Source organism: Poromitra crassiceps (assembly GCF_964638095.1).
Source record: "Poromitra crassiceps genome assembly, chromosome: 3".
Lineage (NCBI taxonomy): Eukaryota > Metazoa > Chordata > Actinopteri > Beryciformes > Melamphaidae > Poromitra > Poromitra crassiceps.
In genome coordinates, this window is record NC_139625.1 from 5,739,101 (window position 1) to 5,796,474 (window position 57,374).

General features: G+C 42.8%; 3 protein-coding genes across 3 annotated transcripts in view; 1 reads left to right on the forward strand and 2 right to left on the reverse strand.

Moving 5' to 3' along the window:
* The window catches only part of ankrd66 (ankyrin repeat domain 66), a gene marked incomplete at both ends in the record, with an annotated part of 4,153 nt that extends 2,687 nt beyond the window's left edge, over positions 1-1,466 (forward strand). The window contains 2 exons of the mRNA XM_083634311.1: positions 77-305; positions 1,319-1,466. Coding sequence (XP_083490437.1) covers positions 77-305; positions 1,319-1,466 — 377 coding nt within the window. The remainder of the gene's footprint in view (positions 1-76; positions 306-1,318) is intronic.
* Positions 1,467-6,641: 5,175 nt separating this feature from the next.
* On the reverse strand, positions 6,642-34,543 carry adgrf3a (adhesion G protein-coupled receptor F3a). Its single transcript, XM_083634312.1, has 12 exons — positions 34,444-34,543; positions 31,358-31,416; positions 30,801-30,925; positions 28,355-28,570; positions 26,026-26,271; positions 25,212-25,364; positions 24,343-24,527; positions 17,893-18,072; positions 16,117-17,448; positions 14,584-14,625; positions 11,271-11,312; positions 6,642-11,166 (listed from the first exon to the last, which is right to left on the reverse strand). The coding sequence occupies exons 2-12, from the start codon at positions 31,414-31,416 to the stop codon at positions 11,107-11,109; spliced, it is 2,640 nt and encodes an 879-aa protein (XP_083490438.1). The 5' UTR covers positions 34,444-34,543; the 3' UTR covers positions 6,642-11,106.
* A 10,080-nt stretch (positions 34,544-44,623) lies between these two features.
* LOC310773510 (sodium-dependent multivitamin transporter-like) overlaps positions 44,624-57,374 on the reverse strand; it is a 24,353-nt gene continuing 11,602 nt past the window's right edge. Inside the window, exons 8-16 of the mRNA XM_083633404.1 lie at positions 56,235-56,364; positions 52,876-52,964; positions 51,730-51,842; positions 51,557-51,627; positions 50,880-50,966; positions 50,603-50,787; positions 49,550-49,656; positions 49,337-49,458; positions 44,624-44,849 (exon numbers count right to left, since the gene is read on the reverse strand). Of these exons, the coding sequence (XP_083489530.1) occupies positions 44,700-44,849; positions 49,337-49,458; positions 49,550-49,656; positions 50,603-50,787; positions 50,880-50,966; positions 51,557-51,627; positions 51,730-51,842; positions 52,876-52,964; positions 56,235-56,364 (1,054 nt within the window). The 3' untranslated portion in view covers positions 44,624-44,699. The remainder of the gene's footprint in view (positions 44,850-49,336; positions 49,459-49,549; positions 49,657-50,602; positions 50,788-50,879; positions 50,967-51,556; positions 51,628-51,729; positions 51,843-52,875; positions 52,965-56,234; positions 56,365-57,374) is intronic.

Sequence of the window (57,374 nt, forward strand, 5' to 3'; positions counted from 1 at the left end):
CAAATAAAAGTAAGAACATTGGGTTTTCAAATTATGTGTCACTTGACTGTAGGCTCCATGATGCATTTTTGCGCAGGACACACGGAGACGGTGAGGCTGCTCGTGGAGAGCGGGGCCCGGGCGTGTCTGAGGACGGATCATGGGTGGACTCCGGCCCACTTTGCGGCGGAGTCCGGCCGGCTGGCTGTGCTGCGGCTCCTGCACTCCCTCCACGCCCCCATAGACAAGGAGGACAGCTCCGGAGACAGACCCGTACGGATAGCCCAGATATACGGACACGAAGACTGTGTGCGTTTCCTTAAGAAGTATGAAACACCTATGGAATCCCTATACTTTCTTTGGAAGGACAGCAAAACGTTAAAATAACGGAAATAGCCGAGCCTACATAGCAGATTAAAGTAGCCTGTGATAAAGTTACATTCAGCTCACAGACAGCGGTCAATATAGGCACCACTGACACACTACAAAACTCATTCTCTCATTTAAAAATATAGCCTACTACAGTATTATACTCTCTCATTTCTCTCTGATTCTGAAAAATAGTGCTCGTCATGCCATTCTACTATTGCACAGTAGGCCTATTATTGCTTCGAAATATTTTGATAACCTTATACATTTACGTTTTCTATCAAATATCAATAACTTATGACTCTAAAGCAGGGGTGGCCAAACTTTTTTGGTTGTGGGCCGCATACAGAAAAATATAAGGAGTCGCGGGCCAAACAATATTAAGCGCTGCAGTTTTCGCTGCAAAAAAATTGGACCAGAAAACCCTTGTGCCATCAAAAATTTAATTTCTACCTAAATAAATATATGACACATAGTTTATTGATGCGCTCACCTATTACAATGGGTATTTCTGTCAAATTTTATTTTCCTGTGCCAACAGGTTAAGACAGAGATAATTTAACATAACATTAGTATTAAACATTAATTCAGTATATATATTTTTTTTAATAAATAGACCAGGTCAGGGTGCCCAAGTATAACCCATTTTCAATGGTTTTAAATTGAAAAAACGAAATGGGGGGAATCCGTTTTTTTGTTTTTGTTTTTCAGTTTATTTTTCTTAATGTTTTTGTTTTTCCGTTTTTTCCCCCGTTTTCGTTTTCGTTTTCCGTTTTAAACTTTGAAACAGAAAAACGGAAAAACGTTTTTAGCAATTTTTTTTTTTTTTTTTTTTTTTTTTCTAAATTCATGGCGGGCCACTTAAAAACGGGCAGCGGGCCGTAGTTTGGCCACCCCTGCTCTAAAGTATCATTGTTTTTCATTCTTTCTTTCTTTCTTTCTTTTTCTTTTTTTCTTTTGCATGTTGCAGTGCAGAGATGGAGTCCAAGGCCTACCACAAGATGGCAGCCCATAAAGGCATTTCCGTGGATGACACAGATGAGGAGTGGGCCGAACAGGGCAAGGAAAATGCAGAGAACAGGATCTCAAAAAGAAACACTGAGAAGCATCATCTCTAGTATAATAATAATAACATTATTGATCATAATAATAGTCATAGTAATAATACTAATACTAATGATAATACACAATGAAATGTCATCAACAGCCAGGACACAGATAGACAACATATTGTTATTTGTATCTGTTGCTTGTTGCTCCTTTTTATTTTGTTTTCTGTGGACGCTTATCGTCAGCGTCTTTGGGTCATTGAAAAGCGGCAGAGGGGCAGAGGCAGTGTCTGATATTGTGGAGATGGAAGTATGAGGTCTTCAAATAAATGAATTATTATGATTATTATTATTATTAGACTAGAGGATGCTTGGTGAAATGTTCCTTTAATTTTAAGTCATTAACTCGCACTATCAAGTTTTACAGTGTACATCTAATCAGGGATACATGGAAAACAGAGGGGAGGGAGGGAGCGTGTGGGAGGGATAGGGGCCAGACAGAAGAGAGAGAAGGGGGGGGGGTAATGAGGGTGGAGAACAGGTAGGTTTTCAGTTGGGATTTGAAAGTGGAGAGTGAGTGAGTGACAGGCTGGGGGGGGGGGAGGGAGTTCCAAAGTCGGAGTGCTCCTCTTGTTATAAGAGAATTCCGTTTTTTTACACCCTGGACCTTATTTCCAGTGGGAGTAGAGTCCTGGAACTGGCCAAAACGGGCCAAAACCTGTAAACTGTAAATAACGTATTTTCTGCAACACAGCGGATCATATCCTCATAATATCTCGTCCATAAATGAACGTAAATCCGTCAATTCTCCTTCGGGCAGCCTCGGTTTCCTCCTCCGGGGTCGGTGAATCCAACTCTCGCCCCAAGTCCCACTGAAGTCTCGCGAGTTTCCTGCTGACTCCTTTGTCTACCTTAACCTGGCTATTGTCTACCAGGAATCACCGCGCACCGGGGCCATTTTCCCGCGACTATCGACTTGTTTACAACAACTACTGAGTATCTAATAGGTGCCTGGGAGATTTTGTGAAAAATGGCAGAATATTTGTCTGATTTCGAGGATATGGATGATGACTTTGAATACGATGGCCGCCCTTATCGATTTGAGCCAGAGTATACGGATGAAGAGCTCATCAAAATTGAAGAGCGGACGAGGAGAGAACATGAAGAGGAGAGGAACAACAGGCCAGGGACAAACAAGCGCTGCACGGCCGAGAACAGAGGAGGATTCAGCCTCTGTTGGATTCACAGACCCCTGATGAGGAAACCGAGGCAGCCCCGGAGGAGACTAGACGCATTCACATTCATTTATGGACGAGATATTATGAGGATATGAACCGATGTGTTGCAGAAAATACGTTATTTACAGTGTGTACTGCGTATGCCCCGTTTTGGCCAGTTCCTGGACTCTACTCAGACCTGAATATCTTCTATGGCGATCAGAATGATCCCAAAGTTCTCTGGTTGAGTAAAACATCATATTTTAAGCTGGAAATAAGGTCGGGGGTGTAAAAAAATGGAATCCTCCTTTAATGCTCGATCTTCAAAGCTGCAGAGTTTGGATGGTGGAACAATGAGGAAAACAGTGGATGAGGATGGGAGGGTTCGGGCGGGGCGATGGGGGAGGAGGAGGTCAGTCAGATAAGGGGGGAGGGGGCTATGGAGGGCTTTGAAGGTGAGGAGGAGGAGTTTGAAGTTGAGGCGTTCTTTGACGGGGAGCCAGTTGAGAGAATGGAGGACAGGAGTGATGTGATCCCGGGACCGGGTGTTTGTGAGCAGGCGGGCGGCTGAACCATCTGGAGTCTATGGAGGGAGCGGGAGGTGATGCCAGTGAGGAGGGAGTTGCAGTAGTCAAGGCAGGAGGAGATGAAGGCGTGGATGAGAGATTCAGCAGCAGGAGCAGGGGGGGGGGGGGGGGGGGGAGGGGCAGTGTCTGATTGGAATTAAGGTTAAGGTTAAGGTTTATTTCATGTGGACATCACAGAGCATTGGAGATGTAACATACATGTATGCACAACAACCAGTGTTAAGTGTTTATAGCGGAACGCTCATTTTCAACACCTGTCCACAGGCGACTTTTACATTAAAATACACCCCAAAGGACATACCCAAAAAGACACATAATCAAATATAAAACCACAAGAGTAAAGCCACACATACAAATGTATTGACGAGGAAGTCACTAGATGCTGGAGACTTTTTAAGGGCAAAGTCACGACTTTTCATGAATTGCCAGATATCTTGACCAAACCATGGAAGAGAGCTTCCTTTAGGGCTGCTCCTCCATGTTTTAGTGTAGCTGTCAATTAATGCATTAATAGTTGTCACAAAAGTTTCACAGCAGGTATTCAAGGATGTACACACAAAACAGACATAATACATAGACGACACAACCATCACCCCCTATATATTGCGGGGATGGAAGTATGAGGTCTACTGCAGCTTTAAGAACTGGCCTAAAGTCCTACTGCAGCTTTAAGGATGGAGCTGACATGAAATGGTGGTGAATGAAAGGGTCCAGGATGAAACCAAGGTTGCAAGCCAGGGGGGGTGTGATGGTTGTGTCGTCGTGATGGGTGTGATGGGTCCAGTTTTGCCGAGTGTGGATTTGGTGCCGATGAGAATAAGTTCCGTCTTGTCACTGTTGAGTTTGAGGAAGTTGTGGGTCAGCCAGGTTTTTATTGCGGATAATGCAGGTGTCGATGTGGGCTATTTTTTTCTGATTTTCTCCCCATTTTCTCCCCAGTTGTACTTGGCCAATTTCTCCCTGCTGCCCCGGTCGCTGCTCCACCCTCTGCCGATCTGGGGAGATCCGTAGACTAGCACTATGCTTCCTCCGACACATGCGCAGCCAGCCGCTTCTTTTCACCTGACAGTGGGGCGCTTCACCGGCAGGACGTAGCACGTGGGACGATCACGCTATCCCCACCAGTTCCCTTCCGCCCCGAACAGGCGCCCCGACCGATCAGGGGAGGCGCTATAGTGCAGCGACCATCACATACCCTTAATCTGGATTCCCACCCACGGACACAGCCAATCGTGCCTTTATGGACGCCCGACCAAGCCGGAGATAACACAGGGGCGCGAACCTGCGACCCTCGCGTTGGTAGGCAGGGAATCTACCGCTACACTACCCGGACGCCCCAGGGGTAGGTTCTGAATGGATGTTGTTCTGATGTAGATCTGGGTATCGTCGGCGTAGCAATGGAAGATCATGATCTGTTGCTAAAAAAGGAGAGAGGCCTTACTACTTACTACATTACACTCTAGTTGGAGAATGGGGCTATACTTCTGATTACAACATTAATTAGCCTATTATGTTTACTTATTGTTGAGATTGTCTATTTATATTAGCCAATTTATGGTACCTCTTGTTTTTAATGATGGTGTCATACATCACCCCTCTATGTATGCTTTGTGTTATGATGTGAGCATCAATGTCCGCACATGGTCTACTTGACCAAAGATTAGCCTAGCCTACAGGCTTGGATCTGCTACTCTTATGTAGCTACACATGATCTTTAGGTATGAATTGTGATCCTTTTTGTGTAAACCCACATTTCTGTGGTCTTTACTCCTTTTTGGATTATGTCGTGATATTGGATGCTACTGTATTTATGGATGTTACAATAAACTTTTCTCATTGTACATTTCTGATTGCCATACCTTGCCACCTGGATGGATCCTTGCCAAATCACCGATTTGTACCATGAGGTTGATTACTGTAGATCTTACTTTCCTTCCCCAATCAAAATATATAATATATATTGATTGATTGAAATATATAATATATAAGGTATTATTTACTTAGATAGCTGGCGAAGGTTGCTTAACCGAAACGTTGTGTCATTGATTAAATGACTGTTAAGTGTGCTCCCGTTAGACATGACACATCTTATCTGTCTCTATTGTATGATGTTATGTAGGGGAGAGTGGGGTGAGTTGTGCCACTTTTTACTTGAGGTGTCTTTAAAGTGAGGGCATGACAGTAATGCCTCCAACTACAATATTTAAATATATTTCAGGATGTTGTGCACCACTGGGAACACTCCCTTTGGATCTTAAATAAACTGTTAAAAAAATATGGCTATTCTTAAAAAAGTGGTCTCTTGGCACAACTTGCCCCCGGTGCGGGGTGAGTTGTGCCTTTGGAGAGAATACGTTGGGGTAAATTGTGCCATTGATTACTGAAGTAAAACAGAACATTTTCATCTCATATACTGTAATGCTATATCAAAGCAAGACAAAATAAAGATAACACTAAAGTCCAGTGTACTATAACAGGGTTAAACAAGGCTAAACGGTAGCAGCAGTTGACCTACATATTTAACATTTTCAGAAATAAAAATTATGTTCAAAATGAACAAAATCAACTATCACAGAGCCAGGCTACACTTGCCAATACTGCAATATTCTTCAACAAGGTCTATTTAAACATTTAAGAACAAAATGAAATAAAATTTCACTAAATCAACTGCAACTGCACTGGCACAACTTAACCCAGGCCTTTTGGCACAAATCACCCCATCCCCACCATTTTAACAAACTTGTATCATATAGCTGGTTTGGAGCTAACATCATGCTAACAGTATAGCCTCATATTGTAGCTTACTAAAACACTAACACATGTGTGAAATGTTTTCAAGCTTGTCTATAATTGTTCAGACACAACAATCAATAAACCTTGATCATAAAAAATGTACTTTGAGAGGCAAAAAACAGTTTTTTGAACTTAAATGTGCTTAGCTCTTGTGCCATCTGCCTCCCTTCTTTGCAGAGTGAGTAAAATGGATGCCTCTTCAAAAATGTGTGGTCAGATGACAAATTTCTTCTATGGTTTTCTAGATACAAGGGGTGGCACAACTTCCCCACTGGCACAACTCACCCCACTCTCCCCTACTGCTTGCTTCTTGACAAACAGCATAACCTTGATTTTACACGTGTAAACTGACACTAATATTGGCCTTGTTCCATCACTTAGTGGATTCAGCTACTAAACATCTGTCAATACGACTTGTATTTTGCAGTTGATGATTGAACTTATTGACGTTATTGTTTCACAAATGAGCTTTGCCCCAACTATCCAGTACTATTTAAGTCAATTAAAAAGTCACCTTATTTTCCCATTATGCTTTTGTTTAAGTGCCTTATGACAAAATGGTAAACATGCATATTGTTCACACTAATCTGGAGTTTATTACACAATTTGATATTGTGACAATATCAAAGAATACAGGTTTGCCAGCTGCGTCCTGTAGATCATTTCTCAGATAAAAAAAAACTTGTATACAATATACAACATGTACGATGAGCTTTCACCTCCACCACAGACAGAATACATTGCATATTGGTGTATTTGTGTAATAATCTTACTACTACATTTGGAGAGCTGTCTCTCCGGAGTTTCGAGGCGCACACTGTTACTCCGATCGCCTCTCAAATTGACCTAGTGACATCATCACTAATGACATCTTCACTGATGACATCACAATTTGAATTTTGGTATAGCTTTCTTGTGTACAGCACCCGGGGACCATCTTCAAACGTTGTCGTCACGGGTCAGATGATGATCTTTTGCAGGTTTTTAGAAGGGGTCCATACAGATGTATGTATGGAGAACCCCAGGGGAGCACAGGGAGAACATGCAAACTCCACATAAAAATGCCCTTTTGATGAGATAGCCAACCTGGGCAGTTGTGGGCACCGAGGACATGGAGGGTAGGGGCACTCCGAGCTGCAGGCGGGAATCAAACCCAGGACCCAGTGCCCTGAGCTGCTTAGGGACCTCTACGAGCAGGTCCTGACCGTACTCTCAAGAATGGCACTCGGATGGTGGACATGGTGGTTGACCAGTGGCGTGGGGGGCGAGATGCTCAAGTGAAAAAAGGGCACCCCTCTCATAATTATTTATACAAAAAATAAAGTGACATAGTCAGGCCCGGATTAATACAATGTGGTGCCCCTGGGAGACCACACGTGAAGTGCCCGCCTCCTTTCAATTTACATGTAAAAAAGAAAATACTATGTCAATAAAGATCACAGATAGACCACTTATTGCTAAAGTACAGGCTCAATACACATACAACAGAAACATGTAAGACACAATGTACTAACTAAAAAATGTAATTTTATACAGTGAGGTCAAGTTTCGAAAAATTGCCTCACTTCAATGAAATGGCTACTATGGGGACTAACCTCATCACACACGAAGACAATTGGGCTCATTGATTCCACATATTCTCATATTTCCAGTCATACCCAAATCATGTAATTCCAAGACTTTTTATGGACCCCAGGCAGTATGCAGAACTATTCAAATAGAAGATGAAAATAACACATACAGTATAGGCTAATGCATGCAACAACAAAAGAAAGCATGTTTGCCAAAAACTTCATGGGATTAGCATAAAGTGGGCATGTCTGTAAAGGGGAGACTCATGGGCACCCATAGAACCAATTCTCATTCAGATATCTTGAGGTAAGAGATCAAGGGGCCCCTTTGAAAATGACCATGCCAGTTCTTCCCTCGCCCAAATTTGGAGCGTTATTTATGCATTGGGGGTTCTAGTTTCTGAGGATATCACTATCTTCACTCTAGCTTTAGAAATGGCTCCGCTACTGTAACAGCCTCTGAAACACAGTCATGTTGGCCACGGACGTGTCTTGCAATTAGGGCACTTATCATTCAAAGGGCAAAATGGCAGGTGCTTAATGGGCACCACCTGGGGTCTAGCTGTGCCCGTCCCCGAATGTGAGATTTCTGTAGGGGCAAACAAGGTGAAAGGATCTTCCTGCCAAGAACTCCTCACCATGACAGAAACGATGAGCTTTCCCTTCACCTTTGTCAGTCGGCAGTTCCCAATTAGATCGGCTTTCTCAATTATCCTAAGGTCACGGGCAAGAGGACGACCCAGTTGGCATCTGCCTACCTCAGCCAGTGTTTGCTCCATGGCCAGCTCTACACAGCCTTCTCCATCAGGGGAAAGCAAGCCAGCAGCATGAAGGTGATGAGGAGGGAATAACAGACAACATAGTCTATATAAGTTGCTGCTTGTAATCCTGTACTCATACAAACATTTCCATAACTGCGCCCGTGGCGCATCATCTCCAGAGTCTCCACCCTAGTAGTCTCCTTTATTTGTGTAAAAAAAAAATGCTTTACAAAACATACAACATACAGGTTTGTCAAAAATAAGATACAAATGAATCAAACATGAAGCACAGTACACCCTTTGTCACAAGGCGGGCTTTTGGAACATTCAGAAGGGTCAAACCGGAGCAACAATCAGCTGCTAGGCTCATATGGAGCTAATAGTAACACTTTACAATAAGGGTACATTAATTAAGGGTTAAGTAATACTTAGTTAAAGCTTAGTAAGCATTAATTAGCCCTTAATTAACGTCAACAATGAATGTGTAACACTTTTCAATAAGGGTACATTAATTAAGGGTTGGCTAATGCTTAATAAGCATTAACCCCTTCATGAACAAGGGTAGTAGCTTAATAAGCATTCATCAACCCTTAATTAATCTTAACTAATGTGTCTAGTAATCATTTACTGATGGTGTTCATGTTAACTAGGGTATTAATTTATACATTATTTCATAGTTTCTAAAGTTGCTATTAACATTACCCGTAGTATACATTAATAAGCATCAAGTAACTCATACAACAATACAAATAAATAACTGTTAACAAATGTCTCTTGTTAACATTTATTAAGGATTTACATGTTAATTAAGGTACTAACTAACTAATATTAATAAATGGTTGATGATGTTAATTAACATGCACGCCATGAAGTTGAGGTTTGCTCGTTCCTATATCTTCATGTGGCCCTAACCTATAAATTATTGCTCATGTTCTATAAACATTACTTATCCGTAATTAATTAACCATTCATTAATGTTCTTTGTGACCCTTATTGTAAAGTTGAAAAAATATACCGGTGGTATCCTTTAAGTAACACTTCATAAAAGCATAAGAGTGCTGAATAAGCATTACTTAACTGTAATTAACCATTTACTAATGCTATTTGTTAAGTTAAGTTATCCTTTATTTATCCCCATGGGGAAATTCATCCTCTGCATTTGACTCTACAAGGAGCAGTGGGCAGCCGCAGCGCAGCGCCCGGGGACCAACTCCGGTTCTTTCGCCATTGCCTTGGTCAGGGGCACTGACAGAGTATTAATCCTAACATACATGTCTTTGCTGGTGGGAGGAAACCGGAGCACCCGGAGAAAACCCACACAAACACGGGGAGAACATGCAAACTCCACACAGAAAGGACCTGGGACGGACCGGGGTTCGAACCCGGGACCTTTTTGCTGTGAGGCATAGTTTGTGACCCTTATTGTAAAGTTTAAAACATATATTCCTTAAAGCAGCTACGAGCAAGATTTTCGATTGTTATTAAACAGTCTAAATGTAATATTGATGCAGCACATCTTACCTATAATAGTAGCTGAGACCAAAGCCGTGTGAATCGGAGATTGCTCTCTTGATGATTATAGAGTCTGTGTCTGTCTTCCAGCGGGCTGGATAGACCAGGAAGTGAAACGAAACGGTTTACGGCAACTGCCTGCCTTCAACCATTTCGCTCTGCCTAGCAACCATTCTAACAGTTTGTTTGGAAGTTATTTTGTTATTTTGTGGTTATGGCCGAAGTGGCTGCCCCCATTTCACTTCCTGATCTGCCCCGGCCGCAGACAGACTAATCATCAAGACAACACTGGCCGATTCACTCTGCGTTCAAGCGAGACTACTCGGCGTTGGTCTCGTCTACTATTAGAGGTAAGATGTGAGGCATTGATATTAAATTTAGACTGTTTAATAACAATCGAAAATCTTGCTCGTAGCTGCTTTAAGTAACACTTTATAAAAGAATAAGAGTGCTGAATAAGCATTACTTAACTGTAATTAACCATTTATTAATGATATTTGTGACCCTTATTGTAAAGTTGAAAACATATCCCTTAAGTAACACTTGAAGAGTGCTCAATGGGGCCTTATTGTAAAGTTGAAAAGTAGCCCTGTTAATTAAGGGGTTAATTAATGCTCACTAAGCTTTACTAACCCTGTTAATTAATATACCCTTATTGTATAAGTGTTAACAAGCTTGTAAATCTAAAATGTAAGTAGGAGCAAGGCCATGTAGGGCTTTAAACGTAATCAGTAAAATCTTAACATCACCCGGGACAAGGAGATCTTCAAAACCTCTAGTGTGGCAGACAGACTATTGCAAGTTTAAAACTGGAGGGGAATGAGCCAGTAGACAATGAGCAGTTAGTAATTGAAAGAATACTGAGGCAATTGTCTGAAACACCTCCCTGAGAAACCTAGTGCAGATTATAACTAATTGACGGGTAATTACTTTAATTGAGAGATTATCTCCTCTAAATCCGTCATAGAAATTAGTTTAAAGTGAGTCATAATGGCAGAAGGTTCGGGACAAAGACAGATTTTCCTGGATTCCGGAGCAATCTGGAGCCTTATGTCATCCATTTTTACTACTGTTGGAGAAACTGCTCACATTTCTCAGTAGATGCTTCTATATACACTTACTAGGAGGAGGACTAGGAGGAGGACTAACTGATTGTTTGGAATAAGGCCTGTTGTTGTGGCAGCTGTTAATCAAATTTGAATGTAGCTAATATGTCACTTGTACTGACATAGTAGCAGTAGTGGTGGTGCACAGATTTGAAACAATTTTCACTTCGTCTTCATTGTTGTTGTGGAGGTCTGGCTGTCTGATGTGGTTGATGTTGGACCCTGCGGAGGAGAGGAGCGGGATGTGTAAGATCAAGTCAGCTAACACTGTAGTTGTCTACATATAGCCTAATAAAAACACTGCCACGCCGCACTGAGACACTTACTTTTTTGGTGATATGCATCTTCTTCAGACATGCATCACGAACCTGTGAAAATTTGAATGGTTATACTGATTCTGTAGTACTGTGCTCCAAGCAGTTTCAGGGGAGGCTCAGTGAAAGGAAGTGAAAATGACTTATTAAAAGGAGATCATAGAATAGCCTAAATGTGTGTGATTTGATTAGAGATAGTTCAGAGATACAGTGTAGTTTTGGGGAATTTGACAGTTTTTACCACTTTTCCAGAGTCAGAAACAAATAAATGCCTTAAGACAGACCTTTTTATGTATGCAACAGCAATGTCAGGCTACCTGGGCTCAATTGTTGAGTGTGTATATGGGATCAAATAACATAATCATGGTACTCTAATGGCTCATTTATACTCCATTTTCATACGTAAATAGATGCGTCCGTTTCAAACGTTATTATCGTCACTGCCCACATACTTCCATGCGTCTTTCACGTTGGCATCGTGTTAAGGAATACATCCACCAGTGGGCAGTAGAGAGTCAAATGTATGAGTGTGTATGTGGTTTTGCTCCGTTTCATGCGTATCTGTAAGCTTTCAGATGAACGCAGAGTACGGACAGAAGGCTCTGTCCATCTCCATCTTTAACATAAGTGGCTTTTAAACATGAAGTCTGGATCATCTCTGGCTAGCCAGAGCAGGATATTTTCCGGTTTTACCTTTTTAAACATGAGGGGTCTTTGTTTAGAAACAGCTGGAAATGGTCAGTATTCTCTCTGCCAGTGGGCGGGGGGAGGGGGTGCGGGAGCATGCACTTTATTCCCTACAAGGCAAATAGTTGTCGTGTCGTGTGAGCCTAACCAAACTCCATTCAAAAACATGCCGTTTTAACGGAGTCCATTCCGACCACGACGGGTGGCAATGTGCCAAAATTGAGCGCTTCCGCCTTTGTTAGGCTACATAAAGCCGCCCAGTCAAAATAGTGGTCGGACCGTCGTCAATCACTGTGGGTGATTTATTTTACAAGTGGCATTCCAAGTCATATCTGACTAGTTTTCAATGTATTTCTCCCCACAAAAGTTAGGCTTTTTCTGACATGGGAGCAAGCAAGCAGCGCAGCAGTAAGCATCCCTCCTGATGCACCGGACCTGCCTGCCTGCATAGCTGAAGCGCGTTGGGATCCCTCTACCAAACAATTCAAGCCGTTTTTGCAGCACTTGAGGAAACGTTTAATTCGTTGATATAAGCGATTGCCCGAATGATTAATTAATTAATAAACTACGTGAACGTGAAGTGCCACCACCCGCCCACATAACAGCTAGCCTACATGATCAGGATCATGAGCTGCCAGAGTTAAACAGCAGCTGCTTTTGCGCTAATCCGGATCCTACACCGGCCACCGAGATGAATATGATACGGACTCGGGACACGGGAGTGCGCGTAGGCCGGCTAATTGTTGTTTAACATGCAGGCCAACCGGCTAGGAGCGGGATATAATACGGATTCCACTGCATGTTAAGAAGTGGCTATAGAGTAGGCTATAATTGGGCCTTAAGGCCTACAGAATAACCCTTCAACCGGAGGCGGAACTCGCCATCTTCGGCTGCTCGGAGTCCTCTTTGCTCCTCCCAACGGCCGTGCAGCAATCTCTGACACAGGGGATGACTGTTGCCAAGAAATTAATTCTGAAGGAATGAAAGTCCTCCTCTCCACCTTCTTTTCAGCTGTGGCTGACCGACATGGTCTCAATTATACGTATGGAGAGACTCAGGTTCCAGAAGACCAATTAATCTTTAGTTATCTGGGAGCCGTTCCTGACCTAATTTGACGAGGTTAAAAACAACAATTGACTCACCCCGCCCATTTCTTATGGACCACTTACTGTATAGTGGATCAGTGCACAGTATATATATATTGTTTTGTAAGCGCATACACATTTTACATGACTGGTAGCACCACTTTGTAACACTGTAATGTTGAAAATGTATGTACAGTATATATATATTTTTTCTTTTTTTTCTTTTTCTTTTTCCCTGTTTGCTTGTTTGCTTGTTTTGTTTGCAAGTTCGGAAAAACCACAAAATAAAATATTGAAAATAAAAACAAAAACAAAATCATGATCCCATAGGAATCCAGGATTTTGAGTGGGGGGGGGGGGGGGGGGGTTTCTTCAAAGCTTTGTCTTTGGGTAGGCCCACAGTCTCAGACTTTGAAAACCCCTCATCTAATATACATTACTCTACCAAGTTATCAAAGGAAAACGCCACTCTTAGATTATCTTGTATTCCAGGAACAATTTTGTGAAAATGTGTTGTAATTGACTTTTTTGGCTAACATTGCATTCTGGTCTATTGAGGCTACTGGAGAAATGTGTACCTTCTGTTCTTCTACCATGGATTTCTTCCTGTGTGATGAATATCAGCTATTACACAATACCTATTGTATAATAGCTATTACAATACCTCAATGTCATGTCACATTGTCTATGTTTTCCCGTTAATAAGAAAAATACACCACCAGGGCACAAAAATGCAAAGTACATCACAAATAGCTGGTTCTGCCCTTTACTGATGGGATTCTGGGCCAAAATATTTGACTGGTACTCTACTGGCCTACAAAATAACCCTTCAGCCGGAGGCGGAACTCGCCATCTTCGGGTGCTCGGAAACCTCTCTGGACCTCCCTACAGCTGTGCAACAGTCTCTGACACTGGGGACAACTGTTGCTTTGAAGGAATGGAAGTCTCCCTCTTCCCCTTCTTTTCAATTGTGGTTGACGGACATGATCTCTGTTCTACGGATGGAGAGACTCAGATCCCTGAGGACCAGCTCACTTAAAAGGTTTCTAACTACAGCATTTGGGACCTGTTTCTAGCCGACCTCGATGAGGTCAGGGGCAGCGGGTGACTTGCCCGGCTGGTTCCTCACGGGCCCCTTGCGTGGGACCCCACGCATGACATCTTTTATAAGCACATAAGCACCCTATGTGACTGGTAACACCACATTGTAATATTGAGTGTTGATATTATATGTATGCTTTTCTTTCTTTTACTTTCCTGTCTGACCCTGTTCGATTGTTTTGTTTGTGTATTGTTCCAAGTACAATTCTAATATATATATATATATATATATATATATACGGTATATACACACACACACACACACACACACACACACACACACACACACACACACACACACACACACACACACATATATATATATATATATATATATATATATATATATATATATATATATATATATATATATATATATATATATATATATACAGTATATAATTAGGGGTTTTCTAAGAGCTTTCTCCTTTAAAGAAGTAAAGGGGCCTTACCGTTTTTTCACCCAAGCATGTGGTCAACAAAATGAAGAAGCCCTGAGAAAGTCACATAACACAGGTTACTGACCAAGTACTGCTTGCATGTCTAGGTGTTTTCGTGTCTAGGTGTTTGCATGTCTCGGTGTCTAGGTGTTTGCATGTCTAGGTGTCTAGGTGTTTGCATGTCTAGGTGTCTAGGTGTTTGCATGTTTAGGTGTTTGCATGTCTAGGTGTCTAGGTGTTTGCATGTCTAGGTGTCTAGGTGTTTGCATGTCTATGTGTTTGCATGTCTAGGTGTCTAAGTGTTTGCATGTCTAGGTGTCTAGGTGTTTGCATGTTTAGGTGTTTGCATGTCTAGGTGTCTAGGTGTTTGCATGTCTAGGTGTCTAGGTGTTTGCATGTCTAGGTGTCTAGGTGTTTGCATGTTTAGGTGTTTGCATGTCTAGGTGTCTAGGTGTTTGCATGTCTAGGTGTCTAGGTGTTTGCATGTCTATGTGTTTGCATGTCTAGGTGTCTAGGTGTTTGCATGTCTAGGTGTCTAGGTGTTTGCATGTTTAGGTGTTTGCATGTCTAGGTGTCTAGGTGTGTTCATGTCTAGGTGTTTGCATGTCTAGGTGTTTGCATGTCTAGGTGTCTAGGTGTTTGCATGTCTAGGTGTTTGCATGTCTAGGTGTCTAGGTGTTTTCATGTCTAGGTGTTTGCATGTCTAGGTGTCTAGGTATTTACATGTCTAGGTGTTTGCATGTCTAGGTGTCTAGGTGTTTTCATGTCTAGGTGTTTGCATGTCTAGGTGTCTAGGTGTTTACATGTCTAGGTGTTTGCACGTCTAGATGTCTAGGTGTTTACATGTCTAGGTGTTTGCATGTCTATGTGTCTAGGTATTTACATGTCTAGGTGTTTGCATGTCTAGGTGTCTAGGTATTTACATGTCTAGGTGTTTGCATGTCTAGGTGTCTAGGTGTTTGCATGTCTAGGTGTCTAGGTGTTTTCATGTCTAGGTGTTTGCATGTCTAGTTGTCTAGGTGTTTACATGTCTAGGTGTTTGCATGTCTAGGTGTCTAGGTGTTTGCATGTCTAGGTGTCTAGGTGTTTGCATGTCTAGGTGTTTGCATGTCTAGGTGTCTAGGTGTTTGCATGTCTAGGTGTCTAGGTGTTTGCATGTCTAGGTGTCTAGGTGTGTTCATGTCTAGGTGTTTGCATGTCTAGGTGTCTAGGTGTTTGCATGTCTAGGTGTTTGCATGTCTAGGCATGTTCATGTCTAGGTGTTTGCATGTCTAGGTGTCTAGGTGTTTTCATGTCTAGGTGTTTGCATGTCTAGGTGTTTGCATGTCTAGGTGTTTGCATGTCTAGGTGTTTGCATATAGGTGTTTGGCTGAAGATGATATTCATTACATTACATTACGTCATTTGGCAGACGCTTTTATCCAAAGCGACTTACAATAACACATTTTTGTCAGCAATAGAGCAATCAACTATGGAGCACAGTCTATGACAACTACAACTTCTGAAGGAACAACTACAACTTCTGAAGGAGTGCAAGAGCCTTACCTGGAATGCATTCAGTATGGTAAAGGCATAATTGACCACATAGGCTATGTCTCCATATGTGAGGTCAAAGGAAAGTACAGCAAATCCAAAAATCCAGGTCACCCCGAAGATTGGAGTCAGGACAACCACTGACCTCAGGATATTCTTGGAAGCGTTGTGTTCCTTTTGAGAGCTGTTGGCTGTGGTCTTAGCACTTCCCAAAAGCGCCATGATTATCACCAGCATGCTGAACAAATTGACTAAAACAATGATACCAAGTGGTATGAGAAATGTGAAGATGGAGCCTTTTAGGGAACCAGCATAAATCAGCCAACAGCTCTCGCGGGAGTAGTAGGCGTCTTTGGCACCGACTCCGTTGGTAATGAAGGTGATAAACACAATCAGAAAGGGACACAGGTAGCCCAGCAGAACTGACAGTACCAGGTGGGTCTTCTTGCTCAGGTGCTGGAACTGGAAAACCGTTCGATGAAGAAGCGTCATGCTCAGGCACAGCGTCCAAAAGAACATGGACAGATAGCAGAAGTGCTTCAACACCGCGAAAATCTGACACCAACTTTCTGTAATCTTCTCGGGAAAAGCAGATGCTAAAAAAGATATATCGGCAATCAGCAAACAGATTGCAATATTTATGTGGGCAGCATGGCGCAAATGTAAAGCATTGGACTTGACTACAGAACTCCAGACCATGAGTTCTATCCCCAGACACATAATGAGTGAGAGGATGGACACAGCCAGTCCGGCGTAGGTGATCTCGTCCAAAAATTTCACTTCCAGCGGTTCCTTTGACATGAGAATGGAGAAGGAGGACAGATGCACACAGTAACAGTGTTGTTCATTGGAGGGCTTCCACTCGCAGCCCTCTTTGGACCATTCTCTTCTGGTTTCATCCCACGAGACGCACTCCATCTCGTGGTTACGAGGTCTCACCTTGAGCAACGGGAAGTCGATTTTAACGACGGGACTCGAGCGATTCTTCTTCTCCGTGGTTATTGACACGACAATGCTGTTGGGCACATACGCTTCCCTCTGGGGAAAGTAGCCCTCCAGATGTTTGAACGCCGTCGTCTTCACGTCGCCAGAGTCGGTGATGTCCACGGAGACGTTGACGTTGAACACGGAATTTGAGCAAGTCCGCGTGCCGTTAGGCCTGCATGTTCCTACTTCGATATTTGACGTATGTTTCGCGGCGCTCGGGACGTCTGTTCGCTCAATCAGCTCCTCGAGTGAAATCAAATATCTTTCAGCCAGTGACGTGAAGTTGCTACCTTTTTCGTACGTCCACGAGTTTTCAAGAGATTTATCCAGGATATTGCTGGATGACAGCAGCAGGTTCTGAAAAGAGAGGAGGGCGATAAGAACGTGTGTGCTTAAAGTTAGGCAAAAACCTTCCTCGTAGTTGTGGCAGTAAATATGAATAAGCAAAAAAATAACTAGGTGGGATACACTTATATTGGCCTTTTAAATCCATATCAGTCGAACCCTAGTAAAAAACGGAATAAAGCTTATCTTCACACTACAGGCAAATCCGATTTGCTGCTAAAGTCATGAATCATCATATATCCGCACTGCCACAAATCTGATTTGGGCAAGTGTTCAAGTCAGATCTGTGTGTCCAGACCTCCATATGTGGTTTGGGACAAGTGACAACAAATCAGACTTGGAGCGTCCAGACTCATAAAACCAATCTGGATAGAATCATGAATGGGTCATTAAAGTTCACAAATCAGATTTGGCCTCCTATAGTCTGAACATGGCCAAAGATTCTCCAATACTTACGTCGAGCGTTGATTCATTCGCTATTTTCTGTAGTTTTCCTTTCATACCGAAGAGTACGAAAATGGATGCATTCACGTTGGAAAAAGTGTTGATACTCGCTGTGTTGTTGGTGGCAGTCTTCAGGCGAGAGAATACGGCGGCAGCGTTGTTATCTACTGTTCCAAGTCCGATGTCAACAATCTGCAACGACAGAGAGGATTATTAGGGGGATGTGTGGGTGGTGGGAGGAGGCGTGGTGAGGGAAGGGGGGTGGGGCTAGGGATAGGAAGGTCGTAGAGAGAGTCGGGTTTCGAGGGGGAGTGGCTAGGGGGATCGTGCCCTCACAGAAAAAACACATGAACTTCACACGTGCAAAATCACATGTGATCACATGTGATTTTGCACATGTGCAAACATGTTAAATTTCACATGTGAAAACATGTGGAACACAACACATGTGGAACATGTGCTTTGCCCGTGTGGTTTTGGAACGTCTGAAATGTGTGAAACCCATGTAAATTCCCATGTGATTACATGTGAAACCTATGTGATTACATGTGAAACCCATGTAAATGTTATGTGGAAAACATGTTGCTATACAACATGTGGCAAAACATGTTATCGCATGTTATATAACATGTTTTCCACATGTGAAAATGTTCCAAAACCACAGGCTTCCCATGGGTTTCACATGTGTTTCACACGTTTTCACATGTGACATTTAACATGTGTCCACATGTTCACCATATGTGGACACATGTGTTTAAACATGTGGACACATGTGAACCTCATGTGTTTTTTTCTGTAAGGGTGGTGGTGGGAGGAGGCGTGGTGAGGGAAGGGGGTGGGGCTAAGGATAGGAAGGTCATAGTAGAGAGCCGGGGTTTGAGGGGTGGGTACAGTATAGGGGGAGTGGCTCAGGGTTAGGTGTGTAAGGGGCGGGGTTAGGGGTATGGGATAGGACCGTTTTCCAAGATTCAAGATTCAAGATTCAAGATTCAAGATTCAAGATTTTTATTGTCACTCCATGGTACAAGTATCACGTGTGAAATTCTTGTGCTGTGGACTCCGTTTACGACATAGTACAAATACGCAACAAGCAATGAGCAATAGGCAATAAGAAATAGGCATCAATAAGCAATACTAAGCAGCAATAGGCAATGAGGCAGAATAGCGATAAGACAAGTCAGTGGCATATTCATTGCACATAGGTGCACATGTCATGTGCATACGTTAGACGTGTTCGGACATTTTAATTCGACGTATTTGACATACAGTGCAAATAGCATGTACCTTATTAAACATACAATTAAACATTAGGCATTGTGCATACGTTAGACGTGTTCAGACATTTTAAATTTGACGTAATTGACATACAGGTGCAAATAGCATGTACCTTGTTAGACATACAATTAAACATTAGGCATACATAATGGTAGCAGCTGCAGTACGGTACGGTACGACTACTACACTATTTGTGTATGTTAAGGAGTCTCATGGCTTGCGGGAAGAAAGTGTTCCTCAAGCGATTTGTGCGTGCTTTTGGAACCCTGTATCTCCTCCCTGAGGGTAGCAGGGAGAACAGGCTGTTGTGGGGATGGTTTGTGTCTTTGATGATCTTCAGGGACCTCCTGAGGCACCGCTGGTTATACAGTTCATGCAGTTCTGGCAACTCGTCTCCTGTTACGTGCTGGGCCGCGCGCCTCGCCCTCCGTAGCGCCCTGCGGTCCATGGTGGTACAGTTCCCGTACCAGGCGGTGAAGCCGCCTGTCAGCAGGCTTTCAATGGTGCCTCTGTAGAAGTCCCTGAGGATTTCTTTCCTTAGCCCATTTCATCCATGTTGAAAGTGATGAGCCGTGTTGTCGAGGTACCCCAAAAACACTGCCTAAAGTGCTATAAGGCTGAATGGCCACACCACTGCGCTGTAGCCTTCAAGGTATTTGCGCTTGTTAACAGTAGGAGTCTATTAATCAAATGATGGATATGTAATTCCATCATGGACCACATCTCCCACCCACTCCATGACGTGCTGGTCGAACACAGGAGCACGTTCAGTGCACACACACTGATCCCACCCAGATGCACCACAGAGCACCACCGGAAGTCATTCCTGCCTCAGAGCACTTCACTCCATCCGTCCACAAAGCAAAACCGCCTTGATAATGTATACCTGATTGTGCAATAACACATAATGTGCAATAACTATTAAATACCGCGATTTGTGCAATAATCATAATCCACTGTTACTGTTCACTTTTCATTACATTACATTACATTACGTCATTTGGCAGACGCTTTTATCCAAAGCGACTTACAATAACACATTTTTTGTCAGCAATAGAACAATCAACTATGGAGCACAGTCTGTGACAACTACAACTTCTGAAGGAACAGTGGTACAAGTTTAGGTTAGTGGTACAAGGTTGGTTAGGTTTTTTTTTTTTTTTTTTTTTTTTTATATAAGGAAAGAGAGAGACGAAGTTAGATCAAGGAGGGCCCAGATGGAGCCTGAAAAGGTGTGTCTTTAGTCTTTTCCGAAAGATCGGCAGTGATTCAGCAGTCCTGACCGAAGGTGGAAGCTCGTTCCACCATTGAAGTGCCAGGGACGAGAAGAGTCGAGATCGGGATGAGCGACTTTTGAGCCCCCGTAGCGAAGGAGGGGCGAGGCGACCTGCACTGGTGGAGGAGCGAAGGGAGCGGTGAGAGGTTTGGAACCTGACCATGGATTGCAGGTACCGGGGAGCTGACTGGTGTACTGCCCTGTAGGCCAGTACCAGTGTCTTGAATTTGATGCGGGCCAAGATGGGAAGCCAGTGGAGGTCCTGGAAGAGGGGAGTGACGTGAGAGAATTTGGGTTGGTTGAATATCAGACGGGCTGCAGCGTTCTGAATGAGCTGAAGCGGTCGGATGTCGGTGGCAGGTAAGCCGGCCAGAAGCACGTTGCAGTAGTCCAGGCGGGAGGAGACAAGAGACTGGACCAGGAGTTGAGTCGCTTCTCTTGTGAGAAAGGGACGGATTTTGCGGATGTTGTAGAGAGAGAACCTACAGGAGCGCGCTGTAGCAGCTATGTTGGCAGAGCAAGACAGCTGGTTGTCAAGGATCACCCCAAGGTTCTTGGCTGTTTGGGAGGGAAGTACAGTGGTGTTGTCAATGGAGATGGAGAGATCTGTAAGAGGGCAGTCTTTTCCTGGGAGGAAGAGTAGCTCGGTCTTACCAAGGTTGAGCCTGAGGTGGTGGGCAGACATCCAGTCGCCAATGTCTTTGAGGCATGCAGAGATGCGAGCCTCGATTTGCGTGTCAGAGGGGGGGAAGGAAAGGAAAAGCTGGGTGTCATCAGCATAGCAGTGATAAGAAAAGCCATGAGAAGAGATCACATAGGCAAGAGATCTGATATAGAGAAGGAAAAGTAAGGGGCCCAGGACTGAGCCCTGGGGGACACCGGTGGTAAGAGGACAGGATCTGGAGAGGGACCCTCTCCATGAGACCTGGTATGAGCGATTCGAGAGGTAGGAAGCAAACCAGGAGAGTGCAGAGCCTGAAATGCCGAGGTCAGACAGAGTGGAAAGAAGGATTTGGTGGTTGACTGTATCGAAGGCAGCAGACAGGTCAAGGAGGACAAGAACAGAAGAGAGGGATGAGGCCTTAGCAGTGTGAAGGGCCTCTGTGACAGCAAGAAGAGCTGTCTCAGTGGAGTGAGAGGCCTTGAAACCGGACTGCAGAGGGTCCAGGAGGTCATTTTGGGAGAGATAGAGAGAAAGTTGTTCGGACGCTGCTCGTTCGAGGGTTTTGGAAAGGAATGAGAGAAGAGAGACAGGTCTGTAGTTGCGAATAGCAGTAGGGTCGAGGGAGGGTTTCTTAAGCAGAGGCTTGACTCTTGCAGTCTTTAGAGCAGGCGGGACAAGACCAGAGGACAGAGAGGAGTTAATGAAGGTAGTGAGGAAGGGAGATATGTTAGGTGAGATGGTTTGGAGGAGAGAGGAAGGGATAGGATCGAGGGGGCAGTAAGTGGCTCGGTTTGAGCTGATGAGTTTAAGCACTTCATCAGGAGAGAGAGGAGAGAAGGAAGGAAATCCAGGGACAGGGGGCCGAGAAGCAGGATTGGAGTCGGGAGTGTTAGTGAGGGTGGCTGGAGGATGGAAGGAGGAGCTGATGTCATCCACCTTTTTAGTAAAGAAGGTTACAAAGTCATCAGCAGAGAGGGAGGAGGGAGGGGGAGGGGAGGGAGGGTTGAGGAGCGTGGAGAAGGTGGCGAACAGTTTACTGGGATTGGATGCAGAGGACTGGATTTCAGAGATGAAGAAGGAGGTTTTTGCTTTAGAGACAGCATCAGTGAAGTTTGAGTGGATAAGGTGGTAGGAAGAGAGATCTTCAGGGAGATGTGATTTTCTCCATTTTCTCTCAGCTGCCCGAAGCTCAGTTCGATAAGTTTGCAGAGATTCAGTCAGCCAAGGAGAAGGGGGAGAAGATCGGGCAGGCTTAGTGGTGAGTGGGCAAAGAGAATCAAGAGCGGAGGAGAGAGAGGAGAGAAGAGTAGTGGAAGCCTCGTCGGTGGACAGCAGAGCAAATTGCTCGGCAGGGGGAAGTAGGGAGAGGACGGTAGAAGAGAGGGAGTCGGGAGAGAGAGTTTTTAGGTTGCGTCGGGTGGTGGTAGAGTGAGGGGGAGATGGGTGGGAGGGGGGGAGGGGGATGGGAAGGGAGAAGGTGATAAAGTGGTGGTCGGAGACAGGAAGAGGAGTCACAGTGAGATTAGAGGTGGAGCAGGATCTGGTGAAGACCAGGTCCAGCACATTCCCTGCTTTGTGAGTAGGAGGAGATTGAGAGAGGTAAAGGTCAAAGGATGAGAAGAAGTTAAGGAAAGACAGAGATTGTAAGGTTACTGGCTGGATGTTGAAGTCTCCCAGAAGGATGAGTGTCATGGAAAATTATTGATCAAATGTCTATTGATTGATTAATTATTAGCTATGGCAATTCTATGATGTATTTTGTGAACTGTGTTTTTCACCACATTGTAGAAGATTGCTGTACAGAGTTTTCCTGTGAGAACCTGTGTCTTGTTGTGACTCTAGACTGGATTTGTTATGTATTCTAGTGAACATCAGATTAGCTACATGGCTGAATGGAAACTTACTAGGCTGAATGGAACTTTTAGACAGTAGTGGAAAATCACTGCCCTCCACGCTGGGGGGCGGGCAACATTGGTTTTAGTATATGAACTGTTGTAAACAATGATGCGGGGCTCTTGTATTGTCAAATGTAGATGAGAGGAGACCTCCGTGCACGGAGAGATGATTGTGGAAATAAAAAACCTCCTATGAACATTTAAGACAGATATCTAATTATTGATGAATCGGCAGAGCATTGCAGTGGATTTTTCCTCCACATACCATCCTCAGGAAAGACGGAGAGGAGGGTGTCCAGCTCGTCCAGAAAGTGACCAAGCGGACCAGGCGGGCGGTAGATTACCACAATGTTGAGCTTTTTCACTGACTGGATGCACCGTACTCATTATTATTATTATTATTATTATTATTATTATCATCATCATTACTGCTATTATTATTATTATTACTATACTCTCTCTGCGGTATATAAGGAAATAGTGTGTACATGTACCTCAGATATTTCATTTCACTCTACTAAATTATACTTGAGAATGTCTGTTGGAGAAGGCACATATTGTGTGACATGTTACTGTACAGGCTACGTATAGGCTACGTACATTTTATTGTATTTGATTGTTTATGGTACTTTCCTATGCCTCTTATCACATTTGATGTTTACATTTTTCCATGCCTGAGTGAGAGCAACTGTAGCATGATGACTCAATTTCCCGTCAATAAAGTTATTCTGATTCTTCTAATTTTTTTTTTTTTTTTTTTTTTTTTTTTTTATCTTTTTATCTCGTTTTTATCCCCCATTGCTAATTTTTTATTTATTTATCCTGTTGCTGCTCCACCCTCTGCTGATCTGGGGAGAGCCGAAACTGGCTCCATGCTTCCTCCGAGACATGGGCAGTTGCCAGCCACTTCTTTTCACTTGACAGGGGAAGCTTCACCGGCAGGACATAGCACGTGGGAGGATCACGCTATTCCGAGTTCCCCTCCCTCCGAACAGGCGCCCCTAACGACCAGAGAGGAGGCACCACTTCAGCGACCAGGATATTGCATGTTTTGTTGTGGGGTTCCTATATGAAGGAAACCTCCAGGGGGCACGGGGAGAACATGCAAACTCCACACAGAAAGGCCCTTTTGACGACCCCACCCGGGCGGCGGGCACTCGAGGACATGCGGACGGGCACGCACTCCTTCAGCGGTCACAGCGTCCCAGGTGGGAATCGAACCCAGGGCCTTCTAGCTGTGAGGCGACAGTGCTTACCACTGCGCCACCGTGCCCCCTTATGATTCTTCTGATTTTGATTGTAGTTTTAGATCAAAATCCGTTATGAATGATTGATGATGACGTTTGGCTTACCCGTGTTTCTTCAAGTATACTGTCCAGGTCCCGGTTCACACAGAATGATTCCTCAGCTTCCCATGTCCCCTCTATTGAGCATTTCCTTCGTCTGTTCCCAGACTTGTCCTGGCATTTCAACACTGCAGTATAGCCAGCTTTAGTGTCTGCCCACCCAACGTCAGCTTCACAAAATTTATCATTTCCTGTGTGGAAAAGGAAAGGCTCGACATGATCGACTTCAAGTTACAAATTCATCCATGCAGATGGTTTTTCAAAGTCTGAGACTGTGGGCCTCCCCCTGAAGACAAAGTTTGGAAAAGGGCGCCCCCCCCCCCCCCCCTCGCTCATTTCCTGGATGCCTATGGGATCATGATTATGTTATTTGATCCAATATAGAGACTCATCAATTGAGGCAAGATAGCCTGATGTTGCTGTTTGACACACCTCAGTTCAGACTACACCAAATACATAAAAACGGTCTGTCTGAAGTAATTTATTTGTTTCTGACTCTGGGAAAGTGGGATAAAACAGTCAAATTTCACAAAACTACTGTATCTCTTTAACCAAATCACACACATTTAGTGTATTCTATGTGATCTGCTTTTGATAACCAATGTAATAATGTCATATATTTTCACTTCCATTCACTGAGCCTCCCCTGAAACTGCTTGGAGCCCCCCCTGGGGAGGCCCGCCTCCCACTTTGAAAACCCCTGCATTAATGCATTGATTTTGTGTTGATTACAAAATCAGAAAACATCTGAGTTCATGTGAAATTTTGGCACGTGGCAAATCATTGAGGCATAACATATCTTAAAATCACACATTGTTGTCTGCGGTGATCAAGACTACGTACATTCGAACATTGATTGAAATAATAAAACCTACCAGATATGATGTTGATTTCAATTGTAGCATTTTGGGTTTGCTGGAGTCTGTTTGTAAACGTGCATTGTATCACTGGTTTTCCTGTCTTACAGGTAATGATTGTCTTCGCTGAATACTCAATCACACTACTCAGCTGTTTGGGGCCATCGCTATCTGCAAGAATTGAGATGATACTAGAGTTACTAGAGTTAATAACAGTGTCTATAGGCAGGAAGTTAAATTCAATCGTTTTTAAGACCTTTTTTTTAAGACACTTTTAATATATTTTAAGTCACATCAGCGATAGGTGTAAATCACAAAGTTTCATCACGGTACAATATTATATTGATTATTTTGACAATGATACGATATTTGCTGATATCACAAAGTCTGCCATGATACGATTCAGGGGTCTGCGATCGATATGAGACAACATTATGCTCAATTAACACAATCAGCACAATATTGCTACAAAAGTTAATACCTCTCAAATAGCAATTAAGACTTTTTAATACTTTGTAAGGGCCTTAATTTCCCCTAATTTGATTCGTCAACTTTTAATACTTTTCAAGACCCCGCGGATACCCTGGTTAAACAAAACTGCACAACTCTTTGTTTTCCTTTCCTGTGTCTGAGCTTTTCTGTTTGTTTTGTTTTGTTTGTACATTGTTAAAATTGGAAAAATAAATACAAAATAAATAAATATATATATGTGTGTGTGTGTGTATACAGTATATATATATATATATATACCGGTATATATATATATATATATATATATATAAACTACTGCACAAACTATAAACTTACTGCACAATGGTAAGCAGAAACATACCGGGTATTATGTCCGATGTGTGGTCGCGAACAGCACTCCATGTCACCTGGTAAGTGTCATTGTCATCATCCTTAATCTCACATATGACTTTCAGGTTCACTAAGGCGTCAGAGTCTTTGCAGAGTGGAAACTGTGGTTCATTGCTAATCTGAATATCTGGCAGGTTTGCTACATCCAGTGTTGCACTGGCTTTGTGAACTATGCTCCCAAACTCAGGCTTTTGAGTGTAGGCGCATGTATACAGTCCTAAAATGAAACAGGGAGGAAGAATCACAAAACATACAGTGATTAAGACAGGGATGGGCAACTTTGATGATAGAGAGGGCCACAAAAAAATGCCCTTGCTACCAAAGGGCCAGATTGTGACCGTGCACTTCCACCAGTAGCCTACTGTAACACCATCACTCCCAATTATAGCTACTAATTGGATGAAAAGGAGTAAGGACTGGTAATCAAAGTTGATTATACCTAAATTTATATTTTTCACATTCAATTCTTCCATTCAGATGACACCAGAAACTTTGCTCTATCTTTAAAACAGCCTGCTACAGCATCAGTAATGTTGCATGTGCAATGTGCATCCTGTATATAGTTTGTTACAATAGCGTTAGCTCAAAAGCTAACATTAAACAGTATGTGGATGGACAATGCTAATGCCATTAGTGCCATGTTCTGGGATGTACAGTAAAATAAAAACACAGATTTGGGTGTCTAACCTAACCAAAAACATCCACCTTGTCAAAAAAAAAAAAAAAGGGGGTGGGGGGGGGGTGGGGGGGGGGGGGCAGGGGGAGATATCTATTGTCAAACAATTTGATTATTGTAAATGGTTTGCAAAAAATGGCATACTTAAGTTAAGTTAGTTATTAAAGCAGGACTAAACCCCAAAACACTTTTTTCAGCTTTTATATGGCTTTTGGGGTGGTGTGTGAATAATTCTGGTCAAAATTGCAACATTTGAGACAAAATGTATAATATAAGAACACGGGGAGAACATGCAAACACCACACAGACAAAATGTATAATATAAGAACACAGGGAGAACATGCAAACACCACACAGAAAGGACCCGGGACCTTCTTGCTGTGAGGCAACATAAGTACTGAGCCACTGTGGCGTCCTAGTTTAGCGCCCGACAGGCGCTATCTCCTATTAGCGCTTGCGCACCTGTTTGCGCGTGCCTTAAGGCAGGGAAGATAGCAGTCCGCCTTGCGCCAGTGTCCAGGTGTTATGGCGAGTTTTGCATCCCAGCGCCGGCAGCATCCCCACCTCACGGGAGCATATTGTAATGATTTATACATAAATGTAACTGTTTAAAAGTGATATAATTGTCTGGTAGACAACACGTTGGGGATGCAATTCTCAGCGGGCATGAGGAAACATTCACGGCACGTGTCGCAGACGCAAATTAGAGCCGTGCCAAAATCATCTGCACCCCCAAATGCCTGTGCAAACGGGATTTGGGCGGTCTTAACTACCAGAATTATTCACGGGTGTTGCCAGGCAATCCTGGGCATTACGTCAATCAAAACCAATCAGATTCCCGTCTCGCAATGGCTGTTTGCGCGAGGCATGCAATATGCTGTAATTCTCTCCATGCGTAATAGAGTGTACTCACTTGTGCGAGGACAGAGAGAGCTTATTGACAGATCAGATGACAGTCTGTGGTGCCAACGACCCTCCGGGTTATGAAGGTAAATAGCCTATGTCCATTGTCCAACAAGTTTTCTCAATTCATTTCCCTCTTTGCGATGTGATAAAAGTTTCTCAGTGAGTTATAGTTGATTGCCTCACTGAATTATCTGCTAATACCCAATTTTAGCAGCATAATTTGATGTATTGGCGTGGCAAGGCTGTGCGTAATGACATATCCAAAAGTTTGCACTGCACGGAGATTACGGTGCACTCCCGGCGCAGCGAGGTATTTAGCGCGTAAGAGGTCCTTTTCAAAGCCCTTAGCGCAAAGTAATTGCGCGCTGCCGACGATAGCATAATGCCATCCATTCCCACATTTTAGCGCTGAAACGCCTGCTTTGGCATGTGGCAGCCTATGCCCAGTACAATTATCACAGGCAATTAACCACATTTTTTTTTACTTGCTGCATGTTTTCAGGAAGAAGCAGTTGCGGCGACCAATCAAATGAGTTCATGGGCGTGGTCATTCCCGCCCATACTAGGAAAAAAGTGATGGCCGCGGGACGATATCAACACGGCGATATCAGGACGTCCTATCACACTTGTGGCTTGGATCAAATACCTCATTAGAATAAAATAAATGGAAATATCGAATCATCAATTTTCAAATGTAAATAACGTAGCTGAAGCGTACCTGCCCAGATTAATGAGGTTCTTTTCAGTGTGAGTTTGGCCTCCGTGCCTATTATCTCCAAGTCAGACTCGGTGCCGTCAGTTATATCAAATACCTGACCTTCTTTTGTCAGCTGCCACACTGGATCTTCCTTCAAGTCTTCTTGTCGCTTGCATGTTATAACTTGACGACTGTTAAAAAGCACAGGGCCAGGTGGAACAGTTATATGGACAAGACCTGTGGGGGGGGGGAAATGAGAGCGCATCATTGTAACCATTACCAAGTCAACTTTACTTCTGTCTCAAGTTAGTCTCAAGTCTTGAGGCACATGTTTGTTTTTGTTTTTTTTGCCTTGAGGCACAAATCTCAAGTCAAGCCCCAAGTCTAATGTAACAGCAAGTATGTCCATGTCATTAATATCAAGTCTCGAGTCTAAATGTAGAACAGCAAGTCAAGTCTGAACAAATCTTGAAGAGTATATAAGACTAAATACTGTATCTAGGACATTTCAATGCAATATGGTTCTGAATAGGATAAAAACTTCTAAGAGCATCACGAGTTTGATTTCTATAAATCGATTTCAACTTAAATAAATTCAACCATTCCATACAAATTCAAAAAAGAGAATTTAAATGCAGCCGTCTGCTGGAACAAATCTAATCACTTTTCAACCAAGATCTTTTGTCAAGACTTTCATGCATCAAGTCAAGTCTCAAGTCTTCTCTTCATGCATCAAGTCATGTCTGAAGTCTTCTCTTTGTGCATCAAGTCACGTCTCATGTCTTCTCTTCACACATCAAGTCATGTCTCAAGTCTTCTCTTCGTGTATCAAGTCAAGTCTCAAGTCTTCTCTTCATGTATCAAGTCAAGTCTCAAGTCTTCTCTTCATGCATCAAGTCAAGTCTCAAGTCTTCTCTTCATGCATCAAGTCAAGTCTCAAGTCTTCTCTTCATGCATCAAGTCATGTCTCAATTCTTCTCTTCATGCATCAAGTCACATCTCAAGTCTTCTCTTCATGCATCAAGTCATGTCTCAAGTCTTCTCTTCATGCATCAAGTCATGTCTCAAGTCTTCTCTTCATGTATCAAGTCAAGTCTCAAGTCTTCTCTTCATGCATCAAGTCAAGTCTCAAGTCTTCTCTTCATGCATCAAGTCAAGTCTCAAGCAATTAAAACTGACTCGAGGCCAAGGCATGTGACTCGAGTCCCCGCCACTATTGAGTAGGCTCCATCCCTAAGATGTAGACTCGCTTTAGACTTTAGAAGCCTATAACATAATTATGGTACAATAAGTGATACACTGTCTTCTCTGCCTGACATTTCCCACATCATCTTGCACTTGTGAGAGTGATAAAGACATGACGGTTCAAGGTTGAGAGATGCCAGCTAGGTTACGCTAGGGCCTAGCGTAACTAGGTCTAGGTCTAGCGGCTAGGCCTAGACCTAGACCTAGTTAGATTAGCTGCTAGAAGATTCTTTGATTGCTAGGTAGTTCAGGTCAAGGTTAGAGTGGTGTCTATGTATAGAGCTCAACAGTCACGTGACATTTTTTGCCCCGGAAGTGAGCTTCCCATTCATTTTCTCCATAGACATTTCGAAAAATCCTTACATAACGGGTTTTACGGCTGGAACCAAGCCAACCCGTAACCTACTGAATCGTGACTGACCATAAAACATTTCACTTTGAGAGGAAAAATAAAAATAAATAAAGACTAGTAAATTAGTACCCCCCCCCCCAATGATTTTTTCGAAATGTCTATGGAGAAAATGAATGGGAAACTCACTTCCGGGGCAATAGATGTCACGTGACTGTTCAGCTTTATTCTTGTTCTGTTCTCTCTCCTTTCTCTTTCTCCTCTCTTTTCTCCCTCCCTCTGCTCTCTCTCTCTCCCCACTCTTCTCTTCTATGCTTGTTTTTTTTTACATGCTTTATAACTATAAGTCATTGAATTCTATAAAGTCCTCTGAGACATGCTTGTGAATTAGGGTTATATACAAATCAACTTGGCCAAGTGAACGTCACTTCCTGCTTCAGCACACAAGATATTTTCTTCCGCAATGTATTTTCCCATAGACATTTCGTAAAATGCTTATAAAAATAGTTTTATTTGGTCAAACCAAACGGTTCAGCTATATTTAGAATCGGGGAGAGACCATAGAACATTTCACTCGGACCAAAACTTTAAAAAACAACATCTAAAAAATATTTTCTTTAAACCCGCTTTTTTTTTTTAAACGTTTTGGTCTGAGTGAAATGTTATGCGGTCTCTCCTGTTTCTAAATATATCTGAACCATTTGGTTTGAACAAGTAAAACAATTTTTACAAGCATTTTACGAAATGTCTATGGGAAAATAAATGGCGGATGAAAATCTCTGGTACAGTGCTGAAGCAGCAAGTGACGTGCACTTTAGCTCTCTATGTCTAAGATTGTTGAGCGATCAGTCTTAGCTCATCTAACAGATTTACCTGCAGTCTCCAGTTCATGTGTGGAGTTCAGTTTTTCACTCAAGGTTAGTGTTCTGTTAGTCAGATCATCCGCTGAGACTGTATGGTCAATAGTCATTTTAAAATCTGCGATGATGCTTCCAGTCCTTCAGAGAAATAAGAATCAAGACTTCGGTCACATATCCAAAACGTGCAAAAGATCTCAGTAAAACTATGATTTGTGTATAGAGCTGAACAGTCACGTGACGTCTCTTGCCCCGGAAGAGAGTTCCCCATTCATTTTCTCATAGACATTTAGAAAAAATGTAGTTTTAAGGCTGGAACCAAGCCAACCAGCGACCTACTGAATTGTGACTGGCCATAAAATATTTCACTTGAAGCAAAAACAAAAAATAAAGATGAAGGAAAAAAAAGTGAAAATTCGATTCAGTAGGTCACGGGCTGGCTTGGTTCCAGCCTTAAAACTCGTTATAGAAGGATTTTTCGAAATGTCTATGGAGAAAATTAATGGGGAACTCTCTTCCGGGGCAAGAAACGTCACGTGACTGTTCAGCTCTATTTGGGAAACAAAGAAATACCTGAACTTCGTAATTGTGAAACTGACAAATCCGGTCAAAGTGCTGTACACGGTTTTCATCTGAAAGGAAACATCGCAGTAATGTTAAAGGCTGGCTCTCTCTCTCTCTCACTCACACACACACACACACACACACACACACACACACACACGAGACAATATTAATATCTATCTACATTATCCCAATGATAATGAATTGTAAGTTCTTATAGTTGCAGATAGGAGCCAAATAGCCTATTTCAGTTCCAACCCATTTTGTGTCTAAAAGGCAGGAAGTAACACGGGCGCAAGCAAGACATTAATTAGGGCCCTGGCACTGGAACACCTATATCGTCTTTCTTATTATAATTTGAGAAGTGTCTGTGTGCGTGAGTGAGTGAGTGAGTGAGTGAGTGAGTGAGTGAGTGAGTGAGTGAGTGCGTGAGTGAGTGAGTGAGTGAGTGAGCAGAGTTTTGTCCAGCCGCGGCTGTGCCGTTTTACGTGTGATCGGGCTGTCAGGGAGTGTAAAGAGCACCCGTGCGGGTGACCTGACGGAGCTGGATTTTTTAATTAGGTGATTGCCCTAATTACCTAATGATGTGATTTCATCAGTGATGTCAGTGATGATGTCATCAGTGATGTCATCCTTCCTGGCTGAGGCTAATAAGTTCAGTGATGATGTCATCAGTGAGGATGTCATCAGTGATGATGTCATGAACTTTCAGGGAGTGTAAAGAGCACCCGTGCGGGTGACCTGACGGAGCCGGATTTTTTTAATTAGGTGATTCTAATGATGTGATGTCATCAGTGATGTCATCCTTCCTGGCTGCGGCTAATAATTTCAGTGATGATGTCATCAGTGATGATGTCATGTTCCAGACCAGAGGCCTGTACTACAAAGCAAGATTTAGGTTGATCCTGATAAGTTTGGGTTTAAACCTGGTTTAGCCATACTACAAAGCAGGTTAACTTCTTACCGACATATATTTCCATAGCAACTTATGCTTCACACTTAACCTGGTCCGCAGCAGGTTAAGTTGCAAGGATAAGATTAGACCTTAAATACACCGCCCACGAACCAATCGAATCAGCAGTTTGGAAAAATGGCCAACCCCTTTCTGGACGAGTTTCCCATCAGCACGAATTGTAATGTTGAATTAATCAAGGACTAAAGCCTTGCACTTGTTGGCTATTTTAATTAAGCCCTACTTACCACTTTGGAATATGTTTTTATATATTCATTTTTGTGCTCTCAGCCTAGATATATTGTTTGACCCCGCTGATCGATTGCAGCTGAATAGTGAGTGGAGAAATATCACTAAACCGGCATAAAAAGGTTACATAAACGTCTCCAAAGCGCACGTGCCGTGTGCGCAACGGAGCTGAGACTGACGTTGGGTTGGAATTGAAATGGTCATAGCCTACATGCTGGAATAGCCTACTACATCTAAGCAATTTAATATGGGATCACCTGCACACAGGCGATCCCATATTAAGATGATTCATATCTAGGCTACTTCTGCATTTTGCAGCTGCAACTGTGTTGCTTTTGGCCTGTATGATGTGATTGAACTTCATATTTCCAGCATCATTATATGAAATATGGAGATATGCGACTCATGCTGACAATATATGTGACCACAAAATAGGCTATTTTTTATAAATGAAATCTATGCCCGCATGTACCGTGTCGATTCAGTTCAGAAGCATTTTTTTATTTTATTATCATTCTTTTTCTTATTGATTAGCCTATAGGAATTATTCAATCAGTGCGACTAAACACATCATGAGATCATTATTATTCATTGAGCCTAAATGGTCTATACATACGGATTTTGGACTCAGATAGATTACACATTGCTTCTACAAAAGACTGTAGATAGAGAGCTGTAAGATAGCCTACGAAACCGCTCTTCAAAGAAATTACTGGTGTGGATAAAAGTGGTCACTTTAGACAGTAATTCGGGAACAGTAATAATATCCAACGCAGATTTGTATTTGCGGTTTCATTCAATGAGGAAATAGGCGTGTCTGGCGCTGTAGGAGTTTTGGAGCGGTCCATATTGCACTGTGATTGGCAGTTGTTAAAAACCACGCCTCTTTTGCGGGCACGAGCTCCAGTGCATGGGCATTTTCATGTGCACGAGCTGAGAGCTTGATTAAAAAAACCTGGTTCGAGTTAACGAGTGGCAATCGACGTTCGTAGTACAAGTTAACTACAATCGAGCTGATCTGGTTTAGACAAACCAGATCAGATCAGATCAGTTTAGACAAACCAGATCAAGGGACAGATCCTGGATCTTCTTATAGAACATTCGTAGTACAGGCCCCAGGAGGGGCCTAACTCACAGGGGGGTCCCCACGGGTCTGCTATTGGAAGTTGGAAACCCTCATTAGTGTTCTGCTTGCACCTGTGTTACTTCCTGCCTTTTAGACACAAAATGGGTGAATTGGGTGGGAACATGGATGTATTAAAAGAACTGGATAGGGGACGAGCCACGCCCACCCATGCATTCGGACGGAGGCTGCTCACTGGCGCATGAAGCCATCATGGGGGGTTTTTCTTCCTGGTTTTACTTCCTGACCATGCGGCCCAAGGCGAAGTGCGCATGTGTGCCATGACGTATTCCATGACGTCTCCCACCCCTCCCACCCATGGATGTAGATGTAGATGAAGAAAATACACCCGTATACGCCTCTTAGTGGCTTCTTAAGAAAAAGTGCCCCATAAACAATTATTTGATCATTAAAAGAGTCGTTTTATACTTTGAGTGACACCTGGAAAAAATTCCCCTGGGTTTAACAGCTGCCGGGGTTCCCATGCAAGTGGATGGGAATTTTCCTTTCTGGGCTGCATGGTGTCACGTGACTTGCAATACAGAGCTTCGCCACCATGTTCAAATGGCTTCACAGCCCAGCGCTATTCCTGGGGGCTTGGGTGGGAAGTGAAATAAGTGGGTATCTTGTTTGAAGGAAATGTGTCTTGCTGTAGCCATCGTTTTATGACAAATAGGCAGACAGAAATAGAAAATACATAATTCACATTATTGTTGTTATTGCTGTTCACTCCTAATTGTTTTGCATTTGTTTCCTCATACACACACATACCTCTTTTAACAATCCGTCATGACACCCTTTGTAAATCGCAGATGTATCTTTGGCCAGACAGCCAGTATACTGTGTAGACAGAACAACTGATCCAACGATCGTAACTGCAAAGAGAAAGGATATTAGGGTACTTTTATTTTTTATTTAGCCTACTGTAGGCTAAATATTATGAACGAATGCACGCATGCACACACGCATGGACGCACACACACACACACACACACACACACCCCCACACACACACACACACACACACACACACACACACACACACACACACACACACACACACACACACACACACACACACACACACACACACACACACAAGATATCCCAGTACCTCTAGTATCTGGATGACATGTTTCAGTTGGTTTTTGTGAGAAACGACACTCCTCGTTGTCACAACATTTCACGTCAGACTCACAAAGCTGTTCACTCCAGATGTGATTTGGCAAGCAGGAACACTTAGTTTGAGTTTGATCGTCCAGAATCTCACATTCTCATTATAAAAAAAATCAAAAGAAAAGAAAATGTGTATTTTATTAATTCGTTTTTTATTCAAAATGAATCCGGCAGAATTTGCAATATTAGATAAATGCTTACTTGTGGTAATTGTGAGGTCCTTAAGTTGCACGGTTGCAGTCTTACTCACAAAATCCTCAAAATCCTTCAGTCGTTCAGTTATGTTGTCGATGGCACCTTTCTCTATTTCCAGATCGCGATAGAGGATTTGTGTTGAAGGCTCTGAAACTTGCAAACCAAACAAGCAAACATCACATTCGATCAAATGCATTTCAAGAGGTCAACTACTGTATGCATAACAGATTGTATCAAATACCAGGCATCTCGCGCGCTAGTCGCGCTCGATTCCTAGGCTCGCCCGCTGCACGGCCTCGCCTGTCGTGCAGCTCGCCGAGCTGGCCCTGCAGCTTGCATGCGCAGCTCGGCCGCTGCGCGGCCTTGCCCGCAGCTTGGCTACTGTGTGGCCTTGCCTGCCCTATTGGCGCATGCACAATGTCTCCCTCTCTCTCTCCCTCAGTCTCTCTCCCTCTCCCACAGACGTGTGTGTGTGTGTGTGAGTGAATTTATGACATCACTGATGATGTCATCAGTGGGATTTATGACATCACTGATGATGTCATCACTGGATTTATGACATCACTGATACATCATCAGTGACATCAATGAACTATAACCTTGTGTGTGTGAGTAATTCACTGATGATGTGACATCACTGATGAGTGGACAGACAGAGCCCCAGCTCCCATTTATATACTGATGATGATGATGATATCTACAAACAATTTTAAGTGCAATATCAATACATAGAGAAAAAATCAGAACATTTCAAAGATGAATAAAAAAATCAATTTACCTTTTCCAGACACCTGAAAAAGTCAAGAGTAGATTCACAATATAACAGCTACATACAGTATAGCGATTTTGAATTTCAATAACCAATGTGTATAATGCTACATTATGTTACTGACGAACCTGACAGGTGTTTAGTCCCAGGATAGACAGAAATATGATAAAGGTCCACATTCTGCTCCTGCAGGTAAAGACAGACAGTATCTATAACATTTAAATATACAATTCACCCCCCCCCCCCATATATTTTTTTTAATTATTATTATTATTATTACCCCCCCCCCCTTTTTTCTTTTTCTCCTTTCTCCATCGATGTCACCTTTTCCAGGAATGTGACTATTCTTGACATATCGATATTTGACATGTATCTTACCTAATATTTATTTTATGGACCTGAAATTTACTATGCAAAACTAATAAAAAAGAATTATAAAAACATATATATATAGGCTACACAATTCATCACTCAGTATTTCCAAAAATATCCTGTATATAAAAGGTTTAGCATGTTGTTAGCGAAGGACTTACTTAGCCACTATAATTTGAAAAGTGCAAAGATTTGTTTTCATGGTAAAATAAATGGTAAATGGACTGCATTTATACAGCGCTTTTATCCAAAGCGCTTTACAATGTGCCTACATTCACCCATTCACACACCGAAGGCGGCAAGCTGCCACGCAGGGTGCTGGCACAGCCATCGGGAGCAATTTTGGGTTCAGTGTCTTGCCCAAGGACACTTCGACATGCGGACTGGAGGAGCCGGGGATCGAACCACCGACCTTCTGGTTGGTGGACGAGGCGCTCTACCTCCTGAGCCACAGCCGCCCCAGGATTTTGCAAAAATCTGCTAGTCCAAAAATCAATCATTTTGTAAGAGTAGAGGTGTCACCCCTTCCAAATGATGGATATCTCGTTTTGGAATGGAGCGGTTGGACTCCAGTATTATGTTTAATATGTGTATTATGTTTAATATGTGTCTGGTAGGAAATATGAGTTTATTAAAATAGGCAATATAGAGAAATCCACTAACCTGCCTTCCTGGTTCGTATCAACAAACGACGACCTCTGGTGATCCTAGAGAGACTTGTCCTTCTCTGCACCGATGAGTCCTACTGACAACTGGAGCTGATGCTGGGGCTGAAATGGAAATGAGAGAGAGAGAGAGAGAAAAAAGGTTTCAAGAGAACCATCATTGAAAGTAGCGAGCTCATCCAAAAGTCTGCAGCAGACTAGTGTCAGCAGAAAATATTTTATTTGCATTATTGGCATGACGGTCCGGATTAGAATTGCCGCACATGCAAAGTAATATGGGCATTGCCTTGCTCTCATTTGACTTTCAAAAATGGAGGCTATGAAGACTGCGAGGCTTTTTGCCATCAACATGATACTGTAAAAGCAGTAGACGAATTGAGGGGGGACGCGAGGAGGGGATGCTATCCGCCTTGAAAAAAAAAAAAAAGGTCAAGTGTCAGGCAACGAAATAAATGGGAAGTCAAGATGAACCTATAGTTTGAATTGTGTTGTTGAAGTGGCAGCAGGGAATAACCGTCACAGAGAGGAAGTTGTGTGTGGTTCTCACGGAAGCCCGAATCGAAATTTGACTAAGGACTTTGAGCACAAAGGCGTTTACTATGTGCCGAATTTGGTGCAACAGGTGGCTCATGATTTACTGCTGTCGCCGGCGGTAATCTATGGTGGTCAAGCAAATATAACTGCTATTGGCTCTCCAACTTAAAACTGTAAAACCTGATAAACACATTACATTACATATATATGCATATATACATATTACATTACATTACATATATATATACATATATATATTACATTACATTACATATATATACATATTACATTACATTAAATGTACTTCCTGGCAACATTCAAAAAATGTTCCTCGACAGAGAGGGGGAGTATAATTTAAGGTGGAAACTTAATCTGAAGCAACGCTATGTTCGCACCAGTATTAAATGTGCATCTCAATTTGTGGGGTGACTTTGTGGAACAGTCTGGATGAAGAGATTAAAATGAGTAGAAATATTGCACAGTTTAAAAATAGCTACAGAAACTGCATTTTGGGGAAATACAGAAATGAGGAAGGGGAGTGCAGTGCACAATCCTCTTAATAGTGTCGGCTTTTCTATAAAAACATTTTTTTTCTTACATTCATGAATGAATACGTTTGTTGACTTGAGTAACTGTGTTATAATGTTGATAATTATCTATGTAAATTTAGTTTAGTTATGATGAACTCTGGAACAGAGTATATTAGAGAATAGGGGTAGGACTAGACAAGCATACTACTCCTTTTTGGACATGACCATTTTATTAGTTATATATATATTTTTTGGTCTTTTTATTTCTTATTTTATTTTATTACATGTATATATATGTACATGTATATTTCCTTTTTTTAATGTTCGAAATGCATTTTCATTCATTCATTAAATCATTACATAACATCTATATACACATACATATTACATTACATGACATATACACAGGACCTGACAAAACTACCCCCATGTGTCACAGTATGTGGAAACCTTGCTTGGATGGATGGATGGGTGTGTAAGAGCAAGAATGACATAGGGCAGAAGTTTTCAAAGTGGGAGGCGGGCCTCCCCAGTGGGGCAGTTTCAGGGGAGGCTCAGTGAAGGCAAGTGACAAAATATTACATTATTTATCAAAAGGAGATCACATAGAATAGCCTAAACGTGTGTGATTTGGTTCAAGAGATAGTTCAGAGATACAGTCGTTTGGGGGAAATTTGAACGTTTTCCCCCACTTTCCCAGAGTCAGAAACTAATAAATGCTTAGTTCAGACAGACCTTTCTATGTATTTGCTGTAGTCTGAAGTACGTCAAACAGCAACATCAGGCTATCTTGCCTCAATTGCTGAGTGTCTATGGGGTCAAATAACACAATCATGATCCCATAGACATCCAGGAATTGAGCAAGGGTGCCGTCTGTCTATTTGGGGGGAGGCCCACAGTCTCAGAATTTTGAAAACCCCTGACATAGGGTCATACAGTCGTATTAACGTCTAAGGCACTCGGTCTCATTGCTCATACAAATGCCTGTATTTCACATGGTAAGAATATTTAAAAAAATAATACTACACCAAAGCCCATTCTGTTTTCTGTCCATTCTACAGTACAAAGTGTCAGCAGTCTATGTGTATCTATAATAGCCAATAAGTCATTACTTAGATACTATAATGAAGAGAATGTCTTTTGTTTGTTTATTATTATTGTTACTACTATACTCTCTCTGCGGTATATAAGGATATAGTAGGTACCTCAGATATTTCACTTACTAAATGGTACTTGAGAATGATTGTTGGAGAAGACACGTATCCTTGTGACACCTTACTGTAGCCTACAGAGGCTAAGTAACTTCTACTTTATTGTTTATGGTACATTCTTATGCCTCTTACAATGTGTGATGTTTATATTTTTCATGCCCGAGTGTGAGCAACTGTAGCACGAGTCAATCTCCCTTCAGGGATCAATAAAGTTATTCTGAGTCTGATCATCTGTTACTATAGAATATGGGTATAACTGTTTGGTGCTGTCTGGGTACAGTATGTGTGGAGCACTGTCCTCTTGGTTGAGTAGGACCCCTACTAAATCACAGTAATTAATTAAGGTATGTGTAAGACAGTTTTGTTACCGTAATCCTTATAGCAGAGGCGCAAAGGAGCCTGTGAAAGATGAGTCCATTTGGATATCTACAGATAAACACACATTTATTTGTGGGTTCAGTCCGGAATAAAATTAGTATTCAAAACCTGAAACATGCTGTGTAAACATGTACCAATAAACTGGGATCCAACACTAGTCCATTATTCTACCATTAAATATTCTATCATTCTGATAGTGAGCCAACTTTGTTTCCACACAGGAAGGTTAATATAAACAGTGGTTTGGGCAGTGGTGGCCCAATGGTTAGAGAAGCGAGCTTGTGACCGGAAGGTCGTTGGTTCAATCCCCGGGACCGGCAGGATAAATCTGGGTGGGGAAAGTGAAAAGGCAGCGCTTGCCCCTCCCTCATTACCACCACTGAGGTGCCCTTGAGCAAGGCCCTTATCCCCAACCGCTCCAGTGGAGCTGATCAGTGGCCAGCAGATCAGACTGTGGTTGTACTGGTCAGCTTCCAGGTATGAATGTGTGTGTGTGTGTGTGTGTGAATGTGAACAGGGCACTCCTGAAAAAGAGAGCATTGCTCTCAGTGAGACTCCCCCTGTATAAAAAAAAAAAAAAAACATCACAAGGGAATTACAATTGGGGTCAGACCGATGTCTGTCTGCCGATATTGGCCTTTGATTAAATATCAGATATCGGCATCTCGTCAGGTTTTGCCCAGATAAAAGTTACATAAAATCGGCCTATAAAACCCGCAGTGACGATCCTATTTTAGTCTCTGCATGTTATTCAGTCATCATTCAACAATGTGTGATATAAATACATTCTTCATTTCAAGGGCTGATGTATCCAAAGTGTCCCCATAGCCAGTGAATAGGTGTGTGGAGTTTTAGCAGAGACCTTATATAGAGACACCCCAACCTCCAGTCACTTCCTGTATCTGTGCCACGGAGGTTTCGCCACTGCCACGCCCCTTTGGGAGACTGGTCAGCCAATGAAGTTTCATACCATTGACAGAGAGCCAATCACAAGCTGATAACCACGCCCATGTAGGAGACCAGAAGAGTTTCATTTTCTTACAATTGGCAGAGCCTGGAGTGGGGTGTCTCTAATATTAAAGGTCTCTGGTTTTAGTAGCCCATCCCATGAAGGCTTTTCCACCCATGACGAGAATAAAAGTCTGGGGAAACATTGAAAACTGATTTTTGGCCTAAAAGTGATCAAATTGGAAGATATTGGATAGTCTAAGGGTCATATCTTACGCTCAGTGCAAGGCCAAGGGCAAAATCTTTGCTAGTTTCTAGCACTCAAAATCTGCCCAAGTCAAAAAATGATCAGTATCAGTAAAACCATGTTGAAGCCTAATTATAATGCCAATTTAATAGGATGGATTTTGTAATACCGCCCAGTCTTCTTAACCTTGCTTGCAAGATGGATAACCTCGCGAGATCAAAAGAGATTCTCTCGACGTAATCCATCTCGTCATGCGCAGGCAGTTAGGATGATTGGCCGAACCATGCCGGCTCGACCAATCAGCGGCAGCCTTAGGCGGGCTTTCTGTGTGACGCACATGGTCTTTGTAGTTCTTTTCACTCGTCAACATGGCTGCCGCCACGGAAGTGACAGGCAGTCTGAATGAAATTGAATGTAACGTTCCCAATTCTATGTATTAAATTCTAAAAAAACGACCCTCAACATTTGGGAAGGCTAAGCCACACAACTAGTTCGTTATAATCGAACGTCATGCTTCGAAGGCGACTTTACGACGATGAGGACTCAATCTTACAGGCACAGGCACCTTCCTCCGGTTGCAAACGTGACGTCAGAGGTATGGCGATCTGATTGGTTGAAGTTAACACGCACCAGCGGTGATAGACAGATGGGTCATCCAATCACCTGCCAAGTAGCTTGGGAAAAGTGCCCGCCTCCGTCAGCGGGTCGGGTTACTGCATTCCCAGATCGACTGGTTTAGTGAAATGGAGCTAAACCGTCCATCTGGCAGCGTCAGGTTACAGTCTTCTAGCTTTCGGTTTTAAGTAGGAGGTAGTGAATGTAGATTTTGAAACACCACAGTAGTAAACACTCGCATACAAATAAACATCTTCTAAATATGGGGCTGTCCCTTTGGATGTGTCATTTAGCATATAGGCTACCAATCCATATGAATGAAATGATTTATCAGCTGCAGGAAATGACAAGGATAAGAGGATGAAAAGATGCTCAATGAGTTACTACAAAATCATTCTTTAATCCTTGTTATTAGAAAATAGAACCTGAACACACACCGTTCACTCAGATACATTGTTACAAAGCGAGGCACCCTCACACATGGGAAATGACACACAGACGCAGTAGCACTGTAAAGAGAGCCAAAGTCACACCTACTTCCTGCTTCAGTATAAGAAACCAGCATCTGAAAGAATATGAATGATGGTCAGAGACAATATTTTTTTTGATCCCGCTTGAATTGTGCCATGAAGCACACGTGATTTTTCCTCAATTTTAAAAGATAACTTTGCATGTCAAGAAAGCCGCAGCTTGTCGTAAAACGGAAATAACGTTTATCTTTGTATGAAACCGCTCAATCAAAACTACTGTACATCTCTCGTCTCGCACAATATATATACATCACGCCAACACGGCCTGGCGGGAGAGATATTATGAAGTTGGAGAGAAGTTATGACATCACTTATGCGACTGGTTGTGTGCAGTCTTTCTTTTCTGTGAGTCGTCTTTCTCATTTATAACTTATAGTGCAACAGTTTTACGACAAACTGCAACTTTCTTGACTTGTAGGTTATCCTTTTATATCAAAAGGGAACAAGTGGGCAATATCTGTTTCAATTTGTGTCCCACTGATGTCACAATGTCTATGACATCATCATCAGTGACATCATTACTGACCAAAATCATCTTATGACATCACTGATGATGTCGTAGGCATTGTGACATCATCAGCGATGCGAAGTTAAGGCAACTGTGCGCTGCACATGCCAATAGCGCAGGCAAATGTGCACTGCGCATGCCAATAGGGCAGGCGAGGCCACGCAGCAGCCGAGCTGCGTGCGAGGCCGCGCAGGTTGGCGAGCCCAAAACGATTGTCTCTTGCCGTTCACCATTCATATTTTTTCAGACGCTGGTGTAAGGCCCGGACGGAAGGGGCGTGCGTGACTTTGGCTCTCTATACTTAGTATACAGTATCAAGTATATAGGATATAAAACAAGTATAAAGTATTAGTATAAAATGTCTTGATTCTCTGTTATGACTGTATTCAACAATAACACATGGAACATGTTTTTTTATATACAGCAGTGTCCAGCTAGCAAGTACATGACTGAAACTCAAAGATCCAGTGCAATGATTTGAACTCAGTCAGGAGAAGTTTGGTGTTGATTTCTAACACAAGGATGGTTAGATGGTAGAAAGCATTTCACTGAGTGGGAGTCGCACTTTCTCTGAGATTGTGCCAATATTTCTAACTTTGGAGAACCAATATCCAGTGTAGGAATTTCAATGGAAGCAGAGATTGTGGCTAGTTTAACAAGTAATGGTTGGCTGACTATGGGCCCCCTGATTAAGTATGCACAAGATGAGCAGCATGCATTACAACCTGGGTGTATTGGACTGCAGGTGACACAGCATTTGCTCCAGGAAGTGGAATTCTAAATCCGTTTGAAAGGGTGTTAGTCAAATTCCAACACTGCTGACAGCTCTAATAATTTGGGTAACTTTACATTAACACAGGGGTGGCCAAACTATTTTGGTTGTGGGCCGCATACAGAACTAGAACGACTTATGCCTCCGCCATTAGTTCATTCTTGAGTCCAAATCGCCATTTGAGGCAAATTGGAAGAAATTTCCGTCAAGGCGCTGCTGAGATGTTGCGTTACAGAGCTTGGAAATTGGGTGTGTGAGGTCACAGTGACCTTGAACTTTGACCACCAAAATGTAATCAGTTCATCCTTGAGTCCATGTGGACGTTCGTTTGAGGCAAATTTGAAGAAATTCCATCAAGACATTCCTGAGATATCGCGTTAACAAGCTTGAAAATGGCATGCAAGAGGTCACAGTGACCTTGACCTTTGACCACCCAAATCTAATCAGTTCATCCTTGAGTCTAAGTCGATGTTTGAGGCAAATTTGATTAAATTCCGTCAAGGCGTTCCTCAGATATCGCGTTAACGAACGTCGTACGGACATACCGACGGACGGACAACCCAGATCCATAATGCCTCCGGCCTGGCTATCGCCAGCGGAGGCATAAAAATACAAGGAGTCGCGGGACAAAAGTGCGGCAGTTTTCAACCTGTTCAGGCTGAAAGCGAGGAGGGGGGGGGGGGGGGGGGGTCAAATAGACCAGAAAACCCTTGTGCCATAAATTTTTTAATTTCCACCTAAATAAATATATGACACATAGTTTATTGATGTGCTCACCTATTACAATGGGTATTTCTGTACGTTTTCAAATCTTTTCCTGTGCCAACAGGTTAAGACAGAGATAATTTCACCAACATTCAGTATTACAAAAGTAAAGAAAAGAAAGAAAAATAGAAAAAAAGAAAAAAAAAAGAAAAAGAAAAAAATGAATAGACCAGGTCAGGCTACTCAAGTAACCCATTTCCAATGGTTTTACATGGAAAAAACAAAATGGAGAAAAAAGTTTTTCTGTTTCAAACTTTAAAATTGAAAAACGAAAAAAAGCATAATTTTTCTTCTTTTTTTCTCTAAATTCACGCGCCGTAGTTTGGCCACCCCCATCCTTTGTATAGCATGAAACTGAGAAATGGAATTGTCATTGCACTGGACCTATAAGCATCTGTGTACAGAGTGGTCATACATTTAAAGTTGACAAAAAGATTAATCCCATATAATATAAAAACTATTTACCTTACCACTCATCACTGATGATCTCGAGCTATCAGCAATACAGTAACAGACCCGCAAAGGCTCAGATGTGGCTTGTCTTAGGGGCCATGGCAGATGTCAGTCGGCGGCGAAATCAAATCTCTCCGACGGGGAAAATAATAGGAACTCGACGGCCCTTTGACTTTAGCAAACATAAGCTGTTTAGCTTTGGTCTCGTTTCATGTTGACGGTGCTAAATGTAAAATGATCTCGTCATCATCGCAAAGGCCACACGCCAAAAAGAAGAAAAAAAACACGAACCAAAAAATGTCCATCTTTCTTTAGTCCATGACATGTGCTGTGTGACATCAGAGACAGAGAGTATGACATCACACAGTCGTTTCGTGCTCCGCCGTAGCTGAGTGAGAGTTGGGGAGAAAACTCTCCCTCTCTTCCTGTGAAGGGCCGTCGTCCTCTTCTGCCACAGACAGCCCGTTGACTTGCTTGTGTTGCGAGGGCTGCCTTTGTTGTGTCGACGGCTGTAATAAACAAACAAATTCATAAATACAGCGGCAAAAAGAACAGGTAGACAACGTGAGTGATGTCATCAACTACCGTATTCATAACTAGGACTTGAATACTTCAGTCTTCACGGTTTGTGAACTATCTTAAAAACGGCGAAGAGCCAGAAAATTTCTACGACTTGTTTTACCTCAGACATTGCGTAGTCTTGACTAGTCTGGACATGCTTTACACCGCTTTTGGCCTTGGGGGCGTAAACCAAGGAAACAGGAAACAAGCGCGCCAAAAAAAAAACATTCTTTGTTGCCGTTAGCTTGACGCGGCGAGGTTACGTTAGCTAGAGCCTGATTTTTAAAAAAAAAGCTTCTGTATTGGCTTAAAATATGTGATATTGTGAATCCGCGATGTTTCTACAAGAACTTGTTCAAAAACTTTGTTCGGTACGTCCATCTTTTATTTTTGTTGTTTGATTTTCTTATTCTGTTTCCGCTGCTTGTTTCCTGTCTAGGCCGGAAACAGGCCGAGTGACAAAATCCGTTGTAAACGGAGACCAGGCTCTTTCTCCCTGAGAAGAGCCTGGTGACGCGAGGTTAGTCTTGACATGGGACTTACTAATTAAAAACACAGTTGAGTAGTTACCTGATGACAAGGGCTTTAGTCTAGACCAGGGGTCCCCAACCACCGGGCCGCGGACCGGTACCGGGCCGCAACGCATTTGGTACCGGGCCGTGAGCCGGTCCAAAAAAATAAAAAATAAATAAAATAAACATAGGCTATAATATTATAGGCAGTGTGTGGTAGTTGAAACATAGTTTCAAGTTGACGTTTATCTATGTTTGTAGTTCAAACAAAAACATAAATACTGTATAGTCTACATACAGTACAACACAAAAGGCTGTTATTTACCCTTTGTCGCCACCTGGTGAGTAAATATATATGTAACTAAAAACATTAAAATTGACAACCGGTCCGTGACTTTTTTTTCCATGTATCTACCAGGTTGTGAACCCCTGGTCTAGACCGCCTTGATTGAGTCCAAGTCCTTTGTCATTTGTGAATCGAGTCCGATTCAAGACCAAGACCAGGGGCCAGTTGAGAGAGGGTCCAGAGACCAAGACCGAGGGGGGTCGATACCAAGACCACAACACTACCAGTCCAATTCGAGACCAGGACCATAGTAGTCTCGCTTGCCAGATTCATCCACCGAAAGTACCAAGCAGGCCTGCTTTATTGCGCAATCCATATCCAATCGTTTTCAGCGTGTAGCAACGAGCTAGCATTGTCGATAGCCTACCCATACCCTGAAGAAGGCTGTTTGTGCCGCTACGTGTGGGATATGTCCGAGCTCTTTTGCTATGTTTTTAAACTTTTCTAAATGATATAGCATCTAAAGTAAATAAATGCTTTTTACTTTCTGCCAGAAGAGTGCCTTGGACCTTTCTTCTTTTCAAACCTTTGTGATCCTCACCAAAGAGCACCTTCACCACACCAGTTTTGGACTTCCGAGCACTCTGGACCTTTTTTCTTCCTAGCATTGTCGATGTTGTTGTTTCACAGCGGCGCCGGCATTTGAGATCGACAGATTCGACACGCAGGGAGCGGAAAGGAAATCAGAGCGGGTTGATGTCAATGGCAGAGCAATGCAGGGAGCGGAAAGGGATTTTCTTCCGCTGCCGACTGAAGTAGTCGGCAGAGCTTCTACCAGCAGCCTGTTTCCATGCTGCCGGGAGAGTCTGGCTGCATGACCAGTATCATAGCAATGTGATATCCAAGACTAGCAGCATGTGAAGATGAAGGAGAAAAGACAGAGAAAGACAACACACACACACACACACACACAGCGAGGGCAAGAGTCACTCTTTTTTTTCTCAAATGAAAACCACCAATCAGCCAGTCACTAAGCATTTCGGTGGGCGCATAAGTTTATCAGTTGTGAATATAATTTTCTGTATGAATATATATATATATATATATGTATATATATATATATATATATATATATATATATATATATATATATATATATATATATATATATACATCAGACCCTTGAGCTACTTCACTCACAGTCAAAATATAAGCGATGTATGGTTTTTGAGATATTAACGTTTGTTTGGCACAGATTTTCACCTTCGTTTCATACTAGTTAACTGCTGCTAAGTGCTTGTTGTTGTCGTGATGTCACACTGGTTCGTCCTATTCACGTCCTATTCAGAGTCATATTAAGTACGAGTCCGATACGAGACCAAGACCAACAAAACCGGACTCAGGCCAGAGAGAGACCGGACTCGACTCACCAGAGATGGGGACTTGGACTTGAGACTTGGACTTGAGTCGCACTTAAGTCACACACACAGTGACTTGAGACTTGACTTGAGACTCGTCCTCAAAGACTTGAGACTTGACTTGGACTTGAAGGTTTGGGACTTGTGAACAATCCTTTTTTTTTTTTTTTTTTTGGTGCATTAAAATTAAGGAAATGTCTACTAATGTCATCTCTAATAATTGATGCTACTGTCTTCTAATAGATAAGGAGTGAGGATAATACAGTACATGCTTTGAATTGCTTAGTTTTAGCTATGCAGTGTTCTAAGCAGACTGGATGACATGCAGCAGATGATAGAACACTCATCCATAGGGACTTGAGACTTGACTTGGACTTGCCCCTCAAAGACTTGAGACTTGACTTGGACTTGTGACCAAAGACTTGAAACTTGACTTGGACTTGCAAAGAATGACTTGTGAGCATATCACGACTACTACTAACTACCCTGCTGATGACATTGCTCAGTATTAAAAGAACAAACAAACAAACTGACTACCGTACATCCTCTAAAATGTGAGCATTTTGTAAAAAGAGATCTCAAGACAACTGATTACTTAATTCAAATTCTATCATGGGTTATATTTTTAAAGGTATATTCAGCGATGTTTTTGTGTTCAAATAAGTGTTAAATGGCTCTATATTCTGACAGCAATCACTGAAATGGAGTGTTTGGTCATTGACTTGAAACCCTCAACCGCCCGCTGTCCTCTATCTCTCTCCTGTAGTCCTGCAGGCAACCGTATACATTAGGGCTGTGGCGATTCACTTATCTCCCGATTCGATACTATCACGATTCTTGGGTGCCGATTCGATTTATATTGCGATTCTTAAGTATTGCGATTCTACGATTATTGCGATTCGATATTACGATTTATTGCGATTTTTGTTTATTTTTTTCTTTTCTTTTTTCAGTTTGTTTGCTTTTTTACACTAGATTAGAACATGGGAAAAGTTGAATCATACACTAGAGACTGTATATTATATATCATGAGTAGGGCTGGGCGATATAGTTAAAAACAGTGGCGGACTGGGATCATAATTCAGGCCGGGCATTAGATACCAAGCAGGCCAGGCCGATATGGGCCAACGCGCGTGAAATTTGGGCCGTTTGAAGCCAGATTTGGGCCGTTTGAAGTCCAATTTTACAATGAGATGCACCCACTTTAACCCTGAAGTGTAATTATTACTTCAGACTAACTAATAAAGTAATAAAACCACTAGTAAACCAGTAGGCGGCGCCTGGCCTGCTGTTCAGTGAGTGGCCTGACTGCAAGCACCCAAATTTTTTTTTTTTTTTTTTTAAATTTGCGATTATCGATTCTGGAATAAAAGATTGATCCAAAAAATCGTGACATTAAAAATCGCGATACTTAGGTGAATCGATTTTTTCCCCCACCCCTAGTATACATATAGTCCTTTATACGCATCGCAATCTGACCTTCCGTTTTCCAGAAAATGTTAACTTTTCTCTGATTGGATAATTTGAGGTCGGCGCCAAGTTTTATCCAATCAGAGAAAAGTTTACATTTTCTGGGAAACGGAAGGTTGGATCGCGATGCTTATAAAGGACTAGTATGCATTTTTCACGCCGAATCTAATGCCGCCATCTGTGAGCATCTACGAGTCTACGGTTGCGGAGATACATCCGCCCTGCATGCAGGACTACAGGAGAGAGATAGAGGACAGGAGATACGTCCGCCCTGCCTGCAGGACTACAGGAGAGAGATAGAGGACAGGAGATACGTCCGCCCTGCCTGCAGGACTACAGGAGAGAGATAGAGGACAGGAGATACGTCCGCCCTGCATGCAGGACTACAGGAGAGAGATAGAGGACAGGAGATACGTCCGCCCTGCATGCAGGACTACAGGAGAGAGATAGAGGACAGGAGATACGTCCGCCCTGCATGCAGGACTACAGGAGAGAGATAGAGTACAGGAGATACATCCGCCCTGCATGCAGGACTACAGGAGAGAGATAGAGGACAGCGGGCGGTTGGGGGTTTCAAGTCACTGACCAAACACTCTATTTCAGTGATTGCTGTCAGAATATAGAGCAATTTAACACTTATTTGAACACAAAAACATTGCTGAATGTAGCGATCATTTTGTCAGTGGAAGTGTCACATTTGTTTCTGCGGATATCTCAGTTGAGAAAGAGTCTCTGGAGGTTGTACTCACTCTCTGCCCCAGCGGAGCCACACAGCACAGCTTCTGTTTGAGGTGTTCAGGTAGAAGAAACAGCAGATTCCCAAACAAGGGGTAGACGGTTCCCGGGGTCACATCCTCTTCTTTCATTGGGCCTCAAAATAAACGAATAAATAAATGCATAAAGTGACATTCAAATCTATTGTAAAACAGGTTTGGATTGTGGAGTCAGAAATCAGGCCCTACCTGTGAGGAAGCTGATGATCAGGCCGATCAGCACCACTGTGAAGCAGTTGAGAGCGCTGTACCACATGTAGGACAACGAATACAATGTTCTCAGCCCCGTGGGCCTGCTACAAAAAGAACACGGTAGAGGGTGGAACCATCAGTCAACTTTTCATAATCGATTCATCGTTTAGACTAATTTTGAAAAAAAAAAAATACTAATATGCTCTTGTTCCAGCTTCTTAAATGTGAATATTTTCTGGTTTCTTAATCTTTAGTCTTCTACGATATTAAGCATCTTTGGGTTGTGGACTGTTGGTCAGGACAAAAGACATTTGAGGATGAAATCTTGGTTTTTTGTGTGTGTAACATTTTCACCATTTTGTGACATTTTATAGACTAAACGACTAATTGATGAGTTGAAACAATCGACAAATTAATCGACAATCATCATCATCATAAAGGGAGGAAGTGGGCTGTTTGTTTAAATTTTTGTCCCACTGATGATGTCACAATGTCTATGACATCATCAGTGGGACAAAAATTGAAACGTCGTCACTCGAGCACTCCATGATGTGATCAGTGATGATCACTCAAGCAATTGTGATGTCATCAGTGATGCGAGGTTGAGCAATTGTGCACTGCGCATGCCAATAGGGCAGGCGAGGCCACGCAGCAGCCGAGCTGTGGCCTAGGAGTGGAGCACGCGTAGCGCAAGAGATTTCTAGTGGAAAAATAATGGTTAGTTGCAGTCCATCTCTTATACAACCGCAGGGCAAAGATAATAATAATAATAATAATGATTGGATTTATATAGCGCCTTTCCAAGGCTCAAAGCGCTTACACAGAATCATTATTCGTTCACACCATTCGTACCGGTGGTTCAGAAGCGTGGCAGCCACACATTGGCGCTCAACGGTCCCTCCGAACCACCATCATCATTCATGTCAACATTCATACCAATCATACCAATCATACCATTCATGTCTTACATTCATACCAATCATACCAATCATACCAGGCAAGGAGGGTTAAGTGTCTTGCCCAAGATGTTGCTGCAGCGCTGCGTCTCACCTCAGGGCGGCGGGCACAGTCATGTTGTTGAGCGCAGTTTGAACGGCAGCGGTTGCGTTCGCCAACAGAAGCACGGCTCTGCAGTCCGGAGGCAGGGATCTGGAGGCGGAGCTTCGAGTCACAATGCTCCCGATGCCGACCCAGAAAGCCATGGTCAGGCCCGCCCCCAGGCCTGCCAACGCACCCTGGGGTCGGTGGGGGACAGGAAAACAAAAGCTTTCAGGAGGACAGATCCCATTAGCTAAGCAATCAGCGTAAACACAAGCCTTCGACTTACGGTGGAGTTGGCCCACGGGAAGAACATCCCAAGGCAAAACAGGCCGAGAAGAGGACCACCAACCATTCCAAAGATTTTCAAAGCCACCTGGAGGTCAAACACATCAAGAGTAGGGCTGTTGACAAAAAGCTAAGTGCGATTATTTCACAGAATACTGCAACTGTGATCTAAACTACAATTCATATCATATTGTTTTGTCTTTGCTGACATTATCCCCATTTTCTCAATTGTACTTTTAATTTTCCCCCTGCTGCCCTGGTCGCTGCTCCACCCTCTGCCGATCCAGGGAGAGCAGTAGACTAGCAACATGCTTCCTCCGACACATGCGCAGTTAGCAGCCGCTTCTGGCAACTGCGGAGGAGGTGCTAGTGCAGCGACCAGGACACATACCCTTAATCCGGCTTCCCACCCGCAGACACAGCCAATCGTCCCTGTATGGACACCCAACCAAGCCGGAGGTACCACGGGGGGCGCAAACCTGCGACCATCGTGTTGGTAGGCAGGGAATCTATATCATCAGTTCTTGACTTTTTTTTTTTTTTTTACTTTTAGAACTGTTTGAAGAAAAAGGATGCTTATATTTTGTAAAAAAAGAAAGAAAGAAAGAACACAGACGTCGGTGTGTGGGATTTACTGAGTTTTGAGTATAATGACAATTAAAATGCCTGTGTGCTTACCTGTAAAACTGAATCCCCCATCAGGTGGGTAACATATGCCATGGCCAGGCACAGCAGCCCATAGGACATCGCTAAATGAGTTGACAGAAGTTTGATTGTAAAATATTAGAAAGGGCATAACTGTTTTGGATTGGTTTTGATTGCAAGACAAATAGAAAGCATAAAGAGCTAACCTAAGGCTTTGGACAGCAGCGTTGCTCTGGCTTCGGTCATGGCGGGGAAGTGCGGCTTGATGAGGTCTTCCATCGTCACCGTGGCCAAAGAGTTAAAGGCAGAAGAGATGGTGCTGCAACGCAAGAGCAATGCCATCCTTTAAATACTATATACTGTAATGTATATATACATACATACATATACAGTGTTCCCCCTACCATTCTACAGGCCTGGCGCCCCCGGCAGGCCAGATTTTTGTTTGTTTGTATATACACTGTATATATATATATATATACAGTATATATATATATATATATAACACTTAAACATGCCTAAACAGAATTAGCTGCTGCTCTGTGCCACAGAAGCCAGCATTGTTACTATACGTTGTGCATTTACAGTGTACCGTACATGTATTTGCGCATCCATGTGCTGTCCATCGGATATTTCAACGGAAAAGCAAATTTTCGCTAGTTGGAAATTTCACGTGTCGGAAAGTTGATTCAATTCAAGAATGATTAAATTGGAAACTCGGAGAACATTTTGCCAAATGCGTTTCTCAGTTATGATGGCATGGTGAACTTTCTTAACAAGGCGATAAAAGCAATTTTGTGTCACTCAACAGTAAGAAGAGCACACACTATTAACGTGTTAAGCTGCAGGATGTGTTTGTTTATTGTACTTCGTTGTATTGTGGTTCGATTTTCCGACAGAATAACATGAATGCAACGCTGATTATGAGCCATCTTTCCCACCAGCACATGAACGCATAATATGAGCCAAGTATTAGTGTTAGGTTCAATACAAAACTTAATGTAATAGAGTGCCAAATTCTTCCGGCTTAGGCATATGCACCGGGTTTTCCCACATTCCTTCTTCCATAGACATTTAGTAAAATGCTTCTAAAAAAAGAGTTTTAGTTTGTCAAACCAGACCAGACCAGAAGAAAATATTAGGCAATTTTTTTTTCTTTCTGATGGAAATGTTATATGGTATCTCTTGATTCTATATAGCTGAATCAAATGGTTTCACCAAGTAAAACTATTTTATAAGCATTTTACGACATGTCTCTGGAAAAATGAATGGCGGAAGAATCCCTTGGTGCGTATGCCTAACCCGGAAGAGGGTGTGACTTTGGAACTGTATTCTTAGGAAACTCCCCATACCTGAGAGCTGCACTGAATAAACAAGCAACAAAAAGTCCAGGCAGTCCAGGAAGACCCTGCAGCATATCCATCACAAAGTACAACACCATCTGTGGACAACATGGACAATAAATACATTCAAACCCCATTCAATGTATATGAGCAAAACAGTCATCTACATAATCTGTGGTTGTTTTTTTCTGTATAAGAATAAGTTGTATGAAATGTACTGTACATGGTGTCCATAATTTGCCACTACGTTTCATGGTTGTCAAACAACAGCATGACCATTAAAATGTTTTTCTTTTCTTTTGCATTTTGTGACTTCCAGAAAACATTTCAATCATGAGAGACCAGAGGGTAGAGTTAACAAGCAAGCTTTATTCAAGTATGGCATGGCGATAAGATCTATGGCATGAAACGGCATGGCAACTAATTCTGATGGCATGGCAGCATGGCAACTAGTTCTGGCCTTCGCAGTGACGCGCCTCCTGCCTCTGGGCCATTCATCCGTCCCCTCGTGCCGATCACCGGCCTGGATGCGGCCTGATGAGCCGTTGCGCTCGGGCCTGCCGCTCGACTGAATGTCCGAGACGCGCTCCGCGGGCGTCCCCTGCGCTCGGGGCTGACGATGGGAAGCATGCTGCATGCCGTCCCCGGCTGGAATAGCACTTAATCGTCTTGGAACTGCGCCTGCCTCGAACGTGGACATGCTGAGAACGAGGATCAGAACAGCGGATGCTGGGAGACTGAATGGCTTGATGGCCGGAACAGAACAGGGCAGCGGATGGATGAGACTTGAAAAATGAGCGAAACACAGCTTTCAGAGAACGGGATGCGATCAGCTCAGGTACAGCGACCAGAAGGATCAGGGAAAGAGGACGATGACACGCTGAGCATGGCTATAAGTACTGCCACGTCATAGCCTCGGCACTGACGACATTACCGGCGTCATATTGGCAAGTGCGTCACACGGACATCACACTAGGATTACACTTGTCGTCACGCTAGGATTACACATGATGTGAGGCAGCGTGTCTGGTCTTCATCTTGAAACTAGGTCGAGACCACCATTTCTCTCAAAACGATAATGCAGTTCTAAGAAAAGGTAACAACATACATTTTAAGAGCACCAAAAACGCTGCCACAGATTTTCTTTTTTTGTTCGTTTTGCCCATAGAAATAGAGCAGGGCATATGAAAATATCACGGCTATTCTTATCAATACTAGTGGACCCGTGGCAGTCAGACCTCCCCCTGGGAGTTAAGACGCCCTCTGATCTGGAACACAGTGGTCTACAAAGCCTCCGGGACACTCAAATTATTGTTTTCTTTTTGCTCCTTTATTTAACGATTTATTAATATTTACATACACTGGAACAGGAAGTGAGCTGGGGGAAATTTGGAATGTTTATGTTGTAGAGTTGAAACGGTCTATATGGAGTGAATCAAATTCACAGTTGAGAATCGGGACACTAGTACAAAAAAGAGAGAGAAAAAAAGTGGCAAACACACTCAGAGAAGTATTTCTTTGCAGGTCCAAGTCAGGTCTCAAGTCTTTTAGGGTTGTAATGAGTGTTTTAACATCTGCTAACATGTTTGCTGAGTGCTAACCGTCCGTACGAGCTAATGTTGATTTTCACATTACCATGAATGGCTGACCTGTCAGGTGCCTGATAAAGTTTGATGTGGTCAATCTGTATTTTGACGTTACATTTAGCCATTGTTGTTGTTTGGGCTTGTGTGAAGTTATTTGAGCGAAAGGTTATGAGAAATTCCACAGCAGCTGCAGGTGTGCTGCAGAGATGGAGACTTGGACTTGAGTCGCACTGAAGTCACACACACAGTGACTTGAGACTTGTCCTCAAAGACTTGAGACTTGACTTGGACTTGAGATTTGGGACTTGTGAATAATCTTTATTTTTGTGTGTATTAATATTAAGGAAAGGTCTACTAATAATAATGTCAACTAAAGCTAATAGATAAAGGAGTGAGAATAATACAGTTCATGCTTTGAATTCCTTAGTTTTAGCTGCAGTGTTCTAAGCAGACCGGATGGCATGCAGCAGCTGATAGAACGCTCATCCGTGAGAGACTTGAAACTTGACTTGGAATTGTGACCAAAGACTTGAGACTTGACTTGGACTCTAAGCTCAAAGACTTGAGACTTGACTTGGACTTGTAAAAAATGACTTGTGAGCATCTCTGGTGTGCTGCTCACCATGGTGTAACATCAGAGTTGCTGCACCATCACTGCATGCAACATGATTCTGAGCAATTTAATTATAATCACTTGAACAAAACTTTGGTCAAAATATAAGACAGTGTTATGTGGTTCATTTGAATTTCAAGGACTTTTCAAGTACCTGGTTATTTTTTTTGCTATTTTCAAGGTATTCCCGGACTTGACATTTTTCTCTCCAAATCCAAACACCTCAAGGACCTTGTATGAACACTGACTACAGCCCTCTTCGAAAACGGTGTCTGAATTCTCAGCTGTTCATGTCATTCACTATAGGGGGGTACGGTGGCGCAGTCGGTAGCGCTGTCGCCTCACAGTTAGAAGGTCCTGAGTTCGATTCTCGCCTGGGACACTGAGCGCTGTGGTTGTGTTCCCCCACATATCTTCAGTGCCTACTGCCCAGGTGTAGCCTGGGTAAACCCAGCCCCCACGTGACCTGCTCTCAGACCTGCTCTCAGTCACTAGTGATTGCTTCTTCAGAGAAACCACACTTCTTCAGCGAAACCACAGAAGAAGAAGATAAGCACTGTAACCCCATCCGGGGCAGATCACAGTTGACCATTGTGTTGTTGTTAGCTTAGCTTCTAGCTTGGCAGTATTATAGCTATCTGATGTCAAGATTATGGACGTTTCAATTCCATTAACGCTCGTGTGGAATCAGGCCACATATCGACAACAACAAACAGCAGCGGGAGATGTGATCTATGTGATGGACACCCGGACAGCAAACGGAGTGGGCTCTCGGGACTCGCAGCAGAGGATGGTTAGTTAGATATCGATTTCATGTTCTCATAATTATATTTACAACCATAATGAACCGCGATGTGACAGAAAAAGTGTCATTTACAGAGCGTGTGCATCTTGCCCCGTTTGCTCTCGTTATAGCCTGTTTGAGGATACTACTCCGAGCTCAAAATCTTCCGTGGGCATCCGAATGAAGCCAAACGTATTTGGGTGAGTAAAACATCATATTTTAAGCTGGAAATGAGGACCGTGGTGTAAAAAAACGAAATTCTCCTTTAACGCTCAAACATGAAGTAGCCCCTCCCACTAACCGCGTCTCCTGAAGAGGTGCCCAGCTGGTCCGAGTGGTCCTCACCACAGTACCGCGCAAACATGAAGTAGCCCCTCCCACTAACCGCGTCTCCTGAAGATGTGCCCAGCTGGTCCGAGTGGTCCTCACCACAGTACCGCGCAAACATGACCAGTCCCATCACACAGCTGAGAGCCAGAGCCAACTGCAGAGAGGGGAACGCCATGTAGCAAGACCTGCATCAAGAGAGGAGAACAAAGAGACAGCAGATCAAGTGGTCATCTGCAAGTTCCTCTGATATGTGGTCTCCATCTTTGGTGCTCAGTGCTCATAATAATAATACATTTAATTTATAGAATGCTTTTCTAGAAGATGCTTTACAGTACATGGGTTAAAAGATCATGGAAAACAACACATTAAAACATATATTACATAGCATAAATAAGTAATCAAACATTAAAAGCAGTTCTGAATAGGTGGGTTTTGACTAAGGATTTGAACTGGGGCAGATCGGTGCAGTCTCGGATGTGTTTTGGGAGTGAGTTCCAGAGGGAGGGGGCACCTATGGCCTATATATAGCCTTGAAACACAGGCTGTTGCTTTTGTATCACTGATGATGTCATCAGTAATGTGATAAGACAATGTCTATAACATCATCAGTGGGACAAAGGCTGAAACAGACAGAGTTTGCTGACTCATCACTGATGACTCATCTCACATCACTGATGACATCGTCACTGATGACATCACATCGAAAATCCGGCTCCATCATTACTGATGTCACTATGACATCACTGACCAGTAGGGCTGCCCTCGACCAAAGATTATCCTGGTCGACCAGAAATCGACCACAGCTCCGACCAATCGATTGGTCGAAAGGGGGTCTAAAAAAAAAAAATCATTTTTTTTTTTTTGCAGTGTACTTTTTTTCTTTCTTATTTTGTGCAGTGTACTGACTACTAGGGGTGGGAATCACCAGATGCCCACAATACGATACTAAAACGATACTTGAGTCACGATACGATAGTATTGCGATATTGAGATATCGCCGATATTGCGATATATTGAATATTGCGATATTTCGATATATTGCGATTTCTTACTTTTTCAACTGCAAATGATGTCCCCAAAGGAAAACTTTGTCAACATCTGGTTTATATAAGAAATTTTTTCCAGTCTGTACATCTGACTTCAACCATTTTATTGCAGCAACATTGTGTTTGTTACAGTCTACTTACAGTCCACC

Excerpts from the sequence above, each read along its gene's own strand:
- adgrf3a (XM_083634312.1), bottom strand. The coding sequence starts at position 31,416 with ATGAAAACCGTGTACAGCACTTTGACCGGATTTGTCAGTTTCACAATT. Across the intron at positions 30,926-31,357 it reads TTCACAATTACGAAGTTCAG|GACTGGAAGCATCATCGCAG; the intron begins GTATTTCTTTGT and ends ATTTCTCTGAAG. Across the intron at positions 11,167-11,270 it reads AGATGCATATCACCAAAAAA|GGTCCAACATCAACCACATC; the intron begins GTAAGTGTCTCA and ends TCTCCTCCGCAG.